General features: G+C 36.9%; 1 protein-coding gene and 2 pseudogenes across 3 annotated transcripts; all 3 read right to left on the bottom strand.

Moving 5' to 3' along the window:
- Positions 1 to 20,064: 20,064 nt before the first annotated feature.
- Positions 20,065 to 33,601, bottom strand: LOC114300387 (low-specificity L-threonine aldolase 1-like). Its single transcript, XM_082913026.1, has 6 exons — positions 33,205 to 33,601; positions 21,639 to 21,701; positions 21,464 to 21,522; positions 20,822 to 20,922; positions 20,552 to 20,618; positions 20,065 to 20,184 (listed from the first exon to the last, which is right to left on the bottom strand). The coding sequence occupies exons 1-6, from the start codon at positions 33,599 to 33,601 to the stop codon at positions 20,143 to 20,145; spliced, it is 729 nt and encodes a 242-aa protein (XP_082769152.1). The 3' UTR covers positions 20,065 to 20,142.
- A 2,478-nt stretch (positions 33,602 to 36,079) lies between these two features.
- Positions 36,080 to 39,955, bottom strand: LOC114300402 (uncharacterized; annotated as a pseudogene). Its single transcript, XR_014331162.1, has 3 exons — positions 39,716 to 39,955; positions 38,200 to 38,481; positions 36,080 to 37,535 (listed from the first exon to the last, which is right to left on the bottom strand). The product of XR_014331162.1 is annotated as an uncharacterized LOC114300402 (transcript).
- LOC114268680 (cell division cycle 5-like protein) lies at positions 39,794 to 56,542 on the bottom strand (annotated as a pseudogene). The gene is made up of 3 exons (XR_014331161.1): positions 56,158 to 56,542; positions 52,241 to 53,863; positions 39,794 to 40,227 (listed from the first exon to the last, which is right to left on the bottom strand). The product of XR_014331161.1 is annotated as a cell division cycle 5-like protein (transcript).
- Between the last annotated feature and the right edge of the window lie 15,547 nt (positions 56,543 to 72,089).

Here is a 72,089-nt window from a genome sequence, read left to right as displayed (position 1 = left end):
TGAAAATTCTGTTCATAAGGTCCATAAATGCAGCAGGTGCATTAGTAACTCCGAAAGGCATAACAAGAAATTCATAATGTCCGTACCTTGTTTGGAAGGCAGTCCTTTCAATGTCCTTTGGTTTGACTTTCAACTGGTGATATCCGGATCTAAGGTCAATTTTGGAGAACACTTGAGCACCTTGTAACTGATCAAACAAATCATCAATACGAGGTAATGGATATTTGTTTTTCACTGTTACCTTGTTCAGTTCACGGTAGTCAATGTAGAGTCTCAGTGAGCCGTCCTTCTTTTTCACAAACAAAACTGGTGCGCCCCACGGTGAAGTACTGGGCCTGATGAACTTCTTATCTAATAATTCTTGCAGTTGAATTTTCAGTTCTTTCGATTCGGTAGGTGCCATTCTGTACGGAGCCTTGGAAACTGGTTGTGTACCCGATAACATTTCAATAGTGAACTCAATCTCCCTGTCAATCAAATCCCTTGGCAAGTCATCTGGAAAAACATCTGGGAATTCTCTGACTATAGGAATACTGTCCACATTAGCTTTAGCATCAGTAGGTACAGTCAATATACAACATAGATACCCTTTACACCCTTTTTTTGTCAATTTAAAAGCTTTCATGGACGAAATCAGATATGGGGGAGGTACTACACCAACTCCGTTAAATACAAATTCAGGAAATCCAGGTGGACGGAAAACAACTTATTTCGTCACACAGTTTATGGTAGTATGATATTTTGTTAACTAGTCCATCCCCAAAATTATATCGAAATGATCAATGTTCAAGGGCAGTAAATCAATATACAAATGTACATCTCCAACGACAATTTCACATGTAAGGTAAATATAAGCACAAGTCATGGATCCCCTAGGAGGTGAAGCTACAACTAACAAATAATTCATGGGTTCCAGTGGTCTATTTAATTTCCGTGAAAAAGCATGCGAGACAAAAGAATGTGTAGATCCCGAATCAATCAGAATATAAGCATTTTGGGCACAAATTGAGAGTATACCTGACACAACGGTCTCGGTATTCTACACGTCTCCCAGTACAAGTGTAAACACCGGCCTTGCCTCAAAGGCTCTTTTCCAGTAGCTTTGGGATTGGGTTTTGGTGTAACAGTTGATGCCGCGGTGCTGGCTACAACTTTACTATAGCCTTGAGATGTGGAAGGGCAATCTTTGACTATGTGGCCCACTTTGCCACACCTATAACAAGCACTAGAAATTTTATAGTAGACCCCTTTGTGCCTCTTGCCACACTCTGAACTAGGGCTGTGCAAAATACCGCCCAATCTGTTAAAACCGCACCAATCCGCATCTATCCGCACCGCTCTAACCGCTAACTGCCGTTTAAACTTTAAAATTTATAATCTGCCAACCCCAATCGCTCCGCTCCGCTATAGTTAATACATATATATTTTTTAACCTCCAATGAAATATCAATGTAAAAATGAGTGTGAGAGAGATTTAAGATATGAAATTTATTACAGATTAGTGGTTATATATATGAAATATATTATATAAAATTACTTTGTATTATATGTCTAAAAAATATTATACAAATTAGTGTTATATATTATGCAAATGTATGATAATTAGTTATAATATTCTTCAATCCGTCGATCCGCCAAAAACCGTCCAAACCGCAATTTGTCAATCCGCTAATCCATCAACCCGCCATTCGGTTTGTAAATTTACTCTCAAACCGCCCGAACCGCACCGCGTATACCCCTACTCTGAACAGGGCGATATGGAATTGTTACCCTGGCTAGAACTGTTCGAAGACCCAGTGTTTTGCTTCTTGTTCAATGAACTGTTCCGGCCTTTCTTAAACTTAAAGCCCCGTCTCTTACCGCGCCACTCAGTCGCTGGTGCTTCAATCTGTTTTAAGGCTTCGATATTCGACTCAGCCATTATGGCTCGGTCAAGAACATCCACATATTTAAGCAGTTTTAGAACATTGATTCTGTCAAGTATCTCTACATTAAGGCCACCTTCAAACTTCATGGCCTTTTTATAATCAGTGTCCACCATGTGTGGTGCATATCTGGCGAGTTTAGTGAACTTTGATTCATACTCTGCTACTAACATAGTACCTTGTTTCAACTGTTCAAACTCAGCCACTTTGCGATCCATGATACACTGAGGGAAGTATTTCTCAAAGAAGGCTTCCTTAAACTGAGCCCAAGTTATAGTGTTGTTGGTGTCACGGACGAGCATCCACCACCGTCTAGCCTCTTCTTGTAAAGTGAAGGTAGCCAGTAATACCTTGTGTGCTTCAGAACACGGAAACACTTCAAATAATTTCTCAGTTTCTAGGACCCATGCTTCGGCCTTTAGTGGTTCAAGGCCTCCTTGGAAAGATGGTGGTTTCATTTTGCTGAACTTCTGTGTCAAAGCAATTATATCCTCATTAACATTTGGTTCCAGCTATATTGGAGGAGGTGGGGGCTGTTGGTTCTGTTGTTGCTTTAGGGCCTCAATCAACAGTTCAACTGTTCTTTCTAAACTTGCCATTCTTGCCTCGGATGATTCAGATTCATCGGCATTCCTTGCATTGTCCATTTCACTATAGGCAATATGGTAATAATAAACATAGGAAGTTGCATACTTAAACACATTAGCACATTAGCACATATATTCATATTACGGCCACACACACTTTCTCATGCTCATGCAATGCCCTAATTATTTTTCTAGGACATCCTATAGCTCATTTGGACACATGTGTGCGGTATAACTCGTGCTATGATATCGCTCTGATACCACTCTGTCACGACCCAAACCCGTCCCTATGGGTTTAGCATCGCAACCGACCAGTAATCCGTGATTATCAAAGGCCTGCTTAACAGTAATACAGAGTATTTAAAATAGTCATTTGCATCAGTAAATCAGTTATTCAATGGCTCATATTTCATGCCATAACAGTTATTTAGAAACCATAGCAATCATATGTGGTACATCCAATAGCAAAACAGTACAGTAGGTCTTAACAGACCGAACAGTCAGTTGATGGCCATCATAACAGTAAACAGTAGTAGTTCCAAATATTGGAACTGACAGAGATCTTTGTAACAGTAGCAGTAACAGTACAGTAACAGTAGGTTGCTATGGATGCCACGAATACAGTTCACAAATAGGACAAACATTCATTCAGTAAGAAATATCATTTCAGAAAATCGTACAGTCAATCGTTCAGAAATAATCATAATTGAACGTATCTTTACAACATTGTTACTCACAGAGTACTGGGCTATAAGCATGCTAATGAGCATCATCGGATGCCAACCCTACACAGTTGCAGAATGAACACACACTAAGTTACACACTTGGGAATCAATGACTTAGTCCCTATCTTGACTCGGTGTGGTTCTATATCAATACCCTCATTAAGATGCCTTAAACATGGCCTAGGAATGCCTAGGATGGAAAGAGGATGCAAAGATGCACTTTAAAACACTTTTCAAAATTTGCTGAAACAGGGGTCCACGCTCGAGCGTAGCTTTCTACGCTCGAGTGGACATGCAGACAATGAAGCTCTGGTCGAGCGTGACTTCCTTCACTCAAGCGGACTGCAAACTCATGAAAAGTACTGGATGCATGATATTTACGCTCGACGGACGCTCGACCTCCGCTCGAGCGTGGGACTCAGGTCCTCGCTCGAGCGTGAATTCTCTTGCTCGAGCGGACTACAGAGACACATGAACTTCTGGGCATATGCATTTCACGCTCGAGCGTGACTATCTACGCTCGAGTGGAAGTGCATGTACTCAGATTGTACGCTCGAGTGTGAAGTCCTCTGCTCGAGCGTGGGTCCAAAATCTAGAATTTTCAGATTGATCCCCAAGCACAAAACTCAACTTTTAAAGCTTCAAATTCGATTCTTTTGGGCTAATTTTCTGGAAAACACATAGAAACCCATAGTACAACATGTTTTTGAAGATCATTTGTAAAATCAAGCCCAAAGGTGAGACAATTGAACACAAATTCAAGGAAACTTTCATGAACTAAGTAAGAACATGACATGCAAGTGTTCTAATGAATCCCAATGTTCCAAAACACAACCAAATGCAAGTTTGAACTCCAAAACATGGTGAATTCATGGACTACAACCAAAATATGGACATGTATATTGAAATCCTCATGGAAATAACCTCAAATTCAAGAATATGTACATGCATGCGTGTATTAGCTCAATTCAACTCTTTAAGTTAATTATTGACTCTAAACACCAATTTTCCATGAAGCATGCAAGAAATAACTTAAATTCACAATTAAGAGGTTGAATTCCCTACCTTAGGTCTTGAATTCCAAGTATGGAGGTCTAATTTTGCAAGTCTTCTACAATTCTTCTAAATCTCTAAGCTATTCTCAAGTGAAATCAAGTTTCTCCTAGTCTCTCTCTCTCTCTCGATTTTGGTCTTAGAAAAGGATGAAGAAATGATGCAAGTGATATAAAATCAATTAATGGCCTAAAATGCCCACTAGTGGCAAAAATGCAAATAATTCAAGTTGGTGAAATTTAACTTTATTTAATCATTTCAAATCAAATTTTAATTAAACCTGCCATAAAATCACATAAATTCTAATTAGCATAACATACTAATCAATTTCAGATTCGGTCGTTGATAAGGCCTTCAATTTGCAATTTGAAGTCAAAACATGAACAGATTCATTCAGTAGTCAAACAGATAGAATTGCATTTAAAACAATACACTCATGCAATCAATTCAGGATGTCGTTCTAATCAGTTACTTATCATGCTAAATCATAGATTAGCACTAATCAGAGGTGAGGGTTGTCACACTTGGGGCCACCAACAGCGAAGCATACAATCTTCCTACATCTTCTATTTCTCAAACAAATAATGGTCTTCTAAAGCCTAGATCTCAATCACTTGAATTACCCTTTCTCAAACTAATTTGACTCAAAGGGTTCTCATTCTCCACAGAAAATACTAAACAGTCTAGAAAACTCCTCTTTGAGAATGATATTCCTAAACCATTTGTCTCACATGGATATGGGATGTGAGTTCCATACCTATATAAGACATTTGGTAAAAATTTTAGTAAAACTTTTGGGGTCTCTAACTTTTTTGTAATTCTAATCCTATCACCAACCACAGTTCTTTTATTTTCCTTAAAGAAATCAACTAATTGTGAGTTAAAAGAAGCAATACTAATAATACTCTGCCACACTGTAGAAACCACAACTGAACCCTCATAGAATGGTAACCGCCTACCTCCAAAAGAGCCATATTTACTACATAAAATCTGTTTTCCACAGTGACATATCTTCAACCCCATATCTCTACTACCAGTTCGAGAGCATGAAATCATATACTTCTGCAATATTCCTCACACCAAGACCACCATGGCTTTGGGGCTTAGATACCACCTCCCAACTCACCATATGCACTTTTCTTTTTGTTTCTGAATCTCTCCAAAGAAAAGCTGCTTGCAACATATTAATTTTATTTGCCACACCCTTAGGCATTTTAAAAATGGACATATAGTAAATAGGTAAGCTAGCTAAGACTGACTTTATTATAGTTAATCTCCCAGCAAATGATAGCATCCTCCTCTTCTAAGATGACAATTTCTTTTTAACCTTCTCCATTACTGGCTGCCATGTTGCTAATTTCTTTGGATTTACTCCAAGAGGCAACCCCAAGTATTTCAAGGAAAGCTTATGACTCATGCAATTCAATTTTGTTGCAAACTCATTAACAAGATTATCATAACCAATTCCACATACCACATTTTTGTTAAAATTAATTTTTAGCCCAGACATAGCCTCAAAACACCTTAGTATTCTTTTCATTGTTACAATCTCTTTTCAAATTGTCTCACAAAAAATAATGATGTCATCCACAAACTGTAGGTGAGATATATTTATCTAATTTGCTCTAACCCTAATTGATAAGAGTATAAGTTCAAGTTCAAGTGACAACTTGAAGTCTTAAGAAAAAGAACTGCAGCCAAGGCCACAACTGCAGCACCAGATGCAACTCCCTTGACACAGGTGTATACCAGTGTATGACATAAGAAATGAGTTAGAGAGAAGTGGCTTATGTAGTGAGAGAAATGTAATAGTTGGTTAGATACAGTTAGTTAGATATAATTAGTTTACCCACTTGTATAAATACTTGTAATTGAGATATTATTGAATAATGAAAAAGATAAAATCAGTTTCTTTTCACTAACCTCTTTAAGAAAACTAATCTCTTTTGTTCTTTCTAGTAATAAATTATTTAATCTTTTAGCAACAATGTTAAATAGGAACGGGGATAGTAGATCCCATTGTCTAAGACCCTTTTGAAGAGAGAATTCATCTGTAGGTGATCCATTAACCTATATATAGATCCTAACAGATGTCACACAGTACTTCAACCAACTGATCCGTTTAGCAACAAATCCAAAATTTGCCAAGAAGGAAAATAGGAAACCCAGTTCACTGAATCGTATGCTTTCTCAAAGTCAAGTTTGAGTAATATACCTTTCTTCCTGTTCACTTTCCACTAATCAATTATTTCATTAGCAATCAATACCCCATCCATGATAGATATTCCTCCCAAAATCTTGGAAGTTCAGGCTAACTCAAGTTCAAATTGGTTTGTAATAAGAAGAATTAGACAGTGAAGGGCAACATTTTAAATAGTGATAAACATTTATTAAGATATTTAACTTTTGATACTGACATCGATCAATCCATGACCATATTGTGAATAACGTATCCCGATACTGTTTTTTAAAACCATGCTGAAGATATTATCTTCCCTTATAACTATCTCGGTTGTCCCTTTACTGTCCTGTTGTATTCCGGACTCAGTTTCGTGGAGTTGGTAGTTGTATCTATCTTGTTGTCATCCTTTTATTCCATTTGTTCGGGTTTTAGGATGTATTGGGCAGAGTTGTTACAGGTTGGTTAGGCTTTGGTTTCAATTCTTTGTTGCCCAGTTTTTAGGAGGTCCGCTCGAGCGGGTATTCTTGCGCTCGAGCGGAGATTGCACGCTCCCAGTATTTTGGTACTTTGCAGAACTTCTGCACGCATGTTTTTCACCCTCGAGCGGGTTTCTTTGCGCTCGAGCGGTGGCGCTCGAGCGGGTAGTACTTTTTTGTGTAAGTTCTGGGAGGGGTAAATCCACGCTCGAGCGGACTGGTTTTCGCGCTCGAGCGGATGTACTTTATTCTTGTGTCTTGGCGCTCGAGCGGGCCTTCTTGCGCTCGAGCATACCTAGTTTTTTGTTCTTGACACTCGAGCGTTGTGTTCTCCGCTCGAGCGGGAATGTTGTATATCAGTTGGCAGCTGGGCATTTTAAAATCACTTTTTACATTCTCTCTCTCTCTCTTACTTTCTAAAAAGACATTTTGAGAGTTCCTCTTTCTAGAAACTCCCTTCTCTCTAGGGTTTGATCTAGTTAGAGTGTTTCCTTTTCCTTCGGCCTTTGTAAAAGTTGGGTTGATCGTCGAGGGCTACACATTGATCCGAGAATATTGAGTTTTGGAGCACGTTGAGTTTTTTCACCTTCTTTCCTTGAGCTTCGAATTTGAGGTAGGGATTCCTACTCACTCTTATGGTCTTTGACATAGATTTTTGGTTGTTTCGATAAAGTGTTGAAGTTGGGTAAATTTTGGGACTTAGGGTTTCAAAATGTTAAAAGAGGATTTGTTATTTTAAGTCTAAAATGTATATTGTGGGTTCAAAATAATGATATCGTTGTTGGTTGTTGATATTTAGACCATTGGGTCAATATGTGGAAACCGGGTGGAAAACCCTAATTTTGGGAAAATTGTGACTTTATGGAATTGAGTTGGAAATAATGAAATCGATGCATTATATGGTTGAATAGTGGAGTTAGATTTATTAATCGCTCACTTTTGAAAACATTGATATTTTATCTGTTGAAGCTTTTATTATCTGTTTAGAAATAATTGCTTGGGCTACCGGTGGAGGGTAGTTTTGATTAGGGGTGTTCGCGGATCGGTTTTGTGCAGTTTGGGGTTTGGTTTTGACCCGCCCGCATCTATGCGGTTTGGGAAAAAGTCAACCCGCAACCGCCCGCAGTGCGGTTTGCGGTTTATGCGGATATGGTTTGCAAATGTGCGGGCGGTTGCGGGCGGTTTGCGGTTTACACTTTTTTCTTTAAAAATTAATTTTCAAGTTTTTTTTTCCCAACGAATTTAGGCATCAGATTCATTTTATATATTTGTGATAACAATTTTTTGATGAGTTTATAAATAAAAATTGAATATCAATGCATTAAATGAAAGTACCCAAAACAAAGAGACCCTACACTAGCATTTTTGCCATGAAAAAAATGTATATCAATGCATTAAAGGTTGTACTCAATTAGAATTACCAGTTCAGTAATCAATAATCAAACTATAAGTTCCATTGACCATTAGAAGGAAAATTTTATTAGGAAAAAGTGGATGAATCACCAATGAAAATCATATAAGAAACCAAGTTTAGGACTTGATAATTCTACGGCATTAAGAAAGTTGAGAAATACTTAAAAATAAGGATCCTAGTGTCATAGAGAATATAATGATGCTCCTGTAAAAGTTACAAAGTTGGTATATAAAAAATAATAATAATAACAATAATAATAATAATAATAATAATAATAATAATAATAATAATAATAATAATAATAAAGTGCGGGCGGTTTTTGCGGGTTGCGGGTTTAAACCGCGACCCGCCCGCAACCCGCAAATTTGTCATATTTCAAACCGCATCCGCCCGCATTATGTTTGCGAAACCGCCCATTTATATGCGGATTGGGCGGATTGGGCGGTTTGAGCGGTTCGGATAAACCGTTGCCCACCCCTAGTTTTGATTGTTGTAGACAATGCATGATGATTAGGAAAACTAAAACTAATCAATTGGATATGTCATAGAGTATGACGGTTGATATAATACATTAACGTTATGTATTGATTGATTGTGTATATGACCTTTGTGTATAGACGTTGTGTGTGTGGGAAGAGATAGGGGATGTACTCCACGGTTTAGGGGAAAATAGGGGATGGACCTCTAAACTGGATGTTGTTTGGGAGGAGATAGGGGATGGACTCCACTGATACAGCTCATATGCTTGTCAAATAATGTGTTGATATAGCTCATATGCTTATCTTTGGAAGTGTTGATACAGCTCATATGCTTTTCTTTGGAAGTGTTGATATAGCTAATATGCATATCTGTTGAAATGTGGATACAACTTGCATGCTTATCTGTTGAGATGTTGATACAACTAGTATGTTTATCTATCGTAAAAATGGAAAATGTGTAATATGAGTCACTGTCTCACATAAGGGGTTGGCCAGGTTCTGAGTCGTTGATGTAAATTGTGAAATTGATAAGAAATGGAAATTGAAATGAAACATGAACATAGTGGTCATGAAATAGAAATGGGTTATGAATTGGTTTATGGAGATTGAACATTTATCAATTGCTAATGTCTTAGTCATGCTCATACTGTGTTTAGCATATTTCTACTGGGCGTTGGCTCACCCTATATGGGACATCATTTTCAGGTACAGGTAGTATGCCACCTCTAAGGACATAGCTTGGAAGATGATGAGAGTTGAAGACTCTTTTGTTTATTTTGTTTGTATTACATGTATATCAAGCCAATGGCTTATTTTGTATAGAGTTAGTACTCTTCTTTTGTGTAACTAGGTGTTGACTTGGAAAGCTGTAAGCCCATAGGGCATTTACTTTTGTTGTTAACATGTAATACAGTTGTAAGAATTACTCTGATGAATAGAAATGGTTGGTTTCTTTTATATCAATGCATGTCTAAAGTGATGGGTTTTATGTATTTTTTGAGGGCGTTACATCTCTTATTAAAGGAAAAAGGAATGCAAATTTGATATTGACCTCAACAATTGTACTTTTGACTAATTTTTTATTATAAGATTTGTCACTTATGTTAATTTAGTCTTAATAATTTCTTATAATACTTAACGATATTTTGGTAACAGTGGTAGTAATGATGTCAATGGTAATACAATAATAATGGTGGTGGTAATGGTAGCATTAATGGAGTCATAGCACTAGACCTTAACTACGATATAATTACAAGAGGAACAAATTTAGCATTTAATATTCAAAATTAAGTAAGAAATTTGTGATTTAAAATTTTAGTCTATTTTAAAGAAATGCTTACAATAGAATTGTATGAATTGTTTTAAAAATGTGGAAAACATGAAAACACTTTTGTGTTGATATGAGGTAATCATCCAAATGACACAAAGTAAAACAAGTATCACTAGAGTTTGTCCCACTGGTAGGAAGGGTAGATCAAGCATACTAACAATCTAGCTTTCATAAATTTTTTGAATGAATTGATTGCTCTTTCAGATTTAAAAGACCTCTCACAAAATTCAAGTTTTTACTATTTTCCTCAACCTTGAACTCGACAAATGACAAAAATTAATCAACAAAATATCCAGACTCTTCATTTGCAAAAAAAAAAAAAAAGAAAAGAAAATTTAAACTCATAAAATTTGATTTTTTAAAAAAATTGTAATATTTATACCAATAAATCAAACTCTTACCAACCCAACCATTTATTTTAATTTTAATTTATAGTTTTTTTTAGAGCTATAGGTGCAATTTATTGAAAGTTAATAATCGAAAAAAAGAAGGTATAAGCACTCATCTTTTGATTTTCAAATAGTAATTAATTTTTTAAAATTATTTCTATTTTGTAAAGGCTGTGTTTGGAAACCAAACATTTTAATAAAAAAGTCAAAAGTCATTACAATTGTCAAGTCATTCTCTTTATTATATATATATATATATATATATATATATATATATTTTAATAAAAAATTACTAAAATCTAAATGAGCTCAAATTATAAATAAAAGTTACACTTGACATTGTCACACAAATTTTCTAAATTATAAAAATAACATAAAATTATAGACATGTAATTAACTACTCCAAACATGACATTCAAATCACACACATAACATATTGTAACAAATTTAATACATCCAAAAAGTATAAATCACAAGAATAATTTATATAAGAACAATATTGCATTCACTGAATTTGATATCATTTGAATTATTTGAATTTATTTATGTGAGTTGTCTGAATAACAGAGTGGTAATTGTGACAGATGAGAGTAAAATCGATCATCCGATTGATTATTTGAATGATCATCCAACTGACACAAATTCAATCGATTTAAGCGACAATAAATTCGATAAATAAATCATTTTTATTTATATAAATTACAATGTAATTTATTTGTAAAATTTTAATTCATAAAAGATATATATATATATATATATATTTTAAAATTTTTCTAGTACATAAAAATAGAGAAGCGTACTAAAAAAAAGGAATTGGAATCCTCTCCTTGCACTCCCTTCTTGCGCTCCGTCCTTGCAGGCCTTCAGGCCTACTTTTAGGCCCAATTTTTATAATCCGAACCGTTCATATTTTATGATTTATTCAGTATATCATACCTGTAAAAAATCAAGTTGATCAAATATCAGAAAGCATATGTTCGGAAAACTGTTTATTAAATTCTTTAAAAAAATAGTTTTTAGTTCAATTTTTCGAACACATACTTTCTGATATCCGATCAACTTAATTTTTTACAGGTATAATATACTGAATAAATCTTAAAATATAAACAGTTTAGATCATCAAAATTGGGCGTAAAAGTAAGCCCGAAGGCCTGCAAGGACGGAGCGTAAGGAGTGGCTTGCAAGGAGAGGCTCCTGACTCAAAAAAAAAGATGTCCGTAATTGGAGGGGGTGGGGAGGCACTCAAGTGGCAACACGTGCCTATGTGGGACCCAGACCTGAGGCGTGCATTTGAACTTTACCACGTGACTTCTCGTACCAACTGTCGGCCCGACACAGCCCTTCCTTCTCCTTAATCGCCGCAGCTTCCTTAGCTGATTCACCGCCACATGGCACCTACTACAGCCGTCGATGCATTACGATATTGTCTCTAATCTTTTGTACAAAAGCAGAGAATAATGGAGAATGGTAGCTAGGTTATTAGGTATATCCACAATTTTATCTATTGATGGGTAAATTATAAATACATTCTTGAAATTTGATTAAAATATGAATTATTTTTTATAGTTTTAAAAATTATATTTTATTCTGAAATTTTTAATTTTATAACAAATCACTCATTTTATTAATAAATTATCAAGTCAATTAATAGTTTTTAATGATATTAAAAATATGTTTTAATTAATAATTTAAATAATTTTATTATTGTATAAGAAAATAATTATGAATTTTATTTTTTTAGTTAATTCTGTTAAATAAAAAATTCTAATAAAAAATATTTATAATTTTTTAAATCATAAAAAATAATCTGTATTTTAAGTAAATATTAAAAAGTGTATTTGTAATATATCCTTTATTTATTTTTAATTTTCCAAAATTGGATTTGATAGGGTTTGCTATTTACAGGAATAGACCTCGATTAATGTTGTTTCGTATTGGTCCCCACTTCCTAGTACTGGTTCCAATGTTTGGATTGCGAGATCTTATGATGTTTTGCCTCTTCCTGTTCCCACATCTCTGAAAGGTTTGAGGAATTTTATTTACACCTAAAAAAATATATAAGTGAGTTTAATTTTTTAATATATTTTATTAAATTATTTAAGATTATAATTTATTTTCAATTTATTTTATTTTTTTCTTTTCAAATTACTCTTTTGAAGTACACTCAAGTAAAATAAATTTTAAATTACCTTTAAAAAACCTTTATTTTATTCATGTCCATGTAGGAATCCGACACCAACCAAGACGGTACAGACAAAGAAAAAGGGCGAAGTAAGAACATACTAACCACGTCCTTGATTTAGTAACATCAAATTCAATAGCACCAACATTTTTTTTCTTTTACCAAGTTGAAATTAACGAGAGACGTGAGAAATATAATAAGGACGGCCATGGCAATTGACAAAGCAAACAGTGCATTGTTGGGTTGTATGCTCTTTGAACAACCTTGATATTATTGAGCAACCTGTAATATAATACAAGTATATGACCAAGAAAATCATTCAGTGTTTAATTTCAGTTTTTTGAATTTAATTTTTTGAAAATTGAGTTTTTTATTTTTCATATTTTTTTATTTTTAGTGAATATTTTTAAAATTTTAAGCAATTTTTTTACTTTTTTAGATACACTTTACTTAGATATATCTAAATAGTAAAATATTTGTGAAAAAATATTTTAAAAAATTAATAAATACACAAAAATATGAAAAATATGCTGATTTTTTGTTTTTTTTGTTGTTGTATTTTTGGTATTTGTGAATTTTTTAAAGATATTTTTCACAAATATTATACTTTTTAAGTGTATTTATGTTAGGTGTGTCTAAAAATTAAAAAAAAAATGCTCAAAATGTTAAAAAAATTCATTGAAAACAAAAAAATATATATATGAAAAATAAAAAAATAAAATTTTTTGAAAAGTGTTTTCTAGAAACCAAAATCAAAACCAAAACCAAACAATCTGATTCATTTTTCAATTTTTTGACTGGATACTGATTTTCGAAATTTGGATCTGCATTTGAGTATGAAAGACAAATGGGTAATTGGAAGCTGGGTTGTATGTAATTTTGCATCCGTAAAGCTTTACATGGTCATTTTGTTCGGTTGTACAAAGTCAATTTGGTGGAGTGGATTGAAATTTTAGAGTGAGCAAGAAGAAGAGAGAATAATTAAAACTTGAAGAAGAAAATGAATCGATTTGAATGGGAAGAATACTTATAATTGATTAGAATGTAGTATGGGAAAAAATAATATTTTGTTTTAAGGTTTAATATGTGTTATTCTTATTAGTAAATTCACGTTAGGATATAATAGGAATTGAAATTTTAAAATTTAAGTTAGGTGTACTGAGATAATTTCTTGGTTCAAATAGAATGGCCCAAAAGATTTAGCTTTCAACTTTCAATTGGACTAGACAGTTGAGATTTTTTATCAACAAAAATTTCTTATTGGTAAGAATCTATAAAAACATGACCTAGTTAATTTTTTTTCAAAATTTTTTACTGATAAGAATATTCCTTTTAATGACTCTTACCGGTTAGAGTTTTTCGTTTAATGATTCTTACTGGTCAGAGACCTCAATTGTTCGATTCTTACCGATCAGAGACCTCAACTATTTGGTCCAGTTAAAATTTTAACTAGAAACAAACCACTCTCTTCATGAAAATCTTGTGTTATTTTTTATGTAGCAAAAGATTATAATCTTATGTTGTTCTTTTTGGACTATGAAAAAATATATATATTTTATACTTTTACTCACTTTTTTTTTGTGTTTTTTTTGGATAAAATACAAATACACTTTTTGAGATTTGTTTAAAATACGAGTTACCCCCTGTGATTTAAAAAATTATAAATATCTTCTTATCAAAATTTTTTATTTAACAGACATTAACTGAAAAAGTAAAATTTTTAATTGTTCTCATATACAATAATAAAATTATCTGAATTACTAATTGAAATAAAATTTTAACATTATTAAAAACTGTTAATTAATTTGATGATTTATTAACAAAAGAGCTATTTGTTATGAAATTAAAAATCTTAAAGGACATAATGTAATTTTCAAAACTATAAGACTAATTCATAATTTAAATAAACTTCTAGGGTGTGTCTATAATTTACCTTCCACTTTTTTTTTTTTTTTGGGTAATCCAAATTTATGTTCACGATAACATAGAGCATCTCCAACGGTAATAGGCATTTTACCTATTTAAACATTACTATAAAGTATATATTTTAGTTTGCCTATCAACTATTTCATGTTTTTACTCCAACCATGCTCTTTATTTTAGCTATTCATCTAAATACTATTAATTTTATAAAATGCCACATCAGCAACAAAGATGGAGGGAAATGATCCTAATGATTAAATACATTTTGCCTAGCCTTGAAGGTTAGCTACATGTAGCTAGTGAATGTGAGTTGAGCTAAAATGCCTAATCATATGCCTAGTGCATTGGAGTTGAAAAAAATGAGTTATACTAGGCATTTTGACTAACAAACATGATATACCTAGTGGGTTGGAGATGCTCTAAGTTATAAGTCAATTTTTTATGATCATACAAAGACCAATTCTGTCTAATCTTTCATTTTCTTTTTCTTGTTTTAAAGGTTTGTATAGCCTAGATATACCTGAATGGTACTTTTTTTTTTGTTGTAAATAATCAAAAAAAAGCTCTTAAAAAAGAAAAATAAGTCCCCCAAAAAACCCCCAACTTATGGGATCTAATTATTTAAAGAGTAAATTGCGCTAATCTCTTTAGCCTCATTCTATCAATAACTTGTTAGTTATATAGATAAAAAAATAATAATAATATTATAATAACTTTTACATTAAAATTTATATATTACTTATGTTTATTCTTGTGTCTACCTATTCTTTTTATTTGTTTTAGTCATTTTAGTTTTATTATAAATAAAAAAAAAGACATCAAATTTGTAATACTTGTTGTATTTTTTCTAAGGGTAAATATCAAGAATGATCAGTGTTATTTATTTCTACTTGAATCATTTTAATTCATTCTAATATGACTGTTTGAATTTGTCCAGCATTTGACTCTCCTATATATGAAAAGTTAAGAAAATTCTCAACTAACAGCATAGAATGTTTCTAAAAAATTATTTTTCACAACACATTAAAAAAAACAAAAAAGTGTATCTAACACAAATATATATATATATATATATATATATATATATATATATATATAATCTTTGTCATGTTAAACATATTTTGACATAAACGTGGCTCCCATCATCCAAGTGTATGGATAGATGGTCATGAACAAATCTACTAACTAAAATACTAAGAGCTAGTCTAGGTTAGGCAAAAAAATCTATTTTAAATAAATAATTTGTTCTTCAATGTTTAGGATTAGGACCACATATAAGTAGGAATGGCAATGGGGGCAATGGGGTGGATATTAATTCCTCATCCCCATTCCTCTATAATAAATTTTTCCCATTTTTAATGAGTATGGATTTTTCTCAACCCACTTTAATTCCTATTTTTATTTTTTATATTTAATGTTAACGACCACCTTTTTTTTTTTTAAGGTTCACAACAAAAACTAAATATACCTTCAATCTTTTTTCTTTCTTTTTTTAATATATTTAATGTTAACAATTTTTTTTTTTTAAGGTTCACAACAAAAGTTAAATAAACCTTCAATCTTTTTTCTTTCTTTTTTAATATATTTAATATTAACAACCTTCTTTTTTTTTTCTTTTTTTTTATAAAGGTTTTAGCTAAATATACTTTCAATCTTTTTTCTTTCTTTTTTAATATATTTAATATTAACAACTTATTTATTTATTTATTTTTTATTTTTTTAAGGTTCACAACAAAAGCTAAATATACATTCAATCTTATTTTGTTTTATTTGGTTCAACAACAAAATCAAATACACATTAATTAATTAATTAAAAAGTTTGTTTTATAATAATCAAATATATAATTTTGAGACAATCAAATAAGTTTTAGTAATTGAAAAAAAAATGTGGAAGAACGTGAAAGATTAAAAAAAAATTACAACCATCTCTCTCTCTCTCACTCTCACTCTCTCCCCTACATGTTATAAAAACCTTATTACAATGTTATAAGAGCCTGTTTGAAAAAATAAAATGTGAAAGAACCTGTTTGAAGAAAGTGTTCTAAGACTCATATTAAATTGAATCAGGGCATAAACAATGAATTGTTTGTTGATCTCTTAGCCACGGACATTTTAGACATTAAACAATATTTCTCTTAGCAAATTTGAACCATTCATTTTAATTTATCCAAAATCTAATTATACCTTTAACAAATCTGAACCATTCACTTTAAGATATCTATGCACTACCACATCCAATCCATCATCCATCTTCTTCCTTTAGTCCCCCACGAATTTTGTTGTTTGTTACTTTTAAAAAACAAAAAATGTTTTTTCAATTAAATTTTTACTAATTTCACAACACCATCACCACTATTCTCACTTTCACTGTCACACTACCATCACCATAGCCACTACCATCATCACTGCCGCCATCACCCCACCACTATGTAACAATCTCTACTTTCACCTTCGTTCCATCCCCACCACCACCAAATATAAAAAAAATATATTTTTAATTTTTTTTATAAAAAATATTTTTCATTAAAAAATATTTTCTATCTAAATAAATGAAGCATAACATTGGGAAACAAGCTGATTTCAGTTAAATCTGTTCATAACTAAGAAAAATTCTTTTAATTTAAAAAAAGTTATTTAGTAAGACTTTGTATCCCCTTTTTGTTTTTCTAGCAAATAAATCTTTGTACCCATCATTTCTAACCAATCACGACTCATGCTTGTTTTGATTCTCTACAATTTTCTTATTTTCAAATACATTCATATATATATATATATATGTTATATAAATTGTGTGATAACATAAAATAAATAGATTCATACTCGTTAATTGAAATTTCAGAACAAGCAAACCATTCTGAAAATTACAATACATAACAAAATAAAATAACATAGAAAAGCAAACCGAAACCTACACTAGACAGTGTCCTTAATTTTTTTAAATAAATTTAAAAAATTCTAGATATGCATAAAATTTGACAAGAATAATGTGACAATGTTAATTAATGTGTATTTGATTTTATTGTTGAGCCAAATAAAATAAAATAAGATTGAATGTATATTAAGCTTTAGTTGTGAATCTTAAAAAAAAAAAAAAAAAAAAAAATGGTTGTGAACCTTAAAAAAAAAAAACAAAAGAAAAAAGATTGAATGTATATTTAGCTTTGGTTGTGAATCTTAAAAATAAAAAAAAAATGGTTGTGAGCCTTAAAAATAAAAATAAAAAAAGATTGGAGGTATATTTAGCTTTGGTTGTGGATCTTAAAAAAAAAAAAAAAATTGGTTGTGAACCTGAAAAAATAAATAAATAAAAAAAAGAAAAAAGATTGAATGTATATTTAGTTTTAATTGTGAATCTTAAAAAAAAAAAAAAAAAAACATATGGGGAAATTAGTGGGTACCCATCCCCTGTGGATATGTAAAGAATATCACTTACCCTACCCAATGGATAAGAAAAAGAGGAAAAAACTCATGTATTTGGGTTGAGTCTCCATGGATATTCACAGGATAGGTTATCTATTGCTATCCCTACGGATAAGCATGTATGGAACATAAGAGAAGTGACAAATTTGTCAGTGTGGAACAAACTTTACAATAATATTTCCATTTTAGGCAAAACTACCTAAAACTGCAATTGCTTAAGCAAACAAACCTCCTGCATTTGGGTTCTCCCCCAAACAAACGTACAAAGTTATTATTAATAGGATTAAAAAGTATGCATTACCACTAGGCTCTTGGGAATCAAGAACTAGGGTTTACTTCTTTATGAGTAGCCCGTGTCACACAACTTTTAACACTAATGTCATGATTATCATTTATTGTTTTAATATTTCATTAGTTACCGGCTTAAGTTGTGTGATTCATTAAATGAATCCAAAAACTATTTCACATTTCATCCATATTTTTTCTCTTTAAATTTCTATCCAAATTCATGATTCAAACATAGTCTAAATGATTAAGAAAAGTTTTTAAAAATTGTTACTTTGATTACTAATTTGTACATTCATAAGCAAATTTGAATGTTAAAGAGAGGCACTAGTGAAAGTGGGAAATGTTTGGAGACGAATTATAAATAGTCAGCACTCACTTGTGCAAAACACAAATTATAATAGATGTAATAGAAAGAAGCAACAAATCCAGGAAACTTCATAGCAATTCCCTTCTCTTCCCCCCACTCCCCTCCAAAGTTCTTGTACCAGTTCCTATCTCAATCAAAAGGATTATACCTCCACTACAAACCCTAACAACCACTATGTCCTTAAATTGATGAAAAATCAGTAATAATAATAATAATGAAAATGTTGATATGTTTGTTGGCTAGAGATAGGAGCCATTTCTTGATGCCATCTCTATGAATCAAGTCTGACAACAAAGGTCGATAGGCCAAAAATCTTCTGTCTCCAAATCACTCTTAAGTTGCATTCGGATTTATGAAACTGAAATAAAAGGATTTAGGGTTATTCATGTTTTGGGGAAAAAAAGAAGCTCAAATTTAGATTTGATAGTATAGATATAGATTTCAATATTGAATTTGAGAGTATTGTCAGGTCATGATCAATGTAAAACTAGTCATTTGAATTCCTTCATTCATGCAAGGGATCTAGTTTTAAAATGGTCCTAATAAAATACTTCTCTTTTATGTCTAATTTATTTTCCCTGTTAGTTTCTCAATCTACCTATTATAGTTTGATATCTAATATTTTTATAAAATGCAACATTAAATCTGTTCATTTGAAATCCTTCAATCTAAACAGAACTTGAATTTATTTGGGCAAGAGTCTTTATTTTTATTTATTTATTTATTTTTATGCATATGCACCCAAGCATTTCACAGTGCTTACCAATTCAATAGCAGAGGTGACTCAAGCTTGGTTTGACATCTTAAAAAAAAGTTAAAAAGTCAAAAAGTTAAAAAGTCACTATCCTATTTAAGTCACATCACCTCTCTACCACATCACTTCAAACCCAACACATATTTCATAAAAAGTCAAAAAGTGCACTTATTTAGGACATCCCAAACAACCCCTCAGTTTGACTCAAATCTCCACTTTACTGAGTTTTGAACATATGATAAAACTAAAAGCCATGATAATATCATTGTTGAAGGTGATGCTAAGGCAGTATATCAGAGCCTTAATGGTTCTATGCAACCTCCTCAGGACATTGCTGTAAATGTACAAGACTGTCGAACATTAAGTCTTTCTTTCAATTCAGTTTGTTTTAGTTTTGTTCCACGTATTTGTAATGGTGTAGCACATGATATTGCGCACCATGCTCTGTCGATTGATGAGGCTCGAGTGTGGGATGTTTGTTTTCCATCCTGGTGTTTACACTCCTATCAATCTGATATTGGGCCGCTAGACCCATTGTAATTATCTCTATGAATAAAACTCTTATTTCTTTGGCAAAAAAAAAAAAAAAAAGCTTGAACATCTTTACTACAGACGGAAATGACATGATGGTTATTCTTCATATTCATCTCACTTGCCACCATTTTCATCCGGGACTCCAGTTACAGCTTGCTGCAATTTTTAGATAAGATGAATGTCAGTGCTAGTTTTAATGAGTAACATGAACCCTCCATATGTTTCAACTGAAAACATTAGTGGTGGGGTGTTGGAGGTAGTGGTGGTGGGGTGTTGGAGATAGCAATGATGGTGATGGTGATGGTGGTGGTCAGCCTAGTATAGAAAAGGTTTTCCACTTTCAAAAGTGAAATTTTTTTTCACTCAAATAAACTTGTTTTCCTTTAATCCTGAAAAAAAAGATTTGTTGACTTTCATTTTCCATCATACTAAATTCTAGAAAATGCAAAAAATATTTTTCAGAAAATGTTTTCTGTCAAAACAAACTGAGCATAAGATGAAAACCAGCTTGATAATTCATTACCTGAATGCATGACAAGGTGTATTGCACATCACTTTCTGAAATTTGGTAGTGAAGGACAAGTCTAATTCTGCAACCATATATTACTTGCATTAAAAAAAAATTTGTCAAAAAAATAAAAAAAAATACTAACACTAACTTTTTGTATTTATACAGTGTTCATGAATATTCAAGGGGTAAAATAAAAAAAAATACTATCTATTATCCCATGTTTTATTAAGAAAAAAGAGGAAGTTGATGGATTTTAAACAATGTTTTTGGGGTAAAACACACCTGGATAAGCTCTCTGGTATCACAAGTATGCCATGTTCTTCCAAATTCTTGCAGAGTTTTGGGGCTGTAATATTTGTGCCCTCTAAAATATCAAAATATAACTGGTCATAAGAAAAGGAAAGTGAATTTAGAATTTGTTTATATTCTAAGAACGGAGAGTTAAGATTCACATTTGAATAGAAAAAGAACAAACAGCTCAAGTATATGTAGTAAACAGACTGCGAGAACACAAATTCAATTGAAATGATCCAAAGTCAATCATTCAACTAGCTAAGAAACAAAACTAACGCATGCCATTGGAGATTTTTATTCCTCTCTTATTGTTTGGGGGAATTTGGTTCTCATCCATTGCTAATAATTGAGCCAAACGTGTTGCAACAACTTATTACCCAGAAGCTGAATGGAATTGGGAAGGTCTCGAATGGGATTTGATCCCTAAAACTCGAGCATTTTGCATGCTCGAGTATGAAAATTTCTGCTGCCACACTGTTGGTCTTTACAACTTAGTTTAAACTAGAAAATATGATTTGAATTCTAATCTCTGTCCCAGAAAGATTAAATGGAGGGGGAAAACATGTATTAACCAAACAAACTACTTATTCTACATTGTATATTACCATATGTCAATTTCAGGTTACTTACTATGTTGGTCTCCACTGAATTGACATCCACTTTTAGTCCTTCAATTCTATTCAGTCCTTCTGAAAACCAAATTTATAAAAATGTAAAAGAGAAACATCAGCCAAAATAACACATGAATTTATGGGTCTGCCATTGTATGTATATGATAATGTATTAAACAGGAGAAAAAATTTACGTGCTAAAAACTTAGCATTGTTGTGATCACTCTCGAGCTTTCCAACATTCTCTTGCACTGCAACTAGTTATAGCGATCCCGGGTTTACCCTTGTTATACCGTGATCCGGACATGTGTCCGTGGATGTTGGTAGTTGTTTATTATTTTGTTTACGTCCTTTTACTTCGTATTTGAGTTATAGGATGTGTTGGGCGGATTTGTTTCAGGTTGGTTGAGTTTAGAAACCAAAACTAGTTGCCCAGATTTTTGGCCTGTATGCTCGAGCGGAGGTGTTGGCGCTCGAGCGGGTAATACACCCATCCAGTATTTGTTGTGCAGTGTTGTACGCTCGAGCGTGGAGTTGGCCGCTCGAGCGGATCTGTGTGAGTGGCCGCTCGAGCGTATGGTTGGGAGCTCGAGCGGAGTCCTGGTTCTGCAAAAGTGCTGGGCGAGTGCATTCTGTGCTCGAGCGGGCGGTTGGCCGCTCGAGCGGAAGTCTGTGAGTGGACGCTCGAGCGGGGTGTTTTACGCTCGAGCGGAGACCTGGGTTAAAGTCCCGAAATTGTGACTTTTCAAATCACTTTTTCACTTTCTCTTCTCTCTCTTACTTTTCCAAAATCACCATTGTTGAGCCTCTCACTCTAGACTCTACCTTCTCTCTAGGTTTTGATCTAGTAGGAGTGATTTACTCACCTTTGGCCTTTACAAAAAAGTTGTTGATCGTCGAGGGCTTCATTTTAATTTGAAAATCTCGGGTTTTGGAGCACGTTGGGTTTTGTCGTCTTCTCCTTTGGGACTCCGAATTTGAGGTAGGGATATCCTACTCCTCTCTATGGGTTTTGTCTTTAAATTTTGGTATTTTGAGATGTTGGGCTTGGTTTGGTAATTTTGTGAAAGTTTGGGACTTTTGTGTAATTTTACAAAAGTTGGGGTTTTAGTCATAATAAACCTAGATGCATGTTTGGCATGAAAAGAATGGAATGATTGTTGAATCATTGATGAAAATGGGACCTAAGGGTTGAAATGTTAATTATGGGAATTGCCCTAACTACATTGTTTAATTAATTGGGATAATTAATTGAGAAGAATGAAGAAATGAAATGTTGATTGAATATCCATTTGTGCATTTATTTTCTGTTTTAGAAATAACTGCTTTGGGCTATCGGTGGAGGATAGTCGTGATTGTTGTAGACAATGCATGATGATTAGGTAAACTGAAACTAATCAATGAAATGTGTCATGGAACTTGACGGTTGATAGAATACATTATTTGTATGTATTGGGTGATTGTATATAGAACCATTGTGTTTGTATACGTTATGTGTAGAGGAGGAGATAGGGGATGTACTCCGCGGTTTAGGGGAAGATAGGGGATGTACCTCTAAACCGGATAGGTATTGGGAGGAGATAGGGGATGAACTCCGTAGACACAGCTCATATGCTTGTCTAGAGAAGTGAAGATAGAGCTCATATGCTTATCTTTGTGAAGTGTGGATACAGTTTGTATGCTTATCTGTGGATATTGTTGTTATACATATCTGTTGAGAATGTGGATATAGTTTTTATGCTTATCTGAATGTGAGATATAGTTTTTATACATATCTGTGGAAATGATGATAGAGCTAGTATGCTTATCTGTTGTTAAAGGGAAAATGAAAAGTAATTGGGACTTGTAAGTCGTTGACATAAATATGTTATTTATGTGATTGTATCAGTGTTGACCAACTATCAATTGCTAATGTTTTAGTCATTGTCCATGGTTGGTTTAGTGCATTTCTACTGGGCTGTGGCTCACCCTATATGGGAATATCATTTTCAGGTACAGGATGCATGCCACCTCCAAGGACATAGCTTGGGAGGCTAGAGGCGGACTTAGTGTAGTTGTTTTACTTTTGATGTATTACATGTAACTTCAAGCCAAGGGCTTAATGTGTAAACGAGTTAGTACTCTTTTGTTGTAACCAAGTGTTAACTTGGAAAGCTGTAAGCCCGTAGGGCATTTTGTTTTGATGTTAACATGTAATACTTATGTAATGAAACTCAATGAAATAAAGGAATGTGGTTAGTTTATATGTAAATGCATGTCGTATTTGAGGGCGTTACAACTTGGTATCAAAGCGTACCGGGTTCGAATACTTTGGGTACGTGGGAAGTGATTAGGATCACAATGGGTTTGTCTCGCTTGATAGAGACTTAAATGTGGTATCTTATGCTATGGGCTTAAGTGATAACATGCTTATGTGACTATGTGGGTATGGGATTTAATTTCTGGGATATTGATTGGATCCTTGAGTTTCTGGGAGTCTTGTTGGAAAAGCACTTGATCAATGCTGTTTCTAACCGGAACTCTAGTAACGTCTCGGGACTATCATTATCCGGAAATGAAATTCGTAAGTGCTTATGTGTTTATGTGCTTATGTCGAGTGAATTACAGTTGTCCATGTATTAGGACGTGAGTGTTTAGTTTCGGCACATTTATGAATGTGCTAATGTTCTGTGTTGCCTTTATTAGGATGTCAGGACGAGGAAGAGGTGCTAGGCGTGGTAGACCTGCGAGGCAGGAAGTACCGTTACCTGGTGAGATTCCGGCAGTACAGGAGGGGGTTGGGCAGGCCACTGTGGCCGAGCCAGTAGGTCAGCAGGCTATGGGTGCCTTGGCCAGAGAGATAGCGGGAGCTTTGGGTATTCTTAGAGCTGGGAATCAGGCAGCTGAGACAGGGCCTTCCTTCTTGAAGAGGGAGTTCTTTCGGTGTAATCCGGACGAGTTTATCGGGGATCCTAAAGAGCCGCTTAAGGCAGATGAATGGCTCGAATAGACAACGAAGACGTTTGAGATGCTTGGCATCGAGGACGGAGCACTGAAAGTGACCTTGGCATCCTTCCAACTGAAGGGAGATGCGGGTCAATGGTGGAAGTACGAGAAAGCTCGTGTTGGTGGTACTTGGGAGGCGTTTGTGAATGCTTTTCAGGAGAGGTTTTTATCAGCAGCAGCTAGGGAGAAGCTGAGGGATCAGTTTAGCCGGCTTAATCAGCAGGGCTTGTCAGTGGCCGAGTTTGAGGCTACTTTTACCAGTCTGTCTAGGTTTGCACCTGAACTGGTGGCGTCTGAGGAACGCCCTTGTTATGAGTTTGAGCGGAAGTTGAGGCGGGGCCTCAAGTTGAGAATTGGTGGGTCTTTTATTCGAGAGTATAGACACCTAGTGGACGCTGCAGCTCATATGGAGCTTATGATGCAGGAGGAGGATGAGGGTCAGAGAGGCTCCAAGAGGAGCCAGGATAGTCAGGGTGATGGCAGGAGACAGAAGGGTTATAACCCTCAGCAGTCTCAGGGTGCAGTCTCTAGATCGACCTTTCCAGTGCCGAGTGTAGGCTCGGGGAGAGGCAGTCAGGGGGAATTCACTTGTTACAAGTGTGGCCAGCTGGGTCACAAGGTTTCTGTTTGCCCGCAGAAGGGTGGGGGTCAGAAAGCTGCTTCTTCTTCAGCTAGACCGCAGAGTCAGAGTTTGGGCAGGGGGCAGCTCTTGACTTGTTATCAGTGTGGACAACCTGGGCACATGAAGAGGTTTTGCCCACAGTTGAGTGCCACTTCGGGAGCGCCTGGTTCTAGGCAGACGCAGGGTTTTCAGCCAGCTCAGTCTGTGCAGGCCTCGAGGGCCAATCCGGGAGTTTCGTCATCCCAGTCTGTGCAGCAGTCTTTTGCTCCGAGAGGTGAGCAGGTAGACCAGGGGCCTACGGGGCGCGTGTATGCTGTTACCGCGCAGGATTTAGTACCGGCTCCATCAGTAGTGAGAGGTACTTTTCTGTTTTGCAACTCAGTTGCTAATGTGTTGATAGACACGGGTGCATCTCATTCTTTTGTATCTGCTGCATTTGCATCTGTTTTGGAATTGGAGTTAGCACAGTTAGCATCTCCTATTTGTGTGGTATCGCCTTTGGGTGGTGAGTTGATCCTGAAACAGGGTGTTAGAGGATGTGATATAGAGGTCGCCGATTATAGGCTTCCTTTTCCGTTTGTTGTCATGCCCATGAAGGGTTTTGATGTTATTTTGGGTATGGACTGGTTATCGTCATACCGGGCTGTTATTGATTGCTACCGCCAGAGGGTCACGTTATGTACCTTGAGCGGGGAGTGGTTCCATTTCTTGGGAGACCGGGTTGGTAGTGTTTTGCCACCGGGGTATGATTCGCGAGGGCGAAGTGAGCTTAGTAGTCTACTTGCTAGCTTTGAGAGTGGTGAGAGTGGTGAGACCCAGCATGTATTGCCGAGGGTGGTTTGTGAGTATTCGGATGTCTTTCCCGAAGATCTTGTTAGTTTGCCACCTCACCGAGAGATAGAGTTCTCTATTGATTTAGTGCCTGGTACGGCGCCGATTTCTATGGCACCTTACCGTTTTGCTCCAGCAGAGTTGGTTGAGTTGAAAGTTCAGCTCCAGGAATTGCTCGATAAGGGTTTTGTTCGCCCTAGTGTTTCACCGTGGGGAGCACCGGCACTCTTTGTTAAAAAGAAAGATGGTGCCTTGAGATTGTGTATAGACTACCGGAAGTTGAATCGGGCTACGGTTAAGAATAAGTATCCTATGCCCCGTATAGATGATTTGTTTGACCAGTTGAAGGGTTCCCGTTGTTTCTCTAAGATAGACTTGAGATCGGGTTACCATCAGTTGAGGGTCAGGGAGGAAGATATTCCTAAGACGGCATTCCGTACGCGGTATGGCCATTATGAGTTTTTGGTGATGCCATTCGGGCTTACCAATGCACCGGCAGTCTTTATGGACTTGATGAACCGGATTTTCCGGGAGTTCTTAGACCGATTTGTGGTTGTTTTCGTGGACGACATCCTTATCTATTCGTCTTCTGAGGAGGAGCACGAGGCACACTTGAGAGTGGTGCTTGAGTTACTTAGAGCCCATAGGCTGTATGCCAAGTTTGGGAAGTATGAGTTCTGGCTGAGGGAAGTCAAATTCTTAGGCCACGTGGTATCCGGGGAAGGGGTGTCTGTTGATACATCCAAGGTTGAGGCAGTGCAAGATTGGGCACAGCCTAAGAGTGTGTTTGAGATCCGCAGTTTTCTGGGATTAGCTGGGTATTACCGTCGGTTTGTGAAAGATTTCTCCAGGTTAGCGTCACCGTTGACTAGGCTGACTCGGAAGGGAGTCAAGTTTGTGTGGAGTGAGACTTGTGAAAAGTCGTTCCAAGAGCTGAAAGTTAGATTGACCACCGCTCCGGTGTTGATTATTCCGGAGAGAGGGTTGGGTTATGCGGTTTATTGTGATGCCTCACGAGAGGGTTTGGGTTGTGTGTTGATGCAAGAGGGGAAAGTGGTAGCTTATGGCTCACGTCAGTTGAAAATACACGAGAAGAATTACCCCACACACGACCTAGAGTTAGCAGCAGTGATCTTTGCCTTGAAAGTCTGGAGGCACTACCTTTATGGTGAGAAGTTCGAGGTATTCTCGGATCATAAGAGTTTGAAGTATCTGTTTACACAGAGAGACTTGAATTTGAGGCAGAGGAGATGGATGGAGTTCATCGAGGATTATGATTTTGAGTTGCATTATCAACCGGGAAAGGCCAATGTTGTGGCCGATGCCCTTAGTAGGAAAACCATTAGTGATGTAGCTTGTATAGCCATCCGGGAATGGGAGATGTTGGGAGCACTTGGCGAGTTTGATTTGCTACTGGGCGAATCTGTCGAGGCTGCGGCCTTGTTTTCTGTTGTTGCGCAGCCTACACTTGTGATTAGAGTGTTAGAGGCACAGAGAGGTGACCTTGAGATAGAATCCCTCCGAGAGAAGATCTCCAGTGGGAAAGTTGAGAAGGGTTTGACGGTGTATCCCGACCTGAGTGTGAGATACCGAAACCGTTTGTTTGTACCGGAGTCTTGCCGAGAGGAAGTACTCCGAGAGTTTCACCATTCGCGCCTTGCGGTGCATCCGGGAGGTACTAAGATGTATCAGGATTTGGGTCGCCAGTTTTGGTGGCGGGGTATGAAGAGAGATGTGGCTGTTTTCGTATCGAAGTGCCTTACTTGCCAGCAAGTGAAGGCCGAGCATCAGAGGCCAGCGGGTTTGTTGCAACCCTTGCCTATTGCCGAGTGGAAGTGGGAGCATGTCACTATGGACTTCGTTGTAGGTCTTCCGAGGACTCAGCGGGGTAGTGATGCTATTTGGGTGGTTGTAGACCGGTTGACTAAGTCGGCGCACTTTATTCCTATGCGCGTGAGAGATTCGGTAGATCATCTTGCCGACCTGTATATTCGGGACGTAGTGAGATTGCACGGGGTCCCAGTGACGATCGTCTCAGATAGAGATCCTCGTTTTACTGCTAGGTTGTGGCAGAGTTTGCAGAGTGCCTTGGGCACTAAGTTGACCTTTAGTACGGCTTATCATCCTCAGACTGACGGGCAGTCCGAGCGTACTATTCAGATCCTCGAGGATATGCTTCGGGGTTGTGTCCTGGACTTCAGTGGGACGTGGGAGAGGCACTTGCCATTGGTAGAGTTTGCCTACAACAACAGTTTTCAGTCTAGCATCGGTATGGCACCGTTTGAGGCCTTGTATGGCCGACCGTGTAGGTCTCCAGTGTGTTGGGCCGAGGTGGGTGATGCACCTTTGTTGGGTCCAGAGTTAGTTAGGGAGACGACGGAGAAAGTTGAGCTTATCCGTAAGAGGCTTGTTACAGCCCAGAGTCGACAAAAGAGTTATGCCGACCGTAGGAGGAGGCCTTTGGCGTTTGAGGTAGGTGATCATGTCTTTCTGAAGATATCACCTAGGCGAGGCCTGATGAGGTTTGGGAAGAGTGGGAAGTTATCCCCTCGGTTTATTGGTCCTTTTGAGATCCTTGAGAGGATTGGTGAGGTTGCTTATCGATTAGCCTTACCACCGCAGTTGTCCGGAGTGCATGACGTGTTTCATGTGAGTATGCTTCGGAAGTATGAGCCAGATCCATCACATGTGTTGGATTGGACTGATTTAGAGGTAGATGAGGATGCCTCGTATGAGGAGAGACCGGTACGGGTCTTGGATAGGCGGGATCAGGTCCTGCGTGGCAAGACCATTCCTTTGGTGAAAGTCTTGTGGAAACATCACGGAGTGGAGGAAGCCACTTGGGAACGTGAGTCGGGAGTCCGTGAGAAATATCCGGACTTGTTTGTTGATATGTAATCTTGTATTTAAATTTTACTTTTTGTTGAACTTAAGAGCTTTTATATATGTCTTAAGTTGTGAAACATTGAAAATGTTTTGATTATTGGAAGTATGTTTGGAACTTGTCTCATATGGAAGTTAAATGTGACACTATATGTGTTGAATATATTGTTGAAATTGGAAAGATAGTGCATAATGTTAATGCATGTTGAAAATACATATGTTGTTTACATATTGTGATATGTCTCTTGTTAAAGGGATGGGATGACCGGTAATGGGTTGAATTGTTGAATGTTAAATTGTAACATTGTCTAAAATGAAGGAAAACTTGTTTTAAAAACTTGTGCTTAATTTCGGGGGCGAAATTCTTTAAGGGGGGGAGGTTATAGCGATCCCGGGTTTACCCTTGTTATACCGTGATCCGGACATGTGTCCGTGGATGTTGGTAGTTGTTTATTATTTTGTTTACGTCCTTTTACTTCGTATTTGAGTTATAGGATGTGTTGGGCGGATTTGTTTCAGGTTGGTTGAGTTTAGAAACCAAAACTAGTTGCCCAGATTTTTGGCCTGTACGCTCGAGCGGAGGTGTTGGCGCTCGAGCGGGTAATACACCCATCCAGTATTTGTTGTGCAGTGTTGTACGCTCGAGCGTGGAGTTGGCCGCTCGAGCGGATCTGTGTGAGTGGCCGCTCGAGCGTATGGTTGGGAGCTCGAGCAGAGTCCTGGTTCTGCAAAAGTGCTGGGCGAGTGCATTCTGTGCTCGAGCGGGCGGTTGGCCGCTCGAGCGGAAGTCTGTGAGTGGACGCTCGAGCGGGGTGTTTTACGCTCGAGCGGAGACCTGGGTTAAAGTCCCGAAATTGTGACTTTTCAAATCACTTTTTCACTTTCTCTTCTCTCTCTTACTTTTCCAAAATCACCATTGTTGAGCCTCTCACTCTAGACTCTACCTTCTCTCTAGGTTTTGATCTAGTAGGAGTGATTTACTCACCTTTGGCCTTTACAAAAAAGTTGTTGATCGTCGAGGGCTTCATTTTAATCTGAAAATCTTGGGTTTTGAAGCACGTTGGGTTTTGTCGTCTTCTCCTTTGGGACTCCGAATTTGAGGTAGGGATATCCTACTCCTCTCTATGGGTTTTGTCTTTAAATTTTGGTATTTTGAGATGTTGGGCTTGGTTTGGTAATTTTGTGAAAGTTTGGGACTTTTGTGTAATTTTACAAAAGTTGGGGTTTTATTCATAATAAACCTAGATGCATGTTTGGCATGAAAAGAATGGAATGATTGTTGAATCATTGATGAAAATGGGACCTAAGGGTTGAAATGTTAATTATGGGAATTGCCCTAACTACATTGTTTAATTAATTGGGATAATTAATTGAGAAGAATGAAGAAATGAAATGTTGATTGAATATCCATTTGTGCATTTATTTTCTGTTTTAGAAATAACTGCTTTGGGCTATCGGTGGAGGATAGTCGTGATTGTTGTAGACAATGCATGATGATTAGGTAAACTGAAACTAATCAATGAAATGTGTCATGGAACTTGACGGTTGATAGAATACATTATTTGTATGTATTGGGTGATTGTATATAGAACCATTGTGTTTGTATACGTTATGTGTAGAGGAGGAGATAGGGGATGTACTCCGCGGTTTAGGGGAAGATAGGGGATGTACCTCTAAACCGGATAGGTATTGGGAGGAGATAGGGGATGAACTCCGTAGACACAGATCATATGCTTGTCTAGAGAAGTGAAGATAGAGCTCATATGCTTATCTTTGTGAAGTGTGGATACAGTTTGTATGCTTATCTGTGGATATTGTTGTTATACATATCTGTTGAGAATGTGGATATAGTTTTTATGCTTATCTGAATGTGAGATATAGTTTTTATACATATCTGTGGAAATGATGATAGAGCTAGTATGCTTATCTGTTGTTAAAGGGAAAATGAAAAGTAATTGGGACTTGTAAGTCGTTGACATAAATATGTTATTTATGTGATTGTATCAGTGTTGACCAACTATCAATTGCTAATGTTTTAGTCATTGTCCATGGTTGGTTTAGTGCATTTCTACTAGGCTGTGGCTCACCCTATATGGGAATATCATTTTCAGGTACAGGATGCATGCCACCTCCAAGGACATAGCTTGGGAGGCTAGAGGCGGACTTAGTGTAGTTGTTTTACTTTTGATGTATTACATGTAACTTCAAGCCAAGGGCTTAATGTGTAAACGAGTTAGTACTCTTTTGTTGTAACCAAGTGTTAACTTGGAAAGCTGTAAGCCCGTAGGGCATTTTGTTTTGATGTTAACATGTAATACTTATGTAATGAAACTCAATGAAATAAAGGAATGTGGTTAGTTTATATGTAAATGCATGTCGTATTTGAGGGCGTTACAAGCAGCAGCGCAAAGGACGCCAACTTGTCTCATCCCACCACCTAAGGTCTTCCGTAGAGTCTTTGCCTACAAAACCATTAAAGAAGAAGAAGAAGAAGAAGAAGAAGAAAGAGAGAGAGAGAGAGAGAGAGAGAGAGAGAGGGAGATATCAAATTTCTGCAATGAGAGAAAAACAGAATTCTTAATTGTTGCAAAAATATCAGTAATACCCTAGTAATAAAATCTTTTGAACCAACAATGACAGTTCTAGCTAGAGCGTCCAATCCTTTGATAGGCATACCTGGATTACATTATGTGAAATAATGTAATATAACAAAACAGAGAAGATAACTTCTTCAAGTATGTAATTTAATTTTCTTCATGCCAGCTTCAAATAAAAAAAAAAAAAAAGGTCCAACTAAGAACTAAGTTGTAAAAACACAACACCAAAAAATATATAAATGTCAGTCACCATGTAACCCTACCGAAACTGAATCAGCAGCCTGCACAAGCCTATGAACGGGAATGCCAAGTGCCTAGAGAACAAATTTAATCAAGTTGAAAACTTGGGCATCCTTTCATAGATGTATTTATTAATAAATATAGTGAAGTACAGAACTCAAAATAATCATGGACGAATTATGAGTAACTCTCCACTGAGTCTCAAAAAATTATGTAAGTTTTGACACCGAATGGAAATGAAATTGTTCAAATTTAACTCAAACCATAATTGTAAAACACAAGCAGATAACATGAAACACAGTCGTATCAAATCTCACCAAGGTGGTAGTAGATTTATCTATGGAATGAGAATCACCACCAATGACAAAAAAAAAACAGAATGAAATAATTTAATTTCCTTATCTTGTTTAGAAATTTCCATCTTTAACGTGGCCACTCCAATTACAACCATTTCAACCTCCTATGCCATGCAAACTACAATAAAGACCTTCAATATTTGGATCCTTGGTAGTTAAAAACACCGGAGTCACTTCAATTACAACCATTTCAACCTCCTATGCCATGCAAACTACAATAAAGACCTTCAATATTTGGATCCCTGTTAGTTAAAAACACCGGAGTCAACGTACACGAATATTAGTCAACATACAAACTGCTAGATTATCATGACTATAGTTCTTTAGCAAGTTAATTCTTGATACCAAAAATTAAAGTACTGCACTTCAATCCAAATAAACTTGTTGCTAATGTACAACAACAAAAATGTTCAAACACCTCCAAATTAAAAAGGTCGCAGGTGTTGGTAACCACGAGAAAGTAAAAAAGTTTCAATCAAGTTTCCATGATATTAACCTATTGTAGCACTCCCCCTTGCCATCATAAATGCATTCAGTAGTGCAAATTTTCTTCAATTCAAAATCCTCAAAAAACAAATGGTTTCTTAGTTTTCTCGAACAGTTCCAACATAAAGCACTAAAATCTAACTACATAAGCAATCATTCTTCTAAATATCTCTCTTTACTGACCAGTGAACACCATAATTTGTAGCATACAACTGTATAATGACAAGTAGAAGGTTGGAAATATTTTTACTCACAACTGATGCATTAAATATACGGGCGCCATCGATGTGAATTTTCAGCCATGCTTCTTTGCTAGCTCCCCAACTTTGTCTATATACTCTACAGGAAGGCATTTACCACCACAGTTGCATTTAGTAAGCTACCACCAGTAAGCATTGCATTAGATATGGGACAGGTCAATCAAAAGGTCCCTTGCTTAACCTCCTCTTTTCTTTTTCTATCTACATTTATCCAAGTGGAGGAGAGCAAGGCATTGATTTAGTAGATCAGGTGCTTTCTTATTCAGTTGTGATATCAGTTCACGTCTTACTGATAATATTTGTATTAAAAAATAAAAAATAAAAAATAAAAAATAATCCAAATGGAGCCTTAAGTGGCAAGCTTATTCGAAGTGAATATGATCAAACGATTCAAACCATGCTTTTAATTCTCCATCAAAATTTCAAATGCATTCATGAAGACACAAGTGCTCACTTTGCATGCGTGGTTTCCAAGCAGATAAGCCTAGTAGTTGGGTAACAAATTTCCAATTTAGGGTCTCTAATGGCAGCTTCAATGAGATCAATATCCATTGTCCCATCTCTGTTATTCTTCACTGTCCTTGGATGTACACCTCCAATTGTGGAAATGCCTCGATTCTCATAGATGTGGATATGAGAATTGTCTCCAAGAATGACTTCACTACCCCTAACCTCACAATGAACAAGCACACTGATTAGGTTACCCATAGTCCCTGAAGGGACAAAAAGGGCCGCTTCCTTGCCTGTGATTGTCGCCAACTCTGTTTCAAGGCGAAAGGCCGTTGGGTCATAACCCAGTACATCATTATCAACTTCAACATTTGCCATTGCTGCCCTCATTGCTTGACTTGGTTTGGTCACTGTGTCGGAGCGGAGATCCACCGTTCTGGTCACCATTTTTGTTGAATTTAAACTAGAAAATACACCAACAAATAAGAAAATTAATGAAGCCGCCTAAGAACATAGAATTCAGTCACAAAACCATAGACAGTTTTCAAAAGTGGGACCACTAATGAATCCTGTAAAATGTTGAGTTCATTCATGTGCATATTATTAGAACTTTACTATTCACGGTTCAATTCGTATGATTGGATAGGAGTTTCAACCAAGAAGATTTGATTTGTGTTGTTGAATCTTAAATTAAGTAAATCGCATGATTCAGTTGCGATTCACTATGATTTGCTACGATTCATGCGATTCATTGCATAATGTATGATATAACATTGTTTTTGCAAAATATAAAAATAGATCAATTAATTATATTGATATACATGCTTTTATATGTACATTCATATCTTTATAAATAATACTTGTGTATATTTTTATATATAGTATACACATAAAAAGTTATATATTGTGTTAAATAAAGTAAATTTTACTATTTTCCACACAATTCACAAATCACTATTCACTATTTTAGCATAAGGATTCACCATTGGATTTGCAATTTGATAACAATGTTCATATATATATATATACACGTGTATTCTGTCTTCATTTTGTGTTTTTGTTTTTGATTTCTGTGTACAGAGTAGAATTATTAATAAAAATTGATCAAAGTGATTACAGATAAAATAAATGACTAAAAAAATGAATTAAAACATCATATTGAATTAATATTTAAGACCATCTCTAATCCTTCATCATTAGATCTTTCATCAAATTTAAATTTAATGAAAAATTGATGAAAATGATACTCCAACCGTTTCATCAGTTTGGTATCAAATGAAAGAAGCAGTACTTTTTTTCCATTAAATGAATAGAGCATTTATTCTTTTATCAAATTTGTAGGTGACTGTTGGGTCAGACGTTCGCCCGGACATCCTTAGGTGACTGTTGGGTCAAACATCTGCCCGGACATCCTCCTAGACAATCAATTTTGAAATGAATTTGATGAAAATTTACTCTAGACGGATGACCGGTCAGATTTGATGAAAAGGTTGGAGTGCATAGTATCAAATCAAACTTTTACTCAAATTTAATGAAATATTTGATGATGAAGGATTGGAGATGCTCTAAGGGTGACCATTTGTTTAATGGTAAAACCTGACCTAATAACTTGAGGTTATCAGTTAAAAAATAAAAAAATAAAAAAATTCAGGTTATGGATTCAAGTCAGGAGCAACCACTTTATCCACTATGCCAAAAGCTAATTGTATAGCCAATCTTTCTCCACTAATTGTGCGTTGTTTTTTTATTGAATTAATCTTTAAGGAAATTAAAAATCCAATGCTGAGCCTGAGAGAGATGCTCATACCTCTTGCAAGCTATTCTTCACTATCACTGCCTCCATCACTGAAGTTTCGGACAACTGCACACAAAACCCACAAAATTTTCAACAAAATCAAACAGGTTGCGTTGAAAAACAGTTAACAAGAAACGAAAATCAACCACACGTAGAACCCAAAAAAAGAAAATTCTTAGTATCTTTGGAAGAGAGAGAGAGAGAGAGAGAGAGAGAGAGAGAGTTGTAAACATCAACAAAACACAATCCATTACATGAAGAAAGTTTGGAATTCTAATCCCCAAATGCAACCATGTTTACCTTCGTAATTCAATTTCAATCGATTTGTGGGTTGTACACTGAACCGAGAGAAAAAACATCTCTCAACGAACAGTCCAAGAGTCCAAAACCCACTGACGTAACATGGCTCCATAACGAATGATTGATTTTATAAATAAATAAATAAATAAGCTTCTTGTTTTTCTCTTGCTTGTCACTTCTTGCCCTTCTGATTCTTCTCTTACTTTGCTCTTTTGGTAGGGCCTCAAAAATGAAATATGTAACCTAAATTCAAAATTTAGGTCTCGTTTGGCAAGTGATTATTTTAGTCTAAGAGTCAAAAAGTTATTAAAACAATCAAAAAGTCAACAATTTTTACTAAAAAATTAAAAATTTCATTCTCTCTATTTTTTGTACATATTTTCGTAAAAAGCTAAAAAGTCATCCAAAACATACTAATTTTTTTTACCTCATATTTTAGCCAAAAAATCAAAAAATTATTAAAATAACTTGTTCCCAAACGAGACCATATCATGTTAATCACATACAAAATAATACCAAGTCTAATTTACAAATTTTATTTTTTAATGACTTTTTAAATAATTTATCCAAAAGTAAAGTTATTTGATTAATTGAGGTCGAATACAACTAATTTGTTTAAATGATATATGTTTGGTTAAATACTACTCAATAAATCAAGTTTGGTTAAATACTACTCAATAAATCAAGTTTGTATCGCTTCTAATTCGAAATTCAAACCCAAAAATAGAAACTCCTAAACTATTATTTATGATGAAAATAAATTCTACTTTCTTATTGTGAGAATCTACCTAAAAGATGACTTGATTGTCAATTACTTAAATAAATTTGAATAATATAAACAATGATTATCCATATATCATAAAAAATAGTCCAATTCAGTAAGCTATATAGAGATTCTACACCCCCAGTATAGCTGCCATTATGTACAACTATATAAAGTCAATAATACCACTATAAAAGCCCCAAATACAAAATCCAGGACTCCATGCAAAAGAGTGGCTCAACAGTGTATTCTTCAAAAAGAACATGCTATATATTACAGTTCCTGAATGTGATGACATTTATACCAAACACATATCAAGATGAATAATGCTTTGTTAGACCAAATCGCAGAACAAGACCGGACTCATCTTGTCTCGGCTATCATTGATCCTCTGTTAGGACCCCGCAAACCTAAGGCCAATAATAACCAATAATGTGGCTGGCATTGGGATAAAATCTCAGGCGTGCAAGCGATTTTACTATCAAGATTTGTCTCTTTTTCCAGAGATTCCACAAACCGGATGAATACATCTCCTTGTTCTCGCATTAAATAATCAGCAATAAAAGGAGACAACAGAATGCAAACAGTAATTCCAACAGCATCAGAGAGCAGCCTCAAGCAGCACAATCAAGAAGAAGCAAGCGCACTAGGAGAATATAGTCTTTCATCAGCTTCCAAAGTTTATTCGAACTTTTTTGACAGTTTTTTATGCATCTTGCATATTTACACCGTCCACCTCGATAGAAACTTGTCTGTCCTTATCAGCATTACCATCTTCAGCTGTTTCTGGGACAATGTCTTCTGGCCTGGTCAGGATACTATTCTCGATTCCATCTTCCCCAGTATTCTGCTGATCCTTAGCTGATAAATCCCCCCCAGCAACTTCTGGGCTCGTTAAATTCTCACCAATAGTACCATTGACAGTGTCACCACACATAATAATCTCGTCTCCATCAGTAAGGTCAGAGTTAATATTCAATTTGACAGCAGAATTTTGATCTGGAATGTCACTAGAGTGATTTTCATCCACACTCTTGAGCTGAGTAGCATCATCAGCAGAAACAGAGGGCATGATGTCAGATGAGCTCACATCCACGACTGGAGTTGCATTCTCGACCACTCCATCAGCATCCATGTCCTGTTTTGGACTTGCATTAGCTTGTACTTGAGCAGCATCTATCTCTTGGCTTGGAATTTCATCAGCTGGAGGCTCAGCAGTTTCATTTGCTGCAGCATTGGCCAACTCAAGAGCACGATTTTTTTGCTGCAACTTCTTCTTGTACTCTGAAAGCATCCACGAGGCTTTGGATCCTTTCTTTCTCTGCTACAAGAACCCCATAGCGTTTCTGCAAAGTTTGCTCAAGCTCCTGCTTCTGAACTTCTTCCCAGAGGCCATTGATCCTATGTGATGCTGCCAGCTGCTCTTGCTTTTGTAAAGCTTGAAAGCACTCGAGTTCTGTTCCTGCAGTGTCCATCTGCTTAAAAGTTGCTTCAGTTTGTGACCAAAGTTTCCCAGCTCGCATCTGATCATTGACAATGTCCATCTATCAGAACCATTACAACTTGAATCTAAAACAAACAGCAACTAATCCATGACTTGCAGTTATATAAAAATTCATATGCCATTAAATAAAGTAAATTTTGAGTATTCTAGCATTAAAATGCAAGAATTGTGAATTTGTTTGTGTATGCATGAAAACGTGTATGTTCTTCCATGCATTTCTTGCATCATGACTTGCGGGTCAGATAAACAGGTTCATTGCATCAAATCATAGTCAAGATCTATTCACTTAAATAGTGGCAGTTGCAACAAGCAATAGTGCATTAATAAGTCAATTGTGCTAACTGTGCAAACATAAAAACCTTAACATGTATCTTTTTGTTGATCAAAGAAAATCCGTACTAAAAATACTTAAAAATATTTAAGGCAATTGGAAAGGAACTCTATCTTATTCATCTTTGAAAAAAGTCCTGGATAAAAAAGCAAGCAAAAGGAACAACTTAATGTGCTGCTACGCTGTGGACGTAAAAGCAACAAATACCAATTAAATACAAAAGGAAGGAAATTATTAAGTAAACTTGTACTACAATCTCAATGTTTTAAATTTGCTATGATGTTTTAAGTTATAAAAGAAAAAGAACTAATATTAATGATAAATTGACAGTCAAGCAAGAAACTCTGCATACCTGACAACCATTAGTAAGAAGTTTTATCTTCTGCTCAAGGCGTTGTGCCTTCTTAGTATCATCATCCATCTTTTTCTTTACATTCTCAAATTCATTCTGCAAGGCAGCAAGTTTCTCCATGTTTCCGGCAACACTAGATAGACCATAACCATTACGAGTAGGGAAATACATGATATCATTTAAACATGTTTTATGTGCTTCAACAAACTCATCAAGGGACTCATTCTCATGCCCCATTGCCAAGCGAAGAAACTGAACCTCTTCCTTAATGAAATAACCAGCCTGCAAAAACACAAGAGGTAAGGAGAGGAGGTTATTTCTCTTGACTTGTAACAACACTTTTAGGCACCCTTATTTTTTTGGGGTTTATAGATTATGATAGTGTATCATCTATCAAATGTCAATGAAATCACATTTAGTTATGACATGTTTCACCTGAAGGACTGTAGTAACAAAAGGCAGTAGTATGCCACAAAATAACGTATTTGATGTTCAAGATCAAACAAGTATGAGCTCTGAATCTTCTAACTTTCAGGAAACAAAAGTAATGCATAAATCGGGAAAAGACACAATGGTCATGTTTGTTTCAAGAATTGGAACTACAATGATGAGGGAAAGTCCAATAGAATAATATAAATGTTTGCACAAGAACATCATATTGCTATAAAAGGCCATAATCCATATACTTTTGGCCAAATATAACGAGCAAACATCCATTATTCCTATAGTGTTTGCTCGTTTAATAATCAGCTTACTTCTTCCTGCGTGGTAAATGAGATATGAAGATGACTCGAGAACATGTCAGATACAAAGGTGTACTTCAAGACTAAACTACTGAAATTTAAGTATAGTACTAGAAATAAATGTAATACTAAAGATAAATCTCCAGAGTAAAAGGAATTGAACAAAATGGCATATCATGAAACTCAAAAACCAAATATGGCATATGGCAACAACCAAAATTCCCATGTGAATTTGTGAACGTACACAAAGCGTTTTACTAAAATAATTATTCTAATTCCATGCTAATTATTGCAATTGACTGAGTAAAATAATTACTAAAATAATATTGTATTCTTGTATCTTTCTGAAAACTTTCTACTTAACCATATGTATGTTGAACTTTTACTTTTGCTTTTATTTTCCTTTCATTTGCTCTACTTTCTTGTACTTCCATTCTACTAACTTTTTTCATTCTAAAAAACAGAGTCTTATGGAAAGTTCATAATTAGGATAATGAAATTATGGCACCATGAGAGGAGCATCACCATTTATCTATAATTTGAAGAACTTGCATAAAGTTAAAACAATTAACTTACCCTGACGTTTTATGATTGCATCAACATATGACCAGCTCTGATCAGCAAGCAAATTTTTTTTTATATGAAGCAAATATGAACAGGTATGCTAAGGTGGTTGAAGATTAAACTACCATAAGAAAACAAAGAGAAAAAGATTTCATGACAGACAAGAATAACTAACAGTATTAATAGATAGATATGTAGCAAAAGCATACCTCCTTCAGCTCATTTTCTTCAAAGTCTTCAATCACAGGGACAGAAACAGATCTTCTGTTTGCAGCCCGCTTGGCTCCTTTCTTGTTATCCTTGTCCACTTTTTCGTCAAGTGGATACTTTGCATCTGTGTTACAGGGACTCGGCACTTTGGGGCGAAATACCCGTGTCGACACGACATTACACGGGTGCGGGTGTGGGATCTGTGTCGGATTCGCGTGTTCTCTCTTGGACACGGCTCTTTACAGACAGCAAAAGAGATGAAAGAGGGAGAGAAAGAGAGAACCTGGTCACCTGTCGAAATGGCGAAGACATCGGTCGCTGCTTCGACATGCTCGATGCTCGGTCTCCATCTCCTGCTCTGTCTTCTCTCTCGTCTCTCGATCTCCTTCTCTGTCTTCTCTCTCGTCTCTCGATCTCTCTTCCTCTCCTCTCGTCTCTCGATCTCGATCTCCCTTCTCTCTCTCTCGGTCGCCGACTTCTTTCTTCTCTTCTTTGTTCTCTCGATCTCCCCCTATTAGTATATAATATTAGTAGATAATATAATAATATAATATATTAGTAGATAATAATATAATAATATATTGGTATATAATAATAATAATATATTTATTAGTATATAATATTAGTAGATAATATAAATATAATTGTCACGACCCCAAACCGCCCCTAGTAATTTGGTGCCGTGATGGCCAGTAATCCGTAATTACCGAAGGCCAACTTTCAAAAAACTTAACACAATCAGAGTATAATACACGGGACTCTCAAATGCGGGAGTAATAATCTAAAATACGAGTAGTCCATAAGAGCTGTGCGTAGATCAAATGCAATGCCAACCATTTCCAATTAACTTTACAACTTGAATATAACAAAGCAAAATATGTGTTACATCTTGATCAAAAGGCTTCTCGAGCCGACATACACAAAATACAGCAAATACAAGCCAAGAAGCATGATTTTCGAGATTCGCCGGCATGAAATAAATGGCATCGCCGACGTGAATACAAAAACAAAGCCGACATAATCATGAATCTAAATAAGCTTTCAAAAACAGTCTAGGCGTCGTCGACGTCCTGCTCATCACCTACATATATATAGAGAGGGTGAGCTTGGATACTCAGTGAATGGTACTAATAATAAAGGTTTGCATGAATATAGCCGAAGTCTTTCAAAACAAACACATCAAACTTTATCAAGACAAGGGATGAACCGTATTCATCAATCTAATATTACAAGTATCAAGGGGATGCTTACTGACATCGGCGAAACAAGGGATGAACCGTATTCATCAATCTAATATTACAAGTATCAAGGGATGCTTCCTGACATCAGCGAAACACATCAAGCTCATCAAAACAAGGACTGTGCGATCCGTAATCGTTTATTCAAGGGTACTGCGAAAGTTTATAGTCCTCCAGCACAAGGGACTTGTGTTACTTAGGCCCGTAGCCCGATTTAACAATATAGTCTTTTCAAGAAAGGACCGTATCCTTTTATACTTAGGGCTGCGAAAGTTTAGAGTCCTCCAGTACAAGGGACTTTTCAAGAATGACATCGAAACAAGGCTTAAACTTGATACATCAAAACAGGGCTATTCATTCATGCTTAGCAAATACTTTCGTCAAAACAAAACAAAGCAAGATTTATCAAAAACAAGTGTAACATAGCTTTATTAGAAATACCACTCACATAGATCTCCTCGGGTGTAGGCTCAAAGCAAATATCAAGGACCTACAATCACATGGCAAATCACATTCTCAAAACAAGCTTTATATGCATGCAAATGATCTTGGCATCCTCACCAGGTCCAAGTCAACAACAAAGCAAAACATGCTGGGAGTTTAAACACCGCTCTCGTCTCATGGAAACACACACTGGGTACCAACCAGGTCTTTGCCGAGGTCCCACACATCCTTGCCGAGGTGTGGTCCCGCTGGCCTTGACCAAAAACAAAGTCGGGGAAACCTGGCTTCCCCTTTGAAGCACATGCAGTTCATGATGAACATGATCATGAGAAAGATGAATGCAAGGTCAAAACTTGTTACAAAGATCTGAGATTTCATGCCATGAGTTCAAAACGTGGACCTGGGTACCCACACAAGAAAGTCATGCAAGCACAAACACAAAAACGTAGCTTTCGCTCCAAACTTTCGGATCAAAACGAGACTTTTCTTTCAAGAGCATATGAAGACCATTTTCTCTTTCCAAAACCAACTTCAAATCGATGCATGACATGCAAAACGATTCCGATCATGCAATGCAGCTAGATGATCAACAACAACAATCAAAGTAGATCAAGATTCAAACCTCAAAACTCGAATCCAACGGATCAAACCACGAAGATCAAGCTTGGAAGACTTGCTCTCACTCAAGAACTTCTCTTCCTTTCCTCTAGAGCTTCTCTCTCTAAAAACAAAGATTTGAGACAAAAAAAATGATTTGTTTCTAAGTCTGCCGGCTGTCTTAACAATCAGCTCGGACACGTGGGGCTGCCGGGTTGGTTCAACTCAAAAAGGTGATTGATAGATAAGACAAGTCTCTGACAAAGCGTATGCAGCAAGCTCGGGTAAGACACATCGGCAAGAAATGACATCGGCTCAAATCAAGGATCCGGCAACAGGATAACAAAAACATCGGCTAGGGAGGACGACGCATGACTAAGCTGTGCCACACCTTGGCCGGGGTGTGCCACATCTCGGCCTAGGCCATACCTGCCTGCAGACAAGGTTCACTGAGTGCAAAACATCTCGGCAATAATGCCCGAGGTGAAGGTGGGGGTCGACCAAGGTCTCAAAACAGTTCTAAGTACAAAGGTTCAAAGGCGAACTAAGCTCAAGGCGACCTCGGCCACACACACACCAAGCAAAGAACAAAATCATGCAAGCAACTTTAAGCAAATCAAGGCAAGACAAAACCTTCAAAACAATATAACAAGGCAAGATCATGCATGAATGTATGCAAGTATGACAAGAGTAAGGTGAGGGTTGTTACATCCTACCCCCCTTAAAGAAGTTTGGTCCCCAAACTTAGATTACCTTGCTCTGAGAACAACTCCGGATAACGGATTCTCACATCCTCTTCCTTTTCCCACGTGGCTTCTGTGCCATAATGTTCCTTCCATTCGACCTTTACCATTGGTATCGATTTGTTTCTCAACTGTCTCACTTGCCTGTCAATAATCCTCATCGACTTCTCCTCGTAGCCCAAATCCTCATTAACCGTGATCTCGGAATGATCAATTACATGTAGTGGATCTCGGATGTACTTTCTTAACATCGAAACATGAAACACATTGTGGACTTGGCTCAAATCTGGCGGCAAAGCAAGTCTGTAGGCAACGGGGTTAATTCTCTCAAGAATTTCAAGTGTGTTCCCCAACTTCCTAGGAAGTCCAATACACAAAGTCTAAGCATATCTTCAAGTGTCTGGATTGTCCTCTCTGTCTGCCCATCTGTCTGGGGATGAAAAGCTGTACTAAATCTCAGCTCGGCTCCGAAAGCTCTCTGAAGACTCTGCCAAAATCTAGAAACAAATTTAGGATCTCGGTCTGACACAATTGATATCGGCACTCCATGAAGTCTGATAATCTCGTTCACATATAACAAGGCAAGTTGATCGGCGTTGAATGTAGTCTTAACAGGTAGAAAGTGTGCTGACTTAGTTAATCTATCAATAACAACCCAAATCGAATCCATACCTTTCGGTGTCTTCGGCAAACCAGTCACAAAATCCATGGAGATGTGTTCCCATTTCCACTCGGGAATCGGCAAAGGTTGAAGAAGTCCTGCTGGTCTTTGATGTTCTGCTTTCACTTGTTGACAATGTAAACACTGGGACACGAATTCGGCTATCTCTCTTTTCATATTTGGCCACCAGAAAGTCCGCTTCACATCTTGATACATTTTGGTGTTCCCTGGATGAACAGCAAACTTAGAACCGTGAGCTTCCTGCAAAATTTTCCTTTTCAACTCTGGGATGTCGGCCACACACAACCTTCCTTCAAACTTGAGCACTTGATTTTCGATGGTATACCCTGATCTCGGCTTTGTGACAATCTCCCTCGGCTATTTTCTTGACGAAGTTACCCTCCATCTGTCTTGTCTTTACCTCCTCGACAATAGTCGGCTCCACTGTTATCATGGTCAAACACGCCAAATTTCCATCTGACTTTCTGCTCAAAGCGTCGGCTACACTGTTAGCTTTACCCGGGTGATATTGAATTTGCATATCATAGTCCTTCAATAACTCAAGCCACCTTCTCTGTCTCAAATTCAATTCCTTCTGTGTGAATAGGTACTTTAAACTCTTATGATCTGTAAAAATCTGACAAGAAGCTCCATACAAATAGTGACGCCAAATCTTTAAAGCAAATACTACGACCGCTAATTCTAAATCATGGGTAGGATAGTTCTTCTCATGGGGTTTCAACTGACGAGATGCATATGCTATAACCTTACCCTTTTGCATTAACACACAACCCAAACCCTTATGCGATGCATCACTATAGACATGAAATTCTTCATTACTTGATGGAAGTACGAGTACTGGTGCTGTAACTAACCTCGTCTTCAGTTCCTGGAAGGCTGACTCCCGATCTTTAGTCCATTCATACAGTGTCCCCTTCTTAGTCAGTTGCGTCAATGGAATTGCAATCCTTGAGAAATCTTTCACAAACTTTCTGTAATAACCTGCCAAACCCAGAAAACTACGAATCTCGGATACATTAGTCGGCCTCGGCCAATTTACTACGGCTTCAATTTTGCTAGGATCCACCGAAATACCCTCTTCATTAATCACATGACCCAAGAATGAGATGGTAGAAAGCCAAAACTCACACTTGTCAAACTTAGCATACAATTTCCGTTCTCTCAAAATCTGTAAGGCAAGTCTCAAATGATTTTCATGTTCAACTTCACTCTTGGAATAGATCAATATATCATCAATGAAAACAACTACAAACTCATCTAAATGCGGTTTGAAGACTCTGTTCATCAAATCCATAAATGCAGCAGGGGCATTGGTCACTCCAAAAGGCATTACTAAAAACTCGTAGTGGCCATATCTTGTTCAAAAAGCAGTCTTCTCAACATCTTCGGCGTTAACTTTAAGCTGATGGTAACCAGACCTAAGGTCGATCTTAGAAAAGACTCGTGCTCCTTGTAATTGGTCAAGCAGATCATCGATCCTAGGCAATGGGTACTTGTTCTTAATGGTGACCTTATTAAGTTCCCTATAATCGATGCAAAGACGGAGTGTGCCATCCTTCTTCTTAACAAATAAAACAGGTGCTCCCCATGGTGAAGTGCTCGGCCTAATAAATCCCTTATCTAACAACTCTTGCAATTGCAGTTTCAATTCTCTAAGTTCAGCTGGGGCCATCCTATAAGGCGTTTTGGAGATCGGCTGTGTTCCTGACATGATGTCAACTGTAAACTCTATTTCTCTATCGGTTAAGTGGCCAGGCAATTCGTCTGGAAAGACGTCGGGGAAATCATTAATAACTGGGATGTCGGCTAAGCTAACATTTCCATTCTGATCACTCAGTATACTACACAAGTAGCCTCGACACCCTTTCTGAATTAACTTACAGGCCTTAATGGACGAAATCAAGTAAGGTAGGGACACTAGCCCTTTACCCTGGAAAGTAACCTCGGCTAGGTTCGGGGGTCTCAATGTGACACTTTTCGAAACACAATTAATAGATGCATGATTTGCGGCCAACCAATCCATTCCCAGTATAACATCAAAATGAATCATATCCAGGGGCATTAAATCTACTAACAGTTCGACATTCTCAACCATAACAACACAAGCCCTATAAATGGACACAACAATCATAGGTCTCCCAGATGGAGTAGACACAGATAATATGAAATCAAGGGGCTCTAGTTCTCTATCAATTTTCTCGGCAAACTTAGTAGATATAAACGAATGCGTAGAACCCGAATCAATCAACACATAAGCATCTTGGGAGCAAATTAGAAGTATACCTGACACCACTGCCTCAGCATTCTGAGTGTCTCCTGGTACTAACGCAAACACTCTGCCCTGTCTCATCTGTCCTTTCCCAGCATTTCCCTTCTGAACGGAACCCGAGGTATTCTCACATTTCTTGTTGTTATCGGCCTTTGTCTTGGGGCAATCTCTCACATAATGGCCCATCTCACCACATTCATAGCAGGCTCCAGACGTCCGACGACAGATCCCGAAATGTTGCTTCCCACAGTCCGAACACGTCGGCTTAGCACTCCCTTCCTGTCTTAGGTCACTAGTACTGCCTATGTTCGTTCTCTTCTTGGTGCCCAGCTGTCCTCGGCGATTGTCATAGTTCTGCCTTTTTCGCTGGTTCTCTCCCGAGCTTTGGTATCGATTCAAATTAGCTTCGGCCTGAATGGCTTTGTCCAATACTTCGGCATAAGTCGGCATATCGAGCAAATTAACCCGGTCTTGAATCGGTCCACGAAGCCCACACTCGAACTTCCTGGCCTTCATATATTTATCGTTGGCCATGTGAGGTACAAACCTCACCAATTCAGTAAAAGCGCGGTCATATTCCGCCACTGTTCTGTTGCCCTGCGTCAAGGTATGAAATTCGGTAGCCTTGCGGTTTTGAACACTTAGGGGAAAATGTTTTTTGTAGAACAACTCTAAGAATCGAGTCCAGGTCAGATCTGGATTGCTCTCTCTAACCATCATCCACCACCTGCGAGCGTCATCATCTAATGTGAACGCTGCCAACGTCACTTTCTGAACGTCGGTACTAGGGAAGATCTCAAATAACTTTTCCATTTCTAAAACCCATGCCTCAGCCTTCATCGGCTCTATACCCCCAGAGAATCTCGGTGGTTTCATTTTCTTGAACTCCCTGATCAAAGCTATCGTGCCATCCCCATACAAGGCTGGCTGCGGGGGAACTTGCGGCACTGGAGGAGGTGGAGGCAGAACTACATTTCGGCCGTTGGTCTGCTCGGCCTGAGTCGACGTAGCACTGGCGAACTGCTGTCTTGTTTGCCTTAACTCGCGGGCCAAACCTTCAACAAGTCTTTCCAGTCTATCCATTCTGTCTTCGGGCTGATCCTGGCCAATTGGAGGTCTACCTCTCCTCATGATGCTATGAGCGTGCAAAGTATAACTTTAAAACAAGTAAGCAAATAACCACGTAGGCAAGCAACAAATAAGTATATCAAGACAATGCACACCTCGTTCAAATAGCAAACACCATGATGCAATCCTAACATCTTTCTAAGGGAAATCCTATGCTCTCTTTAGGACTCAAAGTGTGTGATTAACGTATACCGAGGAACTTGTGCTCTGATACCATTCTGTCACGACCCCAAACCGCCCCTAGTAGTTTGGTGCCGTGATGGCCAGTAATCCGTAATTACCGAAGGCCAACTTTCAAAAAACTTAACACAATCAGAGTATAATACACGGGGCTCTCAAATGCGGGAGCAATAATCTAAAATACGAGTAGTCCATAAGAGCTGTGCGTAGATCAAATGCAATGCCAACCATTTCCAATTAACTTTACAACTTGAATACAACAAAGCAAAATATGTGTTACATCTTGATCAAAAGGCTTCTCGAGCCGACATACATAAAATACAGCAAATACAAGCCAAGAAGCATGATTTTCAAGATTCGCCGGCATGAAATAAATGGCATCGCCGACGTGAATACAAAAACAAAGCCGACATAATCATGAATCCAAATAAACTTTCAAAAACAGTCTAGGCGTCGCCGACGTCCTGCTCATCACCTACATATATATAGAGAGGGTGAGCTTGGATACTCAGTGAATGGTACTAATAATAAAGGTTTGCATGAATATAGCCGAAGTCTTTCAAAACAAACACATCAAACTTTATCAAGACAAGGGATGAACCGTATTCATCAATCTAATATTACAAGTATCAAGGGGATGCTTACTGACATCGGCGAAACAAGGGATGAACCGTATTCATCAATCTAATATTAGAAGTATCAAGGGATGCTTCCTGACATCAGCGAAACACATCAAGCTCATCAAAACAAGGACTGTGCGATCCGTAATCGTTTATTCAAGGGTACTGCGAAAGTTTATAGTCCTCCAGCACAAGGGACTTGTGTTACTTAGGCCCGTAGCCCGATTTAACAATATAGTCTTTTCAAGAAAGGACCGTATCCTTTTATACTTAGGGCTGCGAAAGTTTAGAGTCCTCCAGTACAAGGGACTTTTCAAGAATGACATCGAAACAAGGCTTAAACTTGATACATCAAAACAGGGCTATTCATTCATGCTTAGCAAATACTTTCGTCAAAACAAAACAAAGCAAGATTTATCAAAAACAAGTGTAACATAGCTTTATTAGAAATACCACTCACATAGATCTCCTCGGGTGTAGGCTCAAAGCAAATATCAAGGACCTACAATCACATGGCAAATCACATTCTCAAAACAAGCTTTATATGCATGCAAATGATCTTGGCATCCTCACCAGGTCCAAGTCAACAACAAAGCAAAACATGCTGGGAGTTTAAACACCGCTCTCGTCTCATGGAAACACACACTGGGTACCAACCAGGTCTTTGCCGAGGTCCCACACATCCTTGCCGAGGTGTGGTCCCGCTGGCCTTGACCAAAAACAAAGTCGGGGAAACCTGGCTTCCCCTTTGAAGCACATGCAGTTCATGATGAACATGTGTCACGACCCGAACCCGCCCCCGTGGGTTAAGGACGTAACCGGCCAGTAATCATGAGATTACCTACGGCCTCAAACTGTTGGAAACGTATTTTAACAGAGTTAATGGGGGCCAAACGGAAGCAAAATTAAAAACTTTGTCTATAGAGCTGTGCTTATATGCACATCAAACAACCATACTCAGATACGTTAATAACTCACATCAAAAGTACGGTTTCACAAAATTCATTACAGACAGGATCGTCCAAAACGAGTCAACCTATAACAGACTATGTACAGACGTGCACTAGGTCCTTGCCAACAAGACAAAGCATAGGTACATAGTGAAAGGGTAAGGATGGTCTCATGCGCGAGGCACAAGGCTGACTCTCCCAAAACTCCTGTTGTTTCTAGCAGACTTCACTGGGGCTGGGTTTGGGCTTCCCTTGGCTCACCTACAAATACATGAATGAGCGTAAGCGATAGCCCAGTGAATAATATCAAATATAACAGTTACATAACAATATACAGAACAACATGCTCCAAACGGCCTCGGGCCCAATTCATACTTCTGTTTAACAACAAAATATATATATAACTATACGATATGCAAGTCAAGTAACTGTAGTTCCAAACATTCTGGCCTTTGGCCCATCCGGGTTTCCATTCATGGCAAAACGGCCTTCGGCCCATTCATTCATGTCAAAACGGCCTTTGGCCCATTCATTCATGTCAAAACGGCCTTTGGCCCATTCATTCATGTCAAGACGGCCTTTGGCCCATTCATTCATGTCAAAACGGCCTTTGGCCCATTCATTCATGTCAAAACGGCCTTTGGCCCATTCATTCATGTCAAAACGGCCTTTGGCCCATTCATTCATGTCAAGACTTTTGTCCACAATCCCAATTAACAACTCATAATATTTATAGGGGAATAACAATTGGACATTGACAAGTTTTCGAATATTGATATTACTCACAGTGATCGGCTTGTGGATGCGCCCTGGAGCTTGACCCTACACATTTCATGAATACAAAAGGGTCACTAACAGTTCAGTCCGTTCTTTAATTCACATATTCCTCTTTAGGCTTCGTTCTTATCTCATTAACTCATTTACAATGCTTAACATATGCCTAAGAGTGCTTACAAGTGAAACAGAACGGAAAAAGAATCACAGAATGCACGAACAAAATTCCAGGAAACAGGGTCCCCGCTCGAGCGTAAACTTCTCCGCTCGAGCGGACCCTTGAGGCCTGCAGAAGTACTGGTTGCACGAAAGATGCGCTCGAGCGTGGAATAGAGCGCTCGAGCTGAAGGCCTGTCTACAAAAATACACGCTCGAGCGTGGAGTGTCCCGCTCGAGCGGACATCCAACTCTGCAAAAATGCTGGGAGCCCGATTTTCCCGCTCGAGCGGCCATTACCACGCTCGAGCGGACCTCAAAAATCTGGGTTTCCCAGATCGTGTTCTTGAGCTCCAAATCGGTTTTCCATCTACATTTCTTGCATGCAATGGTTCAAATTACACATTTACACATGCTAACATGCTACTAATGCAAGATTACAACATTAGGAAGCTCAATTACATGAATTATCTACATGCATGTCCCAAAATATCTCAAACCCATCATCAACATGCTCAAATTCAAACATTCAAGTCTTATACTCCCATGATTTGTACATGCATGTGGGAGATGCTCATCATTCTCAACTTAGATGGTACAAATGGTGGTTACAACATGAGCTTTAACCAAAACTCTACATGAATCATGTGCTTCAAGCTCAAACATGCAGATTCAAAGTAATTTCTTACATGCATGAGTTCTAAGACTTCAAACTCAACAAAAATCAACTCATTACATGTTCTTGATCACAAACAACCTTTGAACTTACAAATTACAAGTAAGAGTCCATGAATTCACTTACCTAAGAGCTTCAACACTCAAGCTCTAGCCAAATCTTGAGCTAGATCTTCAAATTCCCAAGTCTTGAGCCCAAATTACACAAATCTCCCCCTTTTTCTCTCCATGGCCGGCCTCTCTCTCTCACTCTCAATTGTCTAACTCAGATTTTGAGTTTTTAAGAGAGCTAAAGGAGAGTGCAATACAAATATACAACAAGCCCCACTAACAAATATTTTAATATAAAATAATGGGGTACTTAATTAATCAATTTAATCAGTTTAAATTGACCAGAATCAAATTTCAATTAAATTTCACCGTAGGCCCTAAAAATTATGCCAACCACAATGGCGTAATCAATTTCGGGTTCCGTGGCCGATAAGGCCCTCAATTAAATTTCCAAAGCAAACTACTCAAACAGATATTCCTACGATGAACAGATAAAATTTCAAACCACATATTTTCACATAGTGGAACACAAAATCATATCAAAATACATAATCACATCATGTTAAGGACCAATTAACATACTACGGAACAGGGGCGTCACAACATGATCATGAGAAAGATGAATGCAAGGTCAAAACTTGTTACAAAGATCTGAGATTTCATGCCATGAGTTCAAAACGTGGACCTGGGTACCCACGCAAGAAAGTCATGTAAGCACAAACACAAAAACATAGCTTTCGCTCCAAACTTTCGGATCAAAACGAGACTTTTCTTTCAAGAGCATATGAAGACCATTTTCTCTTTCCAAAACCAACTTCAAATCGATGCATGACATGCAAAACGATTCCGATCATGCAATGCAGCTAGATGATCAACAACAACAATCAAAGTAGATCAAGATTCAAACCTCAAAACTCGAATCCAACGGATCAAACCACGAAGATCAAGCTTGGAAGACTTGCTCTCACTCAAGAACTTCTCTTCCTTTCCTCTAGAGCTTCTCTCTCTAAAAACAAAGATTTGAGACAAAAAAAATGATTTGTTTCTAGGTCTGCCGGCTGTCTTAACAATCAGCTCGGACACGTGGCGCTGCCGGGTTGGTTCAACTCAAAACTGTGATTGATAGATAAGACAAGTCTCTGACAAAACGTATGCAGCAAGCTCGGGTAAGACACATCGGCAAGAAATGACATCGGCTCAAATCAAGGATCCGGCAACAGGATAACAAAAACATCGGCTAGGGAGGACGACGCTTGACTAAGCTGTGCCACACCTTGGCCGGGGTGTGCCACATCTCGGCCTAGGCCATACCTGCCTGCGGACAAGGTTCATTGAGTGCAAAACATCTCGGCAATAATGCCCGAGGTGAAGGTGGGGGTCGACCAAGGTCTCAAAACAGTTCTAAGTACAAAGGTTCAAAGGCGAACTAAGCTCAAGGCGACCTTGGCCACACACACACCAAGCAAAGAACAAAATCATGCAAGCAACTTTAAGCAAATCAAGGCAAGACAAAACCTTCAAAACAATATAACAAGGCAAGATCATGCATGAATGTATGCAAGTACGACAAGAGTAAGGTGAGGGTTGTTACAATAATAATATAATATATAATATTATTCTTTTTTTTATTTATTCAAATATAATATTATTCATATCATATAATATTATTCTTCCATTATTCATATTACATTTATATTAACGTATAGCATAAATTACATTAATATAATAATATATAATATTATTCATCCAAAAAAATTATATAATACAATATATCATAAATAATATAATTTTTATGTCTAAAATAAAAAATAACTTATTTTATCATATATAATAAAATTTATTTTATATCTAAAATAATTTTTATTTGCTATTCATATAATATAACTCATCTTCATATAATAAATATATTTTTTTTAAAACAAACTATTTAACGTATCCCCGTACCCGTATCCAAATTTGGATACATATCCGCGTATCCTTCATTTTTAATTTTGAAGTGTCCGACCCGCACCCGCACCCGCACCCGCACCCGCACCCGTGTAACTTAGCTTTGCATTATCATGATCTAATAAGGATAGAAGCTCTTTTCTTATCATTTCATCAGCCTGCTCAATCAAAGTTGGGGGAACAAAGGAGCTCTTGTCTTCATCAGCTCTTGTCAAAGAATTTTTAATTAGTTCCAATGAAGCAGCGGGAGGTCTAGGGAGCTCCCTCTGCAGCACTTTCGATCTCTTCTTAAGTAACAATTGTTGCCTCGCTTCTTCCTCAGCCTTCTCTCTAGCCATCCTGCCAGACATATCTTCTTCAATATGCTCCTCTGGTTTTTCATTATCTTCAGGGACTGGTTGGATAACTATCTGGTACTCATTCTTGGGCTGTGGAAGGTTGCTCAAACCAGAACGTAAGTTCCTTCTCAAATCAGCTTGTCTACGGAGCTCAAGTTTTGCACTTTCATGCATATCCACGCCCTCATTAATATGAAGCTCATCCCTAATTGGAGTTCCTTTTGGAGTAAGACCACATGAATCCCTTGATGGAGTCATGCCAAGTCTTGGTGTCATACCACCATCTCCGGGAGTCACTGAAGGAGTTAACATTGGGTTTGGCGTTTGGATCTCCCTTTTCTTAGGAGTGACCCTAGAAAAATCTGAAGGATGCAGTTCTGGATTTTCTCCTCCAAGTAACGGTGTCTGAGACTCTCTCAACCTGGCCAAATTTTCAGCTTCCATCATAATAGCATCACCCTTACCTGCAGGTGTTCGCTGAGGGGTCCGTAGTGGGGTCATTCCTTGTCGTGGTGTCTGAGCATAATTTGCAAGTAGAGCACGAGTTGCACCATTCCCTTCAATGAGTTCCTCGCTCCCTGCAAGGAGATCACTGGTATAACCCATCTTCGCAATCTCCTCCAATTCATTATCTGAAATCTGTGGCGCAGGAAGCATCAGTTTTGACCTCTTCCGGACTGCTTCTGGATCATTTAGTTTGTTTGCTTGCAGTATTGCAGATGGGGCATCCTGCCTCTGTGCAATTTTATTCCTTGCAATATCCTACTTCCTTAATCTTGCTTCCCTATCAGTTCTTTTTTCACCCTCAAGTTCTTCAATGGTGGTAGGGAACTTGAGCTGTTCCACTGGTTGATCTTCATTAGCGACATCAAAAAAGCCTGGAGGAGGCTTCTTCTCAAAGGGAATTTCAGCATTATAGTCAATACCCATCCTCTTCCTTTTCCTTTGCCTAGTTTGAATTCCAGCTGCCTTTAGTTCTCTCCTTTTCTGCAAAGAAGCTAGCCTCCTGGCCTCTTCAAGCTGCTTTTCCCGGGCTTTCCTTTTTGCCTTCTTGCCCCTAGTGTTGGCTAACCGAGCTCGTGCTTCTGAAAGCATTTCCTTCTCATCCTCATCCATATCAACAGGGTCTGGACGCGCAGGCTTCAATTCTGGGTTTGGATCAATCTCTCCAGGGGTGGATCATCACCTGCTTCATAGTTCTCATTCTTTGCACAGGCTGCATCAAGGAGCTTCTCATAGCGTTCAAGGCATTGAGATGGAGTACGACCCATAATTGGGGCAATTGTTCTCCATTGTGTGGGCATGAGCTTAGCAAGGTGAAGCAGTTTCTCATCTTCTTCTCTGGTCCACTCAGTCTACACATAATATAAAACAAATTTTAGTTTTCTCACTTACAAAAAATTGCTTGCACTGTAATTTAGAACAGAAATCAGAAGACAAATAAAATGTCAGAAAATGTTGACTGATGTCCTTCACAGCATTGCTGCACAAAATGGGAGAAAGGCAAAAGAAATAATTCAGCAAGCTAATATCTATACAGAAATCAACCTTCTTTCTCAAGACACTGTTAGCCAATTAGATCTGCTGCAACAGAAAGTCCAGTAGTTAATTTTTGTCATGCACCTAGTAGTTAGTTAGAGCAGTACGTTAGCTAGTTTAGATCTTTCTAGAGCTCTTACATTGTATGTATATATATACAGATGATGTAGCAATGTAATGCAACAATGGAATGGACAAAGAATATTTCGATGATTTTCTTTCCTACTTTCAGTTTCATTTTCACTTTCAGAAGAAAGTTTACAAATAGCTTATCACAACTTAGAATATTCGTTAGTCGAGAATCATGGAGACAAACCAAAGGCTTATGAAAGTGATTGGGCTCATTTCTTTGCATATCAGAAAAAGATTAAAAAAATAAATAAATTTGGTATAGGACAACTACTATGCTTGCTTTAAAAGAGTTTCTCATTTATTTGCATACCAGAACCCAATAAAAAAGAAGAAGAGATTGGGCTAATGTGTTGGTGTCTGACACGTGCTGGAAACTAATACATAGCCATCGGAGAGGTATCCGTGCTTCATGGTCGAGGAATAATCGTAAAATTACAAACCAATACAAATGTCCAACAATAATGATGAGGGTGATTTCAACTTCCAAGCATTCCAGGAAACTTTTTCGAAAACACCCCATTTTTTTAGAAACAATTTGAACTTTGTTTTAAAAATTATTTTCTCACAAAACTGGAAGCTATGGGTGTATTTTTTTCATTTTTTAATTGACACCGGGGTGTTCAGATCAAAGCCTGACTAATCCCATCCCCAGAGGTGCACAGACCCTCAGCAAGGAGTTTCCCACAAGTATACTACTATTAATTCAAGGGTTTTCTTCCAGTCTGATAACCCTAAGGAATTGTTAGCACCTAAGAGGTTTAGATCCTGAACCTTGGAGGGAGTACACCCGCAAAACCCAAGGCCTTGCCACCAGGCCAACCGCTTGGGGTTAAAGCTATGGGTGTTTTTAGTCTCTTTTCGTTGTTTGTCTTAAAAAATGAAAAACGAAAAACGAAAACATTGAAAATGTAAACTGTACCAAAAAGACATTTTATTCTCTCAAACATAAGATTCTTCTTTCATTTTACACTATCTTAGCAACCAAACAAAGCATTATTGCAGTCTCATAGGCAAAAAACCTCCCATTTCCCATAAATACCAAACCAACAAAGAAAACAAATAACAAGTCATCCTAGAAAAGGTCCAAGAACAGTGATAAGTTTTCGAGCACGAAAGCAAGGTACACATGATTTTCCATCAACCAGACGGAGCGTTATCTCCACGGCCAGAGCTCCTCGAACCCATTGAACTTTGATTTTATTTATTTATTTAAGGATTATATAGTATATTATGTAAAAATTTTAGAAGGTTTTAATAATTTGACATCATTGAAATTGTTAAAAAAATAAATTAATTAATTAAAACCTTGTTGAGAGTCACCCTTATTGAAGTACAGGATTCTTATGTGTTTACAAGGTGTTTTTTTAAAACCCTAATGTGAAGACTAATTTTGTCTATTTTCTCACTCTCTGTGCTCAATGGCCTAAAAATGAGAAAAAACTTCAATGCAACGGTGATACCACGTCATCGGTATCACCATCCAATAATTTCACCTTTACCCTCCAATGTATATGTGGCACCTAGAAAGTGGGGGTTGAGCCTCCACATGTGGGGTTTATTGTGTGTTACTGATACCGCATCATCGATATCACTGTTATACTGAATTTGTACTTTTAATCCTAAAAATGGCAGATGCTCATTCTTGTCTATGTCATTGCTCTCTTTGCTCAATTGCCTAAAAATCACAGTCTCACTCTTTTCAGTTTTGTTGTAGCAATAGGATATTAATATTTCTAAATCTTGTTGTACATGCAATTTGGAAGTTCGAATTGCTTTCGCAATAGCATTGCGAATATATATATATATATATATTACAGTATATTATGTGAAAGTTTATCACATTTATAGAACTATAGAACATGAAATAACAACATTGAAACCTTCAATTTGCTAGCAGCAATACACGCAAGCAACAGAATTGGCAAGTAACAAGTAATGTAGTGAAATTGAATGAAGAAGAAAGAGAGAAAAGACACGCCTTTTTGATGGAAGGATCGAGCCACTAGTACCAGCGAGCTTTGCACTGCTTGGCGGACTTGCGAACGAGGAGGGAAGAGATGCGAGCCCACTGGTTCTTTCCATACTTCATCACCGCCGCTTTCAGGATCTCATCTTCAGTGTTTTTCCACACCCCACCTTTTATCATGATCCTCATCTTCGCTTGATTTGGTTTCTCACCCCCTCAGGAGGACCTCCTTCTCTTTCTCCTTCTCCTTCTCCTTCTCCTTCTAGGGTTTTTTAGAGGCTGGTGGTGCAGCTGCCATGCCGGTGATGGTGGCCTAGGGTTTTGCCAAAGGAAAAAAAATACAGGTGAGAAGAAAAAAGGGCAAGAAAAAAAATGTACAATGAAGCTGGAAAACGAAATTTTATCAAATAAATAAGGGCAAATTACATATATCTCCCTCGAAGTTTAGCTAAATTACAAATATTCTTGAAGTTTCAGAAATTATAGATACCCCTGGGGTTTATATTTTTATAATAAATTACCACATGAAGTTTATATTTTCATAACAATTTGTCCTCTAATTTGTTATGCAAATAGTACCTTCAGGGGTATCTGTAATTTCTCAAACTTCAAGAATATCTGTAATTTTGCTAAATTTCGAGGGGTATATGTAATTTGCCCAATAAATAAATAAAGGAAGAAACTTACAAAAAAAAAAAAAAACTAAAAATAAAATTCACCTTGGTTGTTTTGAGTTTTCTAAAAACACTTTTTAAAATTTTTTACTTTTTTTTCATATTTTTTTTTATTTTTACTGAATTTTTTTAATATTTTAAGTAATTTTTAAATTTTTAGACACAATTAACATAAATATACTTAAAAAGGATAATTTTTATGAAAAAAATCTTTAAAAATTTACTAAATACCAAAAATATAAATAAATAAATAAATAAAATTTAGTATATTTTTCATATTTTTGTGTATTTATTAATTTTTTAAAATATTTTTTTATAAATATTTTACTTTTTAGACACATCTAAGTAAGATGTATCTAAAAAAAATATTAAAAAATACTTAAAATTTTAAAAATATTTACTAAAAACAAAAAAATAGAAAAAATAAAAAATTCAATTTTTAAAAAATTTAATTCAGAAAAGTCAAACAAGACCTTGGAAAAATTATAACACACTAGGGGAATAAAAAATAATTAGAATAGGACGAATTACATACCAGTCAAATATGTTCAAAATAATTATTATAAAAAATTTATAATTTTAATTATTAAAATTTATAAAAAAAAGTTATTGATCTAAAATTATTTTTACAAGTTTATTATGTTTTTATTATAATAAGTTTTAATCCGCCAATCTAACCGGGCAGATAATCTGAGATAATTGATAGATTGAATTTGGTGGGTTATAAGATGAATATAAGTGAGTTGATTTGGTTACAACAAAATATATATATACACTAGCGTATGTTCGTGCTTAGAGACACGGCGTAAATAATGATAAAATCAAAATGTAATTAAATATAAAATTGTTGAGTTAAAATATAATTTATCCAATTTGTTGTTAAAAATTTGAAGTCAAAATATGAATTAAGGTCTGGTTAATTTTGAAAAGATTTTTTTTTTAAACTTGAAAATATGATTAATTGTATATTTTAAAAATAAACATTTCCTAATCAATTATTTAAAGTACGACAAGTAACTCGATCATAAACATTTTGATTTTATTAACAAACTTTATGACTCTAAAGTATAAACTTCATATCAACACAAAAATTAAAAATAAAAGCATCCTTGCTAAGGAACAACTTCAAAATAAGGGAAAACTAAAATGATACCCAAACTAAAATTGTGCACAATTTATTTGAGAAGTTGCAAGAACTTTTCCTTTGGCAGCCCACTACCACCCAAATATAACCAAACATAAGCATTAATTGGAGACCCATGGTTTAGGAACAATTGCACAAGTTGCATTAACAATTAGGTTTCTAATTCATGGCTCTCAATATAGTAATACCACCAAAAATTATTAAAAAACAACAATAAAAAGTTTCAACTTTGTCGAAGGCAGTAATCTACTGTAAATTCACAACAACCATCACTGATTGCAGCTCTTTAATGAAACTTACCTCAATCATTGTCAACAAACTTGCAACACAATTTCTCCATAACTAATTTTTTGTTATGATATTTGAATCAAGATGGTACAAAGAAAGCTACTATGTTCGCATCCCCCGACTCATAATCGAAGTGATCTTGTGCGATCTGATGTGTGGCCATCATTAAGTTGGGTCTACCAAACAACTAGCATTATCATGACATCATTGGCAGTAACAACCTAATAGTAACAATAGATATATACATTTTATCACAACTTGTTAGTTACAATTACTTTGGGTTTTGTTTGGTTTTCAAAAAATAATGAAATGAAAGAAAAATTTATATAATATCTCCTCTATGATCACCTAAGAGAATTTCTCCTCTATGGTTACCTTTAATCATTCGCCTAAGAGAAATTTGGGATGGGACATTTCTCATGCATAAATATGCACGAATACCTTATTTTGAAACAACAAAACATGTGGTTAGCAAGCAGATAAATAAACCAAAAAAAGGAAAGAAGAATTCAAGAAACAGTTAAACAAAAAAAATTGAAGGGAAAAATTTTAAATAAAAAAAATAAAACAACAAAAATACGCTAGAAACTTCAACTGATAACATCTAATAATTTATTTACTATAATAAATTGAAGCACATGCAACCACATTACACCTTTAGCTACAAATACAAACGTTTAATGCCTTTATCACTATGAATTTCGGTGATTAAATTCTTTTTACTGTTACCCAAAATCTAAATTGGTAACGATAACTTGTTTACTCTCCCTATTTGTTTTTCCCTTTTTTTTTTCTTTAAATTCTTAGCAACCAAACATTGCACCGAAAGTAGATGTTACCCAGAATTGAACCAAATGTATTAAAAGAACCATTTCATAAAACCCCAAATGTATTAAAAGAACCATTTCATAAAACCCCAAATAAAGATACACCATAGAAAATAAACCTATAGAAAACACCCATTCATGGAAACCAAAGTAAGAGAGAGATGATACAATTAATTAGATTTGTGTTTCTTAACTTAATTAGTTATGTCTACCCAAACAACTTCTCATCCTTATCCTTTAAAAAAACTTTAAAATTCCAAATGATTTAATGAACCCAAAAAACCTCCTCAAACAATTTCTCATCCTTCATCCTTCAAAAAAACTTCTTAATCTAGCAAGGATGCTTGGGATCATACACCAAGAACAACATGTACAATTCAGATTCAAACTTGGGTCATCAAATGAGCTACAATTATCTTTTAGCAACTTGAGCTTGCCAAGAACTGCTAAGTTTAGCTTACAAAGGAGATTATGTTACTACTGAAAATACATTACGTGTAAAACAATTCAAGATGTCTGGGGAGGAACCCAAAGAAAATAGAAGCAAAGCACAATTTCTTACCATGTACTTAGCATCAACAAAAGGATCATTGATAGCTACAACATCCATGTCATCCTTAGATGTTGCTATCCGTAATACCAATCTTCAAATCTGACCAAAACCTGAAAAAGTAAGCAATTTGAGTTAGTTCGGTTTTGTTAGTCAAAATAACTTCTTAATCTAGCAAGGATGCTATGGATCATACACCAACAATTACTTACAAGGTCAAATTTTTATCGAAGGAAAATAAATTACATACATAGTCAATAAACAACTGAAACAAAGAATAGTACGTGATGTTGGTTGAAGAACAACTGTAGAAGGTATTGTAGTTGCTTTGATAGGCTGCATACTCCTAGCAATACATTTTCTGTATGGTTTGGACCAAATCATTTTGTGTTCATAACAATATAAGCAAACACTACTCAACTGCACACAGAAGAAACAGTGGATTACTCAACTGTAAGGAAGATGGCTTGCCAAGAACAACAGTACCAAAAATGCTTGATTGAAACTTTGTAGAATTCAGATTGTGATTGAAACCAACAGACGACACCTGAAGCGAAATAAAACAATAATAATAACAACAATGAGAGCAATTTCCCTGTCGCACATTGCAATCCATGAGTAGTGAAAACTAAATGATATAATGTGCAAACAAAATTAGAACCAAAAAAGAAATACACATACAACATAATTAAGCAAAATCTAATAAGTTGTTGGCAGAAGTGGCACCAAACATTCTAACACAAATTTTCTAAAAAAATAAAGAAAGTTCTAAGGTTGAGAATTTAACTGAAAAAAAAAAAATTACCATTAAGAAATCATTATACTATTTACCCCAATCTATAAAAAAAACAAAATCATTATACTATTTTTTGAATCAGAACAACCATGAGCAACCATGAAACAAACTCAAAAACATCACCAGCCAAGTGATAACCACCATTATGGATTAAAAAAATAAGAATATAAGAATATAATTTGAGAGCTGATATATGCCAATCATGAAATTAGAATCAACAAACTCTATTCATTAGCAATCAAACATTTAGTAGTAGTCAAGGATTCTTCAAAATTAAGTGAAATTAAGGTTTTAGTTCACTCACGATTAGGGTTCTTCACTTTGAATCTTGGAATCTCCTTCACTTCGGAGCTGTCGACTTAACGAAGAAAGATTTTCAACTTGTATTGTTGTCTTGGTTGTAGTGGAGTGAGAGACCCCAATTTATGCTTGGAATAGAGCATTCTATGATGAAGATAACCACAACATGAACAGATATGTTCACAAGATTTGGTAGAAATTACAAATATATAACCCGTAAACAAAACCCTAAAATAATCTGTTTGATTATGTTGATTTACCTTACGAGCCGAGTTCGAAGCGTTAGGAGCGAGCAAAGAGGGAGGGTTCGATTAAAAAACAAACATAGCCCAATAGAGAGAATCTTACCTTGCAAGACGAATTCGAGAGGCAGGAATCGAGGACTGGAGAGCAGTTTCGGGAGCAAGCAAAGATGGAGGGTAGGAAAGAAGAAGAACAGAGAGGTAGAGAGAGATAAAGAGGGAATGATAGGAGACGCGGGTGAGAACAGAGAAAGAGAGAGAGAGACAGAGAGAGAAGGAATGTGAGGAGACGTGGGTAGATGGGAAGCTTAGGAGAGAAATGTTTGGGAGGGAACTATTGTTGATCTGAACCATTAATATAAATTTAGGATTCATCTCAGTTGTTCAACCGAAATGTATCTTTGATACATTTTATATATTTTCAAAAATCGTTCTGTTTTATTATATAGATATTTTTTTTTTTTTGCAATTTACAATTTATAATTTTACAACTTCTTTTAACTCAATCCACATAATTACCTAGTATGGTAGTATACTAATATGATAAACTTTACATACATATTTATTAAAACCTAGTGCCAAAAGTGTTTGGAAAATTTAGTTCAAATCCCCTTATAATAAAATTTAATACATTAAGGATAAATATTAAAAAAAAAATCTTGAAAAATTCAGCATTCATCACTATTATCAGAATATTCTTAGTGGCTAATTTAATATTTTAAAAACTTAAAATGATATAACTTTTGATCTAAATATCGATTTTTAATAAAATTAGTATTTTTAGAATCCTATCATCAAGATCTATAAAATAATATCTATCTTCACTAAGGCTCATCTTCCAGAACACTTTTCTGCCTTATTTCCAAGCTCAAGTTGATATTTACATTATCACCTTGAGTTTGAGGGGGGTGTTAGCTATACATAGTTGTGTTGCCATATATTGTGCATTACCATAGTTAACTTTCTTATAGGTTACTCATTCTCAACCTATAAATAAGTCTCTTCTATTGTATTGTTAATTGTCTCATTCAATGTAATGTATACAGATTTCTCTTTCTCTTTATCTCTCTATTAGATATTGAAAAATGCTATTATACACACCTATGAAATGTGTAGATGGTTCAAAACTTTAACTAAAATCAAATTAGTTCATAACAAAATATCATACAAGCCTCCTAACGAAATTATCAAAGTCTAATGTATAACTTTGATTCTTAACAAAACGACACAAAGCCTACTATAATGACTTGGGTTTATAACTAAAACTAATTTAGATCATTTATGTCACAGAAATCTCATATCAATCACCACAAAGTTTAAATAAGGAGTATATCTTTTGGGTCTTGAGAATAAGAGAGTTAAAACTTGAGGGCCTTCGAAATTATTAAAAAAGAAAATGGTAGACTCAATATACTTACAAAAACATCACATTTACTTTGTTTAATTTAGGCTTAAGCCAACCCTAGTCATTGACAGTTAAAACCAACTCAAACGAATACTCATCATTTTTGTTTTGAGGGGATTGTAACATTGCTGAAAACAAAAGAAGTCACAAAACAAAAACAGTTTCAACTACTACACCCCTGAAAAGACACATATGGTTTGTATCTGATAACAAAACCAAATTATTTCATAACAAAAAATCAAAAAAGTCTCATAAACAAATACTACAAAGTGGTATAACTAAAACAAATTTGGGTGATAACAAAAGAAGACCACAAAAGTATCATAGCCAACTACTGCAAAAGTGTCATAACGAGTTACACTACAGATTTAACACCACAAAATCACATAACCAAAGACTAACACGAGTGATTATTAAGACCATAAATCTTTATATGGCATATGATACATACCCTGTGCACTATATGGTTTGCCAAACAAAAAAATTACTCAAACATCAAGTGAAGATTGCAATGTTTTCCCCCAGTACATGGGCAACAAAAGCAAGCAAACAAACAAGACAGAAGAGCAATATTTGACTAGGACAAATGACTAAAGTATAAATTTCCAAATCTAGACTGGGGTAGGCTTCCAAGGTTAGCCAATAAATCATCAGCTGCATTTCTTTCTCTCAAAACACAAACATGGTCATTTGCTATCTTCTTCATTATGTGAGCACAATAGGACCCATGTGAAAACAATGTGCTACCTTTAGTCAATTAGGATACCTCTATAGTAGGGACTCTAGTGTTAACACATACATTTTTTCTATACCTTTTGTAGTGGGGGCTCTAGTGTTAGTCTAGTTAGATCTAAACTGAACCAAAATTCACTCCAAAAGGAGAAAAGCTAGTTCCAATTCTTATTGACAATATGAAGAAACAATTTGACCGGAGGCCTTCGATATTATAGCATATGTTGCAACTTCCAAGAAGACCAAAGAACAGCCAAGCAGCCACACCACCAAGAAATCTAGAATGTTGCCTAAGGTGAAATTTGGCAACTTCTAATTCAATATAACACAAAAAATGACATAGAATCCAGTCGTAGTAACAAGCATAAAAGCTCGGAAATAAAATGACCATTCCATAACCATTTTCCATAGTGGAATCATTGCCGCAAGAAAACCAGATGAAAACCCAAATGTGAACAATATGAACGAAAAGAAGTGAGATGGCCACATGTTACGGTGCAATATATCTCTAACTTTGAGTATGAGCTTTTCATACCCAGCATGCTGATTAGGCAAAGCGTAAAGAGCTGCAAATATAGTAGTTTCCACTATATCCCTGAATCGCACTAACCTAACTTGTTTTGTGACGAGGATCGTTTTGTTTGCATCTGTATTGTTCTCTTGGTTGTCACCTATTGTGGTATTCTGATGATCCATGGGTTGCATCCCATTATTTTTTAGTTGAATCTGAATCACGTTTAACTATATTAGACGAGCTTAAAAGATTTAACTCCAATTTGGCAATAGAATCAAGGTGTACTGCATTATTGTTAAGATTTTCTATTGTTAATTAGGCTTTTTACACTTTTATCAAAATTTCGCTTGTAGCAAACTCAAAGTAAATTATACTAGTTTCTTTTCTCAATCTAAATAATAAAAAGCCATGTGTTTTTTGGGGACAAATTTAAGAGACTAATTACAAAAAAATTTAAAAGAAAGAAAAAAATTTGTGCTTACGTATGAAACTCAGAGAGAGACCTCATATACACCTTCTGTTGGGATGCAAAGTATATTTGATAAGAGTTTGGGCAAGCTAGGACGGTAATTTAGAAAGAAAAGTAGGATAATAGTGCCAATATGATAAAACTTGTTTAATGCAAATGATTACAAGTCTAGATTTCTTACATAGAAAATGTGAGCACATCAAGCTCTATTTATAGGGCTTCTCCACTAACCTATCCTCTTTTAGAGAGGTCTGATTTTTCTATATATCACCCAACACCATCATTATATGAGAGGGTAATTTTTGTGTGAACTTGGGCCAAGCTAAAACCAAATGGAAAATGGACCGAGCTATAGGCCGAGGTAATGGCCTGCATAGCTTTGTCCTTGGTCCCATTAGTTCGGTCAAGGATGTTTGCTAGTAGCCTAGTCTGGGTGCTCTGGACCGAGATATAGGTGGAAGGAGAACCGAGCTGTATGCCCAAGGTAACACCGAGCTAAGTGAGCACGGTTAAAACTGGTGTAAAGTAAGGCAGTGATAGCTCGGTTGTGCTGCTACCAGACCATGGTTAAACCGTCTCACATGGTTAAGCGGTGAGGAGGGTGTAAAAAGATAAGCATTATCTTTGTGATTCCTAGGAGGACTCTACTAAAGAGAGTTGAAGTCATACTAAGATTGTGCCAAGTGGAATCTATAAAAGCTCATGATAGGACTTATGTACAGGTATCACAATTTTTACTCTCAAATACACAGAGTTTTTGTATCTATTGTCTATTTGCTGACTTAGGCATCGGACAGGTTTCCGACACACAACCGCCGGCTAGCTCACGTTTTTGTTTTCATGTGGTAAAGCGACGACATTTGAAGGAGTGCAAACTTGATCAACAGGATTATACGAGAAGATTATTTCGTGCTCGTAGAATTGGCGCCATCTGTGAGAAGAATAAAGAACAAGACCTTTTGATCAAGTTTTCCTCATTAGTTGAAATCAATGGCGTACAATGAAGATTTGCCACAATCTGCTATTGATGGGCAAAGCTTGGAGGGGGGCGGAAGGCCCGAAGGTTTACCTTCTATCCCACCCATGGCAGAATTAGACCCCCAGCAACGGAACTCCCAGAGGGACACATAGGAGAGATGGGGCACCGGTCCTCGTCGCTCTCAAAGTCCTGAAAGGCAGAGGTGGAGGTTGGATCCTCAGGTTCTGGAGGATCGCGTGAGGGAGCAAGACGAATTAATAAGGAGGATGGCGGCAAACATGGAGACTATGAAGCGCTAGATAAAGGGTAAAGGGGTGGCGACAGAAGAGGGCGCAAAGGCAATACGCTCTCTTACCACTCGGAAGATCGTGACAGACTAGTCACACTATCACAAGCTGAAAGTAGGAGCCTCAAAACAAGCGACACTCAATCAAGGACTTCCAAGACTCGTTACTCCAAGTTTGAGAGAATGAGGACTAAAAGGTCGCATATGGAAGGAAGTAGCTATCGGCCCTCACATATGCACCAAATGACATCTAGGCACATGGAGTTCCCTAGGTCAGCATATCTGCGAACAGTGCTTAAGGAGAGGGCCCGATGGAAGGAGGACACCAGGCCAGGGCTCACGACCCTCGTAGGGTTTCAGCCCTGTAACAATTGGCCCCTAGGACACATAGGAGTGTCGAGGTAGGGATGCCAATGCCGCGCCTTGCGTATGAACCAGCAGATAAAGTGTTAGCAAGGTTACAGAGCTCGCCGTTCATTCCGACAATTGAGAACGCATCGCTACCCTCAGGTTTCCACCAGCCCAAATTCACTACTTATGAGGGGAAGTCAGATCCCTACATGCACTTAAACCGCTTTCGCCAGGTTATGGCAGTATACCGGTGAAACGAGGCTCTAATGTGTATCCTGTTTCCTTCCAGCCTTGGTGACCTGGGTTTAACATGGTTCAAAAGGTTGCCAGAATGCAACATAGCCTCATGGGTGCAGTTGGCAAAGGCGTTTATGACTAGATTCAGAACAAATACCTAGACACCAATGGAGATTGACTAGCTACTCTCCATTGACATGGGTGAGAAGGAAACATTAAGGTCTTACAACAGTCGATATTAGGAGACTTTCAACCAGATTGGGGATTGCCCTACAAACCTCGCCATCGTACAGAACAAACGGGGTTTACCAGTCAGTAACAAGTTGAGGGATTCAATGGCGATGATGCCACCCCTTACGATGAAGGCCCTAATAGAGAGAGTGCGTCAACATATCCAGGTAGAAGAAGATAGCGCCCGCGCTAAAGCAAAATCTGGCACAACAGCGATGCCGAATAAAAAGATTGTAGTAAAAGTCAACACGGCAGAATAGCTAAGCAAGAATGGGTGAGGCAGACGAGCCAATAGAGAGGACCCCCAAACAAGGAAGTTGAGAGTCCGTACTACTATTACCACAGTATTCAACAAACCTATCTACCGGATTCTTAGCGAGATATGCGATGAACCCTTCGTTCGGCGGCCAGCCAAGTTGGGAGAAGCACAAAGAGGTTACGATAAGAGGTACCGTTGCACCTTCCATGATGAAAAGGGGCACTGCACTGAAAATTGTACACCATTGAGGCAACATTTAGAGGAGTTAGTGGTTGTTGGTCACCTGGACCAGTATATAGAAGGGGGAACATAGCCAGCCCCCCAGGACCACAGCAGGCCGAGCGGGATGCCGATCGACGGTCCACCCCAAGGCATAATCAATGTTATACATCAGATTTTTGAACTTGAGCGGGTATGTGAGCTCAGAGGGATAATTAAAAAGGCTGAGCACTTGAGGGAGGTACTAAGTGCACAACCTATCGTCAAAAGGGAAAAAACGGAGGCAACGAACGTCATATCCTTCTCAGATAGGGATATAGCAAGGCTACATTGCCCTCACAATGACGCACTGGTGGTCACTTTGCGCATCAAGAATTTTGACATCAAACGGATTCTGATTAACCAAGGAAGCTCATGCGAGATAATGTACTACGAGACCTTTAAACAACTAAATTGGAGGACAAAGACTTGGTGCCTGCGACATCTCCCCTCGTCAGTTTTAACTCAATGTCAGAATGGCCAGTGGGCAAGATAATTCTGCCCGTCAAGGCAGGAACAATGACAAAATATGTGGAATTTTGGGTATCGAAGGTCCTTTCCACTTATAACATAATCTTGGGAAGAGCATGGTTGCACGCCATGCATTCGGTGGCATCAACTTATAATCAGGCACTACGGTTCCCTAACGAAATTGAAGAAGTCTTAGGAGACCAAATCATGTCGAAATAGTGCTTCGTCACGGTAAACGACAATCGTGCTGCAAAAGGGTTTGTACAGATGGTAGAGGAGCCAGAAAACAACAAACTGTTTGCAAATGTCAGCAAAGCATCCGAACATAAGGCAATGGAAGACTTGGTAGAGGTAAGGATAGATGAAAAGAACCCAGAAAAGTTCTTTTTGCTCTACTCGTCTTTGTCCAGCACTGAGAGAATAGAAGTCATGGAATTTTTAACCTCTAACATTGAAGTTTTTGCCTGGACACCGTACGACATGCTTGGCATTGACCCTAATTTCATCTGCCATCAACTTAATGTCCATCCAACTGCCAGGCCAATTATACAGTGAACTCGCCGATCGGCACTCCATTACACAGAGATAGTGGTGGAGGAAGTGAGAAACTTACTAGAGGCAAGAGCAATCAGAGAAGTACACTATCCCAGGTGGATCTCTAACACTGTAGTAGTGCCAAAAAAGAACGGAAAATGGCGCGTTTGCGTGGACTACAAAATAGTTAACAAAGTATGCCCAACAGACAGTTTTTCCCTATCATGGATAGGCCAACTAGTGGACCTGACAGCAGGGCATAATCGACTTAACTTCATCGATGCGTGTCGGGGTTACCATCAGACTGCTATGTATGAGCCAGACCAGGAGGTCACGTCGTTTAGAACACCTAGAGGACTATACTGTTACAAGGTCATGCCCTTTGGTCTAAAGAATACAGGGGCTACATTCCAACGGATGGTCACCAAAATGTTTGAACCATTATTAGGCAGAACAATAGAGGCTTACATAGATGACATGGTGGTCAAAAGCAAAGATGAGAAAAACAATAGAGACCCCCACAAAATACAACCCCCACAACCCGAAAAATAATTTGAACCATTCATGTCACTGTCAGACACAACTCCCAAAAAAAATTTAAACACATCAATGGTCAATACATTAGTGGGGGTCATCTTTTGTAGGGGTCCCAAACATTTTCCTATAAAGGGGGCCTGTATTTTACGTTAAGAGTTGTGTTGTTTTCTGATCATAGTAAAAACCAGAACAGCTATAGACGTAGCCCTATTTTGAGGTGAACCACGTAAATCCTTGTGTTCTTGTGTGTGTGTGTAATTTGTTTGATTCATTTTATCTTTCTTATTTGTTATTTCGTGTCTCACCGATCTTAGACAGGAAGAGTTAATTCCTAACAGACATGTCCTTGTAAGGGATTGTTTGGGATGTTTTAAATAAGTGCACTTTTTGACTTTTTACGAAATATGGGTTGGGTTTGAAGCGATGTGGTAGAGAGGTGATGTGACTTAAATAGGATAGTGACTCTTTGACTTTTGGCTTTTTTAGTATATGACAAACAAGGCCTAAGTATGCATAATCTAAAAAAAGTGTAATTAAAGTTGAAAACTAGTTCTTTGAAATGGTGATGCTATATATTTGGAAAATATATGTTACCTCCACCATTTTTTGTTTTGGTTCTTGTCTCCCTCCCACCTCCCATTTGTCATCTCCTCAAGAGGCAATAACTTGGGAATAGTCAATATGATTCGTGGAATGAATATTCATTTTACTTTCATGGAGAATTCCTTTTTTCCGTTTTCTCTTTATTTTTCTATTGTAGTTGTTAAAATTTCAACGATCATGTCATCTAAAAGCTTAAGCTAGTAGAGGGATAACTTTATTACTTATATCCTCAATAGGACCTCTCAAGCCTGGCTAGATTATTCTCCATAAGCAGGCCAAACAAGTGCAAGTATTATATTCTATCGGATCAATGTGATTTTTTGCAAAGATGATGTACTCAATGGATTCTAAAAATTGAATGATTTGAATCATCGAAATGGGACAACACCCTCAAGTTTGATCACGAACTGGAGAGAAACCTCTCTATTACATTAACCTCTTTAAGTTTGAAGAAAATACATCAAGCCCCATAAGTTTGACATAGTTACATTGAGCTCATTTAAGATTTTATTTCACATAATATTTTGACCTCCTTTTATCAATAATTCACAAGTCTTGTGAACAAAAAAGGAAAAAAATAATGTTAGCATCTATTTAATATTGAAATGTATGTTGAACACTACAACAAAAAAGGTCTTTGGTGAGGAAAACGCATGACGAAAAAAAATTTCGTCTCCAAATATACTTGTTTTAGAGATAAAAGTAAGATTTCGTCTCCAATTGTAGTATTTTTAGAGAGAAAAACCAAATTTCGTCACCAAATGCTTAAAATCAATAAAACAATTGGTGACGAAAATTTTATTCGTCTCTATATTTTATTTTTCATCGCAAAAAAAATTCCCGCCCTTGGAAAATTTTGCAGGATATTTGGCGCCATTTTAGAGACGAAAATTTTCGTCACCATTGTACAAAATTTTCCGTGAGGAAATAATTTCGTCTCCTATAGTTTTATTATGCAAAACGACGTAGTTTCATCCTATAAGTGAGAAGCCTTCTTTGTTTGCCTAAATCAGTTCCTATTTTGCAAAGCCCTCTTTGGGTTAGGCATGAGTACTTGTTTAAATGGATTTTTCTACCATCATTGCCACCACTCCAACACCACCACCATCTCTGCCACCACGGATCCATTACCACCGCCGCTACTGCTGCCACTACTCCACCACCACCTCTCCTTTACTTCCATCGCCACAACCGCCACTACTCCACAACCACTGTAGCCACTACTCCACTACCGTTGTCACTCCACCACTACTATCACTACTACCACCACCTATCTTCCACCACCACCATCACCACTCTACCACTGTCGCCACTAACTCTCTTCTATCACCAATACCACCACTACCACCACTGCCACTTTACCACCACCACCATCACCTTTACACCACCATCGCTACTACTTCACCACCACTAGTACCACCACTGCCGCTACTCCACCACCGCCGCTACTCCACCACCGCTGCCCCCGCCACTGCATCACCACCATTACCATCATCAACTCTTTACTACTTCCACCACCACCACTGCCCCACCACTACCATTACCACCGCCGCCGCTACCATTTTGCTTACACCACCACTGCTTTTACTTTACCACTACTGTTGCAACCACTCCACTTCCACCGTCGCCGCTCCACTACGACCACCACTAGCACTCCACCTTCACCAAACCCATTTAAGCCCCTTTATTAAATAGGTGAGTTTGAATCAATTTCATTTGGTTTCAGTTTTCGAAAACTATTTTTCAAGTTTCAATCCTTATTTTGTTAATTTTTTTAATATTTTAATTATTTTTTTAATTGATTAAAATATTAAAAAATTCCAGTTACTAATTTTTTTAGTCAGGGTATATTGATTATTGGCCACTAAAAAAAAATTTAATCGCTAAAAATGCCACAATTGGCGACTAAAAAATTTTTTTAGTCGCCAAAAAATGAGTTTTGGCAACTAAAATTATTTAGTTATCGAATGAAAAATAAAAATTTATTTTCAGCTATTAAAAAATTTATAGTCCCCAAAAAATGAGTTTTGACCGCTAAAATTATTTAGTCGCCGAATTAAAAATAATTTTTTTTATTGTCAAAAAATAATTTTCAGTTATTAAAAAAAATTTAATAAAATATTTAGGGGGATAAAAGCGTTTGACCCTTTCTTTCTCTATTTTCTCAACCCCTCTCCCTCTTTCTCTTCATTTATATTTTTTAGGGTTTCATTCTACTTCTCAATGGAAAATCCAGAGGAATCGAGCCCCCATTACTCTAAGGCACTTAGCGTAGACGACGATGAGAAGAGAGCCACCAAGCCAATCGCAGCTCCTCCTCCTCCTCCTATGCCTGCTGCGGCGACAGAAAAGCAGCTTCCAGCAACCCCTATTGGACCACCGACGGATTACCGCTAGGGCACGGCAGCGTTATGGGCGAACCTTTGCGTCGAGCTCAGTGGGACTCCAGCCTCTTCGCTTGTCTCAGTCGCACCGATGAGTTCTGCAGCAGCGATCTTGAAGTTTGTGAGTTAAAATTTTAAGTTTTGTGAGTTTGATGCTCAATGTTGATGGGTTTTCCTATTTAATTTTCCCAACTTGATCGCTAATTGTTAATTTTTCCCATTGTGAAATTGGCTAATGAAGTCGAATATTACATATGTATGTTTGCATTGGTATGTTTATGCGTGTGTAAATGCATTGACTGTTAACGGATAGAGAGGGAAATTGATTGGCTGGTGAATTATTTATTTATTTATTGTTAAATAATTATGGAGTCTGATGTAATTGGACCTGGTGATATCCTTCTGTGTGTAGATTGCTATGATTGTTGTGGGATATATGATTGCAGATTCAAATATGAAATATTTATGATACATCAATTGATTATTATCACTATTAGTTGTAGCTGAATTTATGATGAAAGAAAAAATGCGTGGTGCATGGAAGAGCATCAGATTTTCGTGCTTTTTTGTACATGGCAATTTTCTTGACAATAGTCATGCTAATTGAGGAGTCTAATTTCTCCATATATATATATATATATATGTATCATATTTGATCATAGTGATTATTTGCAACCATGGTTAGTGTGACCCAAGTCCCCAACTTAATCAGATTTTCTCTACTTTGATATGTTGTTGAGTGAAAACTTCTTGCTTCTGATAGCAGTGAATCTACGCTAGCCCCCAAACTTCTTGTTGTTGACCTTCCCCTGAATTAAGTTTGTTCATCAGCAGTATATTTATGTTTTCCTGATGGAGATTGGCTATTAGGAA

Source organism: Camellia sinensis, chromosome 1 (genome assembly GCF_055761805.1).
Source record: "Camellia sinensis isolate YWXY chromosome 1, ASM5576180v1, whole genome shotgun sequence".
Lineage (NCBI taxonomy): Eukaryota > Viridiplantae > Streptophyta > Magnoliopsida > Ericales > Theaceae > Camellia > Camellia sinensis.
The sequence above is the reverse complement of the archived record's forward strand: the minus strand, read 5'-3'. Positions and strand labels throughout refer to the sequence as shown.

Coding starts and splice junctions, on each gene's coding strand:
- LOC114300387 (XM_082913026.1), bottom strand. CDS start 33,601: ATGGTGACCAGAACGGTGGATCTCCGCTCCGACACAGTGACCAAACCA. Junction 21,523..21,638: donor CAATGCTAAGTTTTTAGCAC/GTAAATTTTTTC, acceptor TTTGGTTTTCAG/AAGGACTGAATAGAATTGAA. Junction 20,185..20,551: donor ACACCTTGTCATGCATTCAG/GTAATGAATTAT, acceptor TAAAAATTGCAG/CAAGCTGTAACTGGAGTCCC.